The sequence below is a fragment of the Gossypium hirsutum genome, chromosome A12 (genome assembly GCF_007990345.1).
Source record: "Gossypium hirsutum isolate 1008001.06 chromosome A12, Gossypium_hirsutum_v2.1, whole genome shotgun sequence".
In the NCBI taxonomy this organism is placed as follows: Eukaryota; Viridiplantae; Streptophyta; class Magnoliopsida; order Malvales; family Malvaceae; genus Gossypium; species Gossypium hirsutum.
In genome coordinates this window covers 84,553,758-84,614,705 of record NC_053435.1, presented here as the reverse complement: position 1 = coordinate 84,614,705, position 60,948 = coordinate 84,553,758, and the positions used below count along the sequence as shown (strand labels likewise).

The 60,948-nt window shown below is 33.5% G+C and overlaps 5 protein-coding genes and 1 non-coding gene across 7 annotated transcripts; 2 read left to right on the top strand and 4 right to left on the bottom strand.

Moving 5' to 3' along the window:
- Positions 1-5,253: 5,253 nt before the first annotated feature.
- On the bottom strand, positions 5,254-9,835 carry LOC121210926 (receptor-like serine/threonine-protein kinase ALE2). Its single transcript, XM_041082914.1, has 9 exons — positions 9,529-9,835; positions 9,349-9,417; positions 8,307-8,741; positions 7,733-8,104; positions 7,373-7,591; positions 6,609-6,980; positions 6,252-6,495; positions 6,027-6,174; positions 5,254-5,941 (listed from the first exon to the last, which is right to left on the bottom strand). Exons 2-9 carry the CDS (start codon positions 9,377-9,379, stop codon positions 5,564-5,566), a joined length of 2,199 nt encoding a protein of 732 aa, XP_040938848.1. The 5' UTR covers positions 9,380-9,417; positions 9,529-9,835; the 3' UTR covers positions 5,254-5,563.
- Positions 9,836-13,508: 3,673 nt separating this feature from the next.
- LOC121212010 (small nucleolar RNA R71) lies at positions 13,509-13,616 on the top strand. The gene has a single exon (XR_005907222.1). It is a non-coding gene; the product is annotated as a small nucleolar RNA R71 (small nucleolar RNA).
- Positions 13,617-30,501: 16,885 nt separating this feature from the next.
- LOC121210925 (uncharacterized) lies at positions 30,502-32,890 on the bottom strand. 2 transcript variants are annotated; one of them, XM_041082912.1, is made up of 8 exons: positions 32,518-32,890; positions 32,364-32,431; positions 32,231-32,297; positions 32,019-32,146; positions 31,845-31,915; positions 31,692-31,735; positions 31,506-31,574; positions 30,502-30,802 (listed from the first exon to the last, which is right to left on the bottom strand). In XM_041082912.1, exons 1-8 carry the CDS (start codon positions 32,782-32,784, stop codon positions 30,515-30,517), a joined length of 1,002 nt encoding a protein of 333 aa, XP_040938846.1. In that variant the 5' UTR covers positions 32,785-32,890; the 3' UTR covers positions 30,502-30,514. The 2 variants fall into 2 exon arrangements, with proteins under 2 accessions (XP_040938846.1, XP_040938847.1); XM_041082913.1 differs by lacking the exon at positions 31,692-31,735 and having other exon boundaries at positions 32,518-32,880.
- Positions 32,891-34,162: 1,272 nt separating this feature from the next.
- LOC107946005 (pentatricopeptide repeat-containing protein At2g31400, chloroplastic) lies at positions 34,163-37,804 on the top strand. Its single transcript, XM_016880190.2, has 4 exons — positions 34,163-36,385; positions 36,872-37,088; positions 37,233-37,417; positions 37,488-37,804. Exons 1-4 carry the CDS (start codon positions 34,449-34,451, stop codon positions 37,750-37,752), a joined length of 2,604 nt encoding a protein of 867 aa, XP_016735679.2. The 5' UTR covers positions 34,163-34,448; the 3' UTR covers positions 37,753-37,804.
- Positions 37,805-41,066: 3,262 nt separating this feature from the next.
- Positions 41,067-42,967, bottom strand: LOC121211423 (basic proline-rich protein-like). The gene is given in 3 exon segments (XM_041084187.1): positions 41,067-41,300; positions 41,303-42,747; positions 42,949-42,967. Coding segments are annotated over 3 exon segments (1,698 nt in total).
- Positions 42,968-43,695: 728 nt separating this feature from the next.
- On the bottom strand, positions 43,696-47,318 carry LOC121210923 (probable pectinesterase 29). The gene is made up of 5 exons (XM_041082911.1): positions 46,932-47,318; positions 46,682-46,841; positions 45,490-45,711; positions 45,160-45,410; positions 43,696-43,920 (listed from the first exon to the last, which is right to left on the bottom strand). The coding sequence occupies exons 1-5, from the start codon at positions 47,162-47,164 to the stop codon at positions 43,710-43,712; spliced, it is 1,077 nt and encodes a 358-aa protein (XP_040938845.1). The 5' UTR covers positions 47,165-47,318; the 3' UTR covers positions 43,696-43,709.
- Between the last annotated feature and the right edge of the window lie 13,630 nt (positions 47,319-60,948).

Here is a 60,948-nt window from a genome sequence, read left to right as displayed (position 1 = left end):
CATCTTCTAATTCGATTTCTAAAATTTATGGTGATTTTTCAAAGTTAGTCTACTGCTGCTGTCCAAACTTGTTTTAGTGCAAGCTGTTTGTTACGATTTTTCCCCTAAACTTTTAATAATTAACAATTTCGTCCCTACTCAATTAGCCTCTCAATTGAGCTGATTTTTCTCAACTAACACTTTATTATATCACTTTAAACTACTTTACAACCATTGGAAATCATACTTTTAGCACTAGACTTTAATTCCAAACATTTTCACAATTAGGTCCTCAAATCAATTTCCATCAATTTTACTTGATAAAATTATCATATATCAAAACTAAAGTTTCAATTCTATGTTTATTCATCATGTGCTTCCAGCACTCATCCATAAAAACTTTAAAAGTATCCATGAAATAAAAAACTAATGAAATAGTAAGTTGGACCCAATTGTAAAAGTTCAAAAACATAGAAATTTCAAGGAAAAAGCAAGAATTAAACTTACATGATGCTAGAGTATGAAAACTAGTTTGAACCCTCTTCCATGGCTATTTTTCAGCTGATGAAAATGAAGAGAATTGAAGAGAAATCTAGATATTCCCATTTGGTCCCATTTTTATTTAGTTAATTTTGAAAATTTTCCAATTTTGCCCTTAATTCACCCATTTCCTGATTTTTCTCAGCTATTGCCGCCCAAAATATCTCCTATGGGCTTATTTGCACTTTAGGTCCTTCCTCATTTAACAATTGAGCTATTTAATCCTTTTAGCAACTTTTACACCTTTTTCAATTTAGTCTGTTTTATTTAATTAACCACCCAAACGTTAAAATTTTCTAGCGAAATTTTAATACTACCTTATTGATACTCCGTAAATATTTATAAAAATATTTACGGCTTGATTTATGAAATAGAGATCTCGATACCTGTTTTCCTCAATTTCTTGACTTAATAAATCTTTATAAAACACAAATTACTAATTTAAAAATCTCTCAAAATCACATTTGGCTCATAATTATTAAATAAATAAATTTACGAGCTTATTTGTCGAATTTAGTGGTCTCAAAACACTATTCTCGACATCATTGAAAGTCGGCTATTACAACGTGTGTGTTGGTCGTGTGACCCAAGTCAGAGAGTTACACGGGGTTGGACATGGACTAGGACACAGCCATGTACTTCCATTTCGAATGTCCACACGGCCTATGACATAGGCGTGTCTAGTGGCCATATGAGACACGCGGCCTGACCACACGAGCGTGTGTCCCTTATTTTGAGGAAAATATCTTAAGTTTCGTAAAATTTTCATAAGTTATCAGTTTAGTCCTGAACCACCCCCAAAGCATGTTTAGGGCCTCGTAGGCTCATTTTAAGGACAAATTGATTGGGATTGAATGATGAATGGTTGAATTTAGAAAATGTATGCTAAATGAATGTTTAATTGTATTATAAGTCTGGTAATGCTCCGTATCCCTATTTCGGCGTTGAATACGGGTGAGGGGTGTTACATGAATGAAGTTTAAAAATTAAATTCCATATAAACATGTGATAATGTGGTATTGATTAATCCAAACTAGCCCCTGTTTTCTTATAGACTTTAAAAATGTCATCTGATTCTGATCGTGATGAAACTAATGAGGTTAACGGTAATATTCTGACTACTGATTATGGTGCAAGTCATAGTATACCGATTCAACAAATGTTTGAAAACGAGGTAAAAAATATGTTCTTTGGTTTAATGGGACAATGGTTCTATGAGTTTATGATAAACAATCCAATGGCTCAGCAACCTTCACCCCCTACTGTACCCTCTGTTACATTTTTTGTGATAACTCCACCCTCTCCGAAAGTTGAAATAAGTCGACAGGTCCCAATTGACAAAGTTAGAAAATATGGTACTAAGGAACTTCAGGGTAAAATTAAAGATGATCCGACTAAAGCTGAATATTGGTTGAAAAATATTCAACGGGTTTTTGATGAAATGGTCTGTTCTTCTGATGATTACCTCAGATGTGTTATATCACTGTTGAAAGATGAAGCTTACAGCTGGTGGTCAATGTTAATAGCAGTAGTATCAAGAGATAACATTGACTGGGAATTTTTCAAAACAAAATTTAAGAAGAAGTATGTTAGGAAAATATACTTGGACTGGAAAAAGAAAGAATTCTTAGAATTAAAGCAGGGAAACAAATCAAAAGTAGAATATGAGAGAGAATTTGTGCATCTTATTAAGTATGCTCTAGAAATTGTGCCAAATGAGGAGGAAATGTGTATCCGTTTTGAAGACGGGTTAAATAATGAAATCAAGGTGATGATTGGCAGGATGGAGATATGACAGTTTGTAGTTCTATCTGATAGGACACAGAAGATGGAGGAAATCTATAACCACAAGAGGTAGAGAAAGAAGAAGGCTCGAGAATTCAATAAAAGAAACTTTCCTAGGTCATTTTCTATACCACCATCGAAGAAAGCAAAAGAAGATGATAACTGTATCACTGCATCATCTAGGTTTTCTAGTAGAAGTAAACCGAGACAACATGATTCCAAGTTCCAGGATAAACCTACTAACAATATGGCCAGTGCCTGTAATGCTCCGAGATCGGTGTGTGAACACTGGGGAACCACATACTAGTGAGTGTAGGGCCAAAATGGGTGCATGTTTTAGATGTGGATCAACTGATCATTTTGTACGCAATTGTTCGAAAATGGTTGGAGAGAATGATGATCGGAGTGAGAAACCCGTGTCTATACCGCAAAAGAGCAAATGTCCTGGTCAGAGTAGTAATATGGGTGTGAACCGCGGTGGTACTAAAGATACAACTACCAAATCTAAAGTCAGAGCACCTGCACAAACTTATGCTATCGAGCCAGAGAGGAGGTTGTCGCGCCTTATGCCGTTACTTGTATATTCTATCACTTTGATGTTACTGTATATGCATTGATTGACCCTAGGTCGACTCATTCGTATATTTGCATTGCATTGGCAACCTGTTGAATCAATTGTGTTTGATGTTCAAGTTACAAATCCATTGGGTCAAAGTGTAATCGTTAATTTAATATGTCGTAAGTGTCCATTGAGAGTTCAGGGCTGTGAGTTTCCTGCTGATTTGATGTTATTACCCTTTCATGAATTTGATATAATTCTGGGAATGGACTAGTTATCGCTACATGATGCTATGGTAAACTATAGATAGAAACAGATTGATTTGAATTGTCGGACAGGTGAATTGATTACAGTTGAGTCTGATAGATTAAATAGTGTTACTAGATTTGTTTTAGCTATTTCTGAATAGAAAATGATTCGTAAGGGTTGTGAGATATTTCTGACTTATATACTGAATACTCGGGATTTTGGGTCGAAGCTGAATAAGGTCATTGTTGTTAATTAATTTACAGATGTATTTCCTGAAGAGTTACCAGGATTGCCACCAGAACATGAAGTTGAATTTGTCATCGATCTGATGCTTGGAACTGCACCGATATCCATTCCACCCTATAGGATGGCATTGAATGAATTGAAGAAACTTAAAGCACAATTGCAAGAATTGTTGACAGAGGTTTTATCCGACCGAGTGTATCTTCTTGAGGTGCACCAATGTTGTTTGTGAAAAAGAAAAACGGTTCGTTGAGTTTATGCATCAATTATAGATAGCTGAATAAGGTGACAATAAAGAATAAATATCCTTTGCCTCATATTAATGAGTTATTTAATCAGTTGAAAGATGCAACCGTATTTTCTAAGATAGATCTCAAGTCAGGATATTACTAGATGTGAGTAAAAGGCTGTGATGTGCCAAAGACTACTTTCCAAACCTGATACGGTCATTATGAATTTTTGGTGATGTCTTTCAAATTAACTAATGTTCCTACTATTTTCAGGGATCTAATGAACTGGGTTGAGAATTGGGTTGAGAAAATTATTTAATTGAGAAATTAATTTAGTTAATTTAATTTTTTAAATAAAAATATTTATTTTGAAAAATAGAAAGCAAATATTGGGTTGGATTAAATTATAAAGTGTTGGGTCAAAAGTCTTGAAAGCACTTAGACCTGGTACATGAGAGACCCAAAGCCCCTCGTAATGGATGAGAGAGACAACACCACTAGTATTGTTAATCTAGGGTGTGCCACCCACCCTTATAAATAGATGACATCGGTTTATCTAAAATATACACTTCTTGAATATAGAGTTATCATTATTAATGTAATTAATAAATATTTTTATTAAACCAATTTATTCGAAAAATATAATTATACAAATTGAATATACTACATTTAGGGAATTAGATCCAACACGTTCAACTTAGGAGGGAAACTATTACTATACCTCTCCCTAACTTGTATACGTGATAGCGAGACAGATGGTGTTGACCTTCCCTTTGACTTCACCTGAAAGAACACTTTGCTTGACCAGCCGCCCAAACTAAAGGACTATCAATCTTCTGTACTCACAATCACCCACTTGATAGGCCCTCCTAACAAGCCCTTCCACCTTTCTTAGATGGAACAGGCACCCGCTTTTTAGGTGTGGACACTCCTCAAGTGTGGACACACCCTCAAGGCAATAAAGACCCACTTGGCCATAACAACCTTATACTAACTGAAGACATAACAGAATGAGCCTCATAAGGCACGTCCTTCACGTATTGCATGATGGCAACTTCCTTAATAACAATTTGCCACATCACACTAGAGGACAAGAGAACCTCTCTTATAAATACCCTCCTAATGATGAAGAAAACATTGACTCTTCAACTCGTAAAGTACTCTAGCCAATTACCATCTCTCTCAGCAATCAGACTGTCATCTTATTCTTTTTCAACTCTCCACATCTTTAAGTGAACTAGCCTCACCACGACTTAATCCTCCCTACCCTCCTTTTTGTAGTATCAACATTGTGATGCTAGAATAACAACTATTATTAGAGATAACTATGTAATACAATTTTTTATTTTATAAAAATCAATCCTCTTTTGTAAAACTATCCTTTACCATATAATTTCTAATTGATAACCCACTCTTTTTTTACCTTTCATTATTTTTTAAAATATAAAATTTATATATAAAATAATTCTCAAACACTTTAATTATTTGTATTGGGTTTCACCACCTAATATCCTTCCATTTAAGAATTTAAAGTGAAGGTTGTAAGTAGTTTAAAAAGTATATAAAAAATACAAATACAACATAAATTTTAAAATCATTATGTAATTAAAAAAGTTTAACATAAACCCTTGAAAACAAAAGAAAATGATAATGGAATGAAAGAGAAAATAAAATGAAAAAAGTTTAACATAAAACCTTGAATGCAAATCCAATAGAAAAAAGCTACAATGTGCATATGTACAAAATTTCATCCACCACTGCATTGGGGGGGAATTTAACAGTGGTACAACAATTGGGACACCAAGAAGCACCCATTCCCCTTCTATCCACCAAATTACAGAATCTACAACACTTCCTAAAGGTTCTTTTTCGAAATACCATCGTTTCCTACAGAGAAAAATTCTCACTGTGGTATCGAGTTTTCACAAGCTTCCGAGCGAAGGCCGCTGCTGTTCCACTTTTTCTTCATTCAAAGTGTTCATCGTCCTTCATGAAGATCTTCAGAGGGAACTGCAGTCCTTGAGATATTGTCATTGTCGAAAACGCTTAGGCCAGAGAAAGGACCAGAAGAGAACATTGATGATGTCTCGTCTGACTCAAAAGTAGTAGAAGACTGCCTCTGGTTGGGCCGATTGTTTGAATTGGTTAACATGGAATCTTGATATTCCGTAACACGCTGCACCATTTTTAAAGACTGTACTACTTCACCCATTGTGGGCCTTTGGCTCGCTTCCGGAGCAACACAAGCAGCTGCAATTGTGCAAACTCGTACGAAATCTTCCTTCGGGTATTTCCCTCCAAGCCTTGGATCGGCAAGCTCCTCCAACCGATCCTTGTCTCTCAGGATTGGCCTTGCCTGAAAGCAGAACAGCCAACTTGTAATTAATATACGAATAGTCTCAGCATATTCCCAAATGCTTTAATCCAGGAAAATTACTTACCCAAGTGACAAGGTTCTCCTGTCCTGATGGTTGTGACATATCTACAGGCGTCCTTCCAGTGAGTAACTCGAGCAGTACAACTCCATAGCTGTAAACATCACTTTTTACCAGTAGATGTCCAGTCATAGCATACTCAGGAGCTACGTACCTATAAATCAATCGCATTTTACCTCAGTGTTAATTGAAACAAGAGAGCAAGATACAAGAGTGGTGTACGGAACTAACCCAAATGTGCCCATTACACGAGTGGACAGGTAATTTGTTCTGCCTTCAGGTGCTTGTTTCGCAAGGCCAAAATCAGCAACTTTAGCATGAAAGTTGTTCTCAAGTAATATGTTGGATGCTTTGAAATCTCTGTGGATGACACACGGCTGGGAGTCCTCATGCAGGTATGCTAGTCCTCTTGCAGCATCAAGGGCAATCTTCATTCTGGTGTCCCAGTCCAGTGGACAATTTACTCCCAAGGGGCCTGAGGCAAAACAGGATCAAAGTCAGTGCCACGTATTAAAAGCAAATCCAGATAAAAGGATAAACATCATCGAATGAGCTACCAATTGGTTAAAATTTAGAGAGCCAAATTACCATGGAGCCATGCTTCTAAGCTTCCATTTGGAACAAGCTCATAACAAAGCAGGTTTTGTGAAGCATCGCGACTGCTATAGTAACCTACAAGCTTCACAAGATTACGATGATGCAACCTGCTAAGCATCTCAACTTCAACTAAAAACTCTTTATCTCCTTGAGGCCCTCCACTGGTAAGCCTTTTAATAGCTACAGCTGTACCATCACTTAAAACACCCTTGAAAACTCTGCCAAATCCACCCTCCCCTAGTATGCTCGCAGGTGCAAAGTTGTTTGTTGCTTCTTTAAGTTCTTCATACTGTAAAAACCTTGTACTGCTTGGGTGGGGAAGAGACCCTGCTTGTGCAACCACATCGGCAGTCCTTGGCTTTACTGAAAGAGAACGAAAAAAATCCTGAGCACTCATATAACATTTCTACTCTGCAAAACTAGATTATAATCATAATGCAAAATCAATCTGTATTCCTGTTTATAAGGTTTAACTAAAAGTGCAAAATCACACAACTTAAGCTTTAGTATTTTTTTGGTTCTGCTTATATTTAGGTTTCTGAATCTTTTTTTGCCTAAACAGTGAGATTCAGTTACACAATTTCTTTTCAGTCATCCTACAAGAGGAAGATAGAGGAAAACAAGTTCTCTTTTCCACAAGTCATACACAACATAACTGATCATGTGATCAATTGCCAGTTCTAGAAAATTTTGTCAAAATGATCAAAATATTAAACCTCAGAGGCAGCCAAAAAATGTCATTGCGCTTAACATACCAGGTTCTGTAGGAGATGCTTTAGGCTTAGCCTTTCCCTCACGGAATGTACATGAACAAATTATGAGCACAGCTACTATAGCAAAAACCAGAATGCCAGCAGATATACCAAAGACAAGAATCAAATCCGAATGCTTCCCCTTGTTTGAAGGGCTTGCTGATGTAGCATTGGAGGATTTATGTGCCGGTGCAGCTACTGGTTCAGGAACTACGACAGGTGCTGTAAACAAGATGCTGAGTTTTGTCAGGAAAAATAAAAGAATATAACATACCATAGCCTAAAAAACTACTTCCAAATCAATAAAAACAAAGCTTTTCAAAGTCACTAGACAAGGGCAGAATTTTGGTCATCATAATTTACCTGGGGAAGGTGCTGGAGCTTCAAACCATGTAAAATTAAGGACCTCGAAACCTCCAACTATATTTGGGTCAAACCGAACCCTATGCATCACAAGTGAAGAGTTTATTTTAGATGCATCAAGAGCAGAGAAACTGATCCCTGTGTGTGGAGTAATATCCATGGAGATATTTAATCTAGATAAACTGAGCGAATAAAAATTGATAATCTCAATTTGAGTAGGCAGCAAATGAAGCTGAGAAGATAATTCGGTTAGAAAAGCACGCCAATTCGGGTTTTGTGAGACATTTAAAAGGAGAAGGTCGAGCTTTATGGGATACACACAATGGCAACCATGACTCCCTCGTTTCAAAATTGAATTTTGTTTGCAACAATCTGGCAAATTGAGAAAATACACATATAAGCATCTCATCATACACAGTATAAATATGAGTTAGCAAATTAACAAGTTCTTTCTTTATCATTAACATCTGCATAGAAGTAGCATAAAAAGAAGTTGACTTATGATATGTAATGAAAACATAATGAAGAAAATAGAATATAGTTTATTAAAAGAAAGTTTTTGAAAATATCTTACCGGACACTTCAGGAGATAATGGTGGTTGAGCCAAACCAGAAGGTATTTCCCCAGGACTGATCTGTGTAGGGGCAATATTTGGCAAGTTTGCACCAGGAGGCATCGAGGCGCTCTTCATTGATGGTTTCGACAAGTGTGGGCTGGTAGGAGGGTGATGGACTGTTATAAGTGGACCATAAAGAGGACGTTGGGCTGGTGCTATAAGTGTTGGTGCACCATGAGGTGAAAAATGTCTTCGGTGTGATCTATGGATCAATGGCAGATTGGAAGGTAAAGGAAGACCAGAAACAGCTGGCGCACCCTCACGAGCTCTAGTGGGAGATTGTGCTGGTGCTTGGAGCAGATTATTGGAAAAATCAGCACTGGCAACTGAAATTGCACAACTCACAACAACTACAGCTTTCACAAAAAACGAACAGATATTTCCCAATGCTCCTGTTAAGTTATATTTAGAATAAAACTCAATCACTTAAACAACCAAATATATAACAATGATAAAATATTTCTCAATATCCAGAACGCATAACAAATAACAAATTGTGAACTGCAAACATGGATACACTGAAATGATTTCTTTCATAAGCCTATGCAGCTAATATCTACTGATAGTCAACCTGGTTCTTTCTCTAAGGCTCTTATAAGGTTCTGATTTTCTCCATATTTACCCACAAGACAGTGATAGTTATAGCATAGAAACAAATAGTAAGCAATTTACAGTCTCTTATCAATTTCAGGGTTTTCTTTTTCCAGAAAAAAATAAAAAAGATGGAAATAAAAAGTAAGAACTTACAAAAATTATATTTCAAGCTAAACCTAAATAAGTGCTTTATATGAGTCAATGAAACCTTTCCTTTTATATCTCTGGTTCCAAATTGTGCAATAAAACGTAAAAAGAAAAACGAAATTCATATCTGAACCAAGCTTCATACAAATCTTTAGCTAACTAAGTCCTCAATATTTTTTAACCAAAAATCAAATTTGGAAATCAAGAATAGCTCAAATTTCTACACAGTAACAGAAAAGATAAAAGCAATTAAATTACCACTGGGATTCGAAAGAACAAAACTCGACATCACCGATGCCGTTGATTGAAACCGAAGAAAACTCAGATCTGGAGAGAGATTTCAAATAAACCAACGGCGAGATCAAAAGTTTTCAAGTGAGCATAAAAAAAAACGAATACAACGAGTAACAAACTTATTTGAGAATTGCAACAGCTCACTGAGTAGTAGACGGTGGAGATAATAACATCACAAGAATCAAAACACGTACGCAATGACTCGGACTCGTAATTGCCATTACTGAGTTACCGAGTCCAAGAACTTCAACTCAAGAAAAAAATCAACCTTCAAAACGCCAAAAAAAAATTGAAACAGAGAAGAAAAGAAGTTGATTGTTTTATTGTTTGTGGAACTGAAAAAAAAAAACGGTTGGCTTTAGCTTTGTTTCTCTCAGTTATCAGTAGCTGAAAGAGTTTTTTTTTTTATAAAAATAATATTTTGCCCATTCTTTTTTGTGTTTTTTTTGTCCACCAATTCTTTTATTACTTTTTATTCTTTTTATTTTGTTGCTCTTTTTTTCGATGTCTGTAATCTAAATCTATAGTGACTTTTATTTTTAAGGCTTAACGTTCGCGTTAACGATAAAAGAGACATAACGGTTAAAAAAAAAGAAAAGAACACGTCACCACGTCAAATGATCTTCTATTTTGTAGGTAAAGGGCGTTGAATTCAAGTTGGTAGGAAGATTTTTATTTATTTATTTATTTTCGTGTCTGTTTAATTTTGGAATTTTTTATTTATGATTTCATTATTTTTGAGTTTAAGTATAATTTTATTATAATTAATTTTAAATTGAATCATTTAATAGAAATTTATATGATAAATTTTTTCGTATCAAGAACGTCAAGATTATTTGTGTCACGGGATTAAAATTTTAATTTTGTAAATGAAGGAATTCAAATAGAACAAAAAATTCACAAAAAAATAATATCACATAGAGTTTTATTTATAGTTGCGCTCTCCAGATATAACGGTACAGATTAAGATTGAGATTAATGTCTATTTACAAAATGAAAGTCTTAAAAGAGATTTAAACTCTACGCATTCTTATTTTAATAAAAATACAAGTTATTAGAGTGTTAATATTTTAACTAAGATCTAAATAGGTAACTTTAAATTTCTTTCAAGTAATTGGTCAATCCTGTCGAGTTGAATGAGCCCAAATAAACATAAAAAATTTAAAATATGCACATCAATTATAGGTTCCTTAGCGCGGCCTGTAACACTTGCAGATCAATTTTATCGAGGTCGATGGATATATCTTTTAATAAATAGAATTGAAAAATAAATATTAAGCTTTTATATGCTAACGTGCATAAAAACAGTCAAAATCCCAACCGTTGGATTGATGCTGATAGTTGCTCTTGCCGTTCATTGTCATGTTGTAGTAATCAAATGAAAACGTAAGAATGAGACATGAGCAACAGAGGAATCAGAACCATATGCCTTTTTACGTTTTGGCTTATTTATTAGAACAGAAAAGAAAATCCAAATATGCATGTTAAGATATTAAGGTCAAAGCAAAAGAGATTAAGGTTTTCATAAACTTAAAAAATTAAAGCCAAATAAGGGGGAGAAATAAAGAAAATACAAATTAAAAAGAAAAAAAAAACAGTTAAGGACAAAGAAATGAATCCAAAACAAAATCTCAAACCATTTTCAGTCAGTGAACATGAAATGGACGTGAGAAGATATGAGTAAGTAAAATTCGATAAAATATTCAAATTTTATATTAAATAGTTCGAGTTAATCGAGTTATTCGGATCAACTCGAATAAAAAATTAAAAATTTTAATTTAACTAGAATATAAATTACATAATTTGAGTTATCCGTAAAACCGAATAAGAAAATGTAAAACTACACCGTTTTAATAAATATTTATTTTTTTTAAAGTTAAAAGTCAAAATAATTAAGTTAAAAGGTAAAATTATGCTATTTTGATAAATATTTACCCTTCAGCTTACTTTCCTTCTCAAATCCCCCCACTTTCTCTTTTTCCTTTACTCAAAATTAACCTAAAAGCTTTGATTTTTAACTTTGATTCCTTTCTCCACACAATATTGGGTATAAATAATAGGATTCGTTAACTCGATTCGAAATTCTTTAACTCGATTTGATTCAATTCAAAAAAAATTTCAAATTGAGTTCGATTGCTAAAATAGGATTCGTCAACTCGACAAACTCAAATTTTTTTACTAGATTCGATTCGACTCGAATGAATTCTCACCCCGCATGACTTGTTTTTACAATAATTTTTTTTTATGTATATAGGCCAAAGTCAAAACTATTGATAAAGGGGCCGACATATATATATGTTTAAAGTAAGCCTGAGCATATCTTAAAGTATTTTTAAATTTGAGATAATTTTAATTATTAATTTTTTAAAATAAATTAAATTAAATACTCAATTTGTATTATATATTATAATTATTTAACTTTATTTTTTACTAAATTAATATTTAATTACCATTTACTTATATATTGTAATTACTAAGCCTTATTTTTACCAAATTATCGTATTAGTTTATCAAATTCAACTAAAAATGTTACTAAATTTATCATTAAAAAATTATAAAGTCTATAAAAAATCCAATTTAAAAAACTTTGAAGGGCCAAACAAAAATTTATCCTTTTTTTAAACACTAATTATAATATTAAAATAAAAAATTTAAAACTTCAAGTAACTTTTAAGAAAATTTTAAAATTTTTAAGAGGTCAAGGCCACGTCAATTCCTAAATTATATCACCATCAACGGTAAAAGATGTAGGCATAGTTTGGGGGAAAAACTAAAATTTTCAGTTCTAAAAAAAGTACTTTTGGGTTAACTTTTGGCTTGGGAGAAACACTTTTCTCTCTCAAAAAAACAACTTATTTAGGAATATTTTTGTCCCAAAAATGCTTCCTAGAAGCAATATTAAACACACCGGTGGGTAGACAAAAACCTCAATACCCTTAGGGAAAATTTTCTTTTAAACTCTAAAATGTTCCACAAAGAGAATAAAGAAAAGAGTGTGGAATAGACATTGTAAAGGTATTATACTATAACGTTGAGTACATTTTGATTATTATTATACAGAATAAAAATATTTATTGTTAAAAAATTAAGTAAAATGATTGTTTTTTATAACATTTGAAAAAAAAACTATGCAATTTTTTGGCATCTGCAAAAGAGTTTTAACAAAATGTAAGTTAATATGCAATTTGTTTAAAAGCTCAAGAAATTTATCATATTATTCTTTTATGCGGTCTTACTTAAATGCTGCCAGATATGGAATTCATAGTTTGTATTCTCTAACCACAGGCTTATGCTCTTTCTTGCTTTCCTTAACCTTATCGTTTTTCTCAACAGCTTTTATATTTAGCTTCTTTTCAAGCTCGACAGACCTTTCCATGCTTCGAACAGTGATTGCGTGGACTTACTCCTTTGAGTTAGTTTCAGTGTTACTAGGTAAGCTATCTTGTTGTCTTTTCGAAACTAGTTTAGCAAACTGTCCAATTTGATTTTCAAGCCCTTGAATCAATGCTTACTGATTTTTCAAAGTTGTCTCAGTGTTTTGAAATCGAGTTTCGGACACCAAAATAAATTTAGCTAACATCTCCTTAAGGTTCAGTTTCTTTTTTTACTGATAAGGTTGCTGAAAACCTGGAGGGGTTTGTGACTTTTAATTACCTAGACCACCCCAAGAGAAATTTGGATGGCTCTTCCATCCTAGATTATAGTTATTGCTATAGGAGTTATTTTGATGTCTAGAATTGTTACCTATAAAGTTGACTTGCTCATGCTCCATTTTAGAACCGAAGGGTAAACATTCTGAATTAATTATCCCCACTCCAGTTGCATCACGTTGCATTATCAGATTCATCATGTTATTGCAACTCAAACCATCAGTCTTCTTACTCAGTGTTTCCAACTGACTTGCCAAAATAACAATTGTATCTAAATTAAAAACATCAACTGCTTTAATCGATTTTGTTTTCATGACTTGCTACTGATAGTTATTCAGTGTCATCTCTTCAATAAACTCTTGAGCTGCCTCAAGTGTTTTATTATTCAATGTTCTGCCAGTTGCTACAGTAATTAGTTGCCTAGTCGAGGGATTCAAACCGTTGTAAAAGGTTTGAACTTGTAACCACAAAAGTAACCCATGATGAGGACACCTTCTCAGAAGATCCTTAAATCTCTCTCATGTATCATATAATGTCTCCAAATCAATTTGAGAAAGAAGAAGATATGTCATTCCTCAACTTAGTTGTTTTAGCTGATGGGAAGTACTTCAACAGAAACTTCAGTCATCTAATCCCAAGTCGTGATAGAACCTCGTGGAAATTCAACCATTGTTTTGCTTTGCTCCTCAAAGAAAATGGGAATAACTGTAAGCTTATGACATCATCAGTAACACTATTGACCTTGAAAGTGTCGCAAATCATTAGAAAGTTAGCCAAATGAAAATTTGGATCTTCATCTTGTAACCCATCAAACTGGTCATTTTGTTGTACCATCTGAATTGTGTTTAGCTTCAGCTCAAAATTGTTTACAGCAATAGTCGATCTGACGATACTCGATTCAACCCTAATCATAGTAAGTTTAGCATAATCAAACATAGTATGAGGAGTAAGAGGTGCAGGAGGTTGCTGATTATTTTGATTATCATCCATCTGTACAGTAATATCCTTTCTCTTGATCATCTATTACAATCTATTGACCTTGCTTTGCTTCTCTAACCTCTCTACGATTTCTGCGAGTAGTCTTTTCAATCTCACTATAAAAAAATTAACAGTTCCAAAGGGTTTTCTCTAGTCATAATCCAAATGAACTTGTCAGAATCAAACAAACAAAAAATTAGAATGTAAAAATTAAATTAAAAACAAAAATATTAAAATAAAAATAAAAAATGGCTAAATTAATAAAAAAATTCCTAATATTTTAATCCTCGACAACGGCGCCAAAAACTTAATATCTATGAAACCAACTAAAAGTTCGACTAAGGCAAGTGCACCAATCAATTAATAGTATAGTTACGTTGAGCAAAGATATCATTCTCACGAAGACTAAAAGTACTTGTAACAGCTTAATTTTCAGTGGTGTCGGAACAGTGATTCGAGATCACTAAATCCGACAAATGAGTAGGAAATATTATTAATTTAGTGAGTATAAGTTAAATGTGAAGTTAGGAAAAATTTTGAAATAGTGAATAGTGTACTAAAAATAAATACTAAAATAATTAGAATCGAAAGCGAGGTATTGAGACCTCGGGAATTTTAAATCGAGCCATAAATATTTTTATAAATATTTATGGAGTGTTAATAAGTTATTATTAAATTTTCTTCAAGAAATTTTAAAGTTCTGATAGTTAATTGAACAAAAAGGACTAAATTGTATCAAATGCAAAATTGTGGGAAATGATTAAATAGCTTAAATCATAAAAGAAAGAGGGTTTAAAAGGAAAATAGACCCAAGGTCTATTTGGGATGGACGGCAAGAGCATGAAATCGGCAAGAAAATAAGGAGAATTAAGGGCAAAATTGGAAAATTGCAAAATTTACTTAATAAAGCTAGGACTAAAGTGGAATTATCTAGATTTCTCTTTATTTTTCTGCATTCTCATCAGAAAAAACGCCATGGAAGAGTTATCTTAAGCTGGTTTTTCATATTTTTACTTAAATTAAGTTCCATTCTTGATTATTTCTTGAAATTTTTGTGTTTTTATGACTTTTACAACTAGGTCCACTTGTTGAATTCATTAGTTTTTGATTCTATGAAAGAAATTGAAAGTTTCTATGAATATGTGCTGGAAGTATATGATGATTTGGCATGGAATTAGAGCTTAAAATTGTTTATATGCTGATTTTTTTAAAAGAATTGGATAGAAAGTGAATGTTTGTGACCTAATTGTAAAAGAGTTTGAAGTTAGAGTTTTATGTGGAAATTATGAATTTAAATAGTTATGAAATAACTTATAATGTCTAGGAAAATTATTAATTTAGAAAATTATCTTAATTGAGGGGTTAATTGAGCAAGGACTGAATTGTATGAATTGTGAAATTTGGGGCAAAATGGAAATCAATATTTTGCACTAAAACTGTTTTGGACAGCAGCAGTAGTCTAACTTTGAAAATTCACCAAAAATTGTAAAAATGGAATTAGAGGATGAATAAAATATGAAATTAAAGCTTATTGAGTCTAGTTTCTTATAGAAGAAATTAGGTAAGCAATGGAATTGTAAATCATGAGATATGATGAATTTTGTGAGACAATGTCAGAATGATTTCGGGTTCTCCTGTTCTAAATTTGTAAAATCATAAAAAATGGATAAAAATAATTATGCGCTTAAATTTATATGTTTGGAATCCTGAATGAGTCTATTTTCAAGAGAAACAAATGGAAACATCATTCGAATCCTGTACGAGGAGATAATTAATTTTTAGTGAAGAAGGAACGGAACTGTCAGACAGCAGAACAGGGGAGAATTCAATGAATAAACTGTATTAATTGGCCCAACCAAAAATTATGAAAATTTTATGGTAAGAAGATATGTGAGTCTAGTTTTAGGGAAAATTATCGGACCTCAATTTGGAGTTCCGTAGCTTCATATATAAATAATTTAGTGACTATGATACAGGTAGATAGCTTGAATATTCACATAAGTAATTAGTGAAAATTATGGATAAGGTTACTCACAAGTGTGTTATTTATACTATGGATGTGTATGGAGAGGAGGAGGAGGAAAAATATACATATATATATGAATGACTCGTGTATAAATTGATCACATGCCTGATTATAATCGATAAGTGTTGAATTAGAAATAATATAATGATTTATTTGGAATATTTATTATGAAATTATGATTATCGTTATAATACAAAAATCGAACTTCTGAATTTATATGGCTAAATTTTAGTGATCATTTGTTAATTTTATAAATTTCATGATGTGTTATTTCATATGTATTGATGATAAAATCGTGAATAATGTAAAAGCATGAAAATTGAATAAATGATCAAATTGAGCATTTCAGTTCAGTGACAATATGAATTGAAGGAAAAGACCATGGTTGGACCATGGCAACAAGTGATAAGTGATAGCTTCGGCTGCACTTATCTGATCAAGGACAAATGAAAGTGATAAGTAATAGCTTCGGCTACACTTATATGATCAATAACAAATAACAAGTGAAAAGTGGTAGCTCCGGCTACCTGATCAATGAAAAATGGTAGCTCTGGCTACCTGATCAGTGAAAAGTTGTAGCTCCGGCTACCTGATCAGTGAAAAGTCGTAGCTTCTACTACCTGATCAGTGAAAAGTGGTAGCTTCTACTACCTAATCAGTGAAAAGTGGTAGCTCCAGCTACCTGATCAGTGAAAAATGGTAGCTCTGGCTACCTGATCAGTGAATAATGGTAGCTCCGACTACAAGTGACAAGTGATTTCCGTATAAGACCATATCTAGGATATGGCATCGGTGTGATATATGCTACTGTATAAGACCATATCTGGGATATGACATCGTGAGATATGTGATTTGTGTAAGACCATAACTGGGCTATGGCATCGATATGTGATATGTGATTACGTGTAAGACCATAGCTGGCTATGGCATCGATATATGAATATGTGTAAGACCATAGCTGGGCTATGGCATCATTATGTGAAGATGTGTAAGCCATAGTTGAACTATGGCATCGAGAAAACAAAGTACTCAATTCCGTAAGATGTTCACTAATTTGAAGAAGTTTGGTAAGTATTACATAGAATTATGTGATATAAGGAAATACGAGTTGATGAGACATGAGTATAAAACTTGGTTGATGAATGAGTTCATTTGTGATTATATATTTCTACGCATTGAGTGTATTATCCGTATGAATTGGTATTCCAAATGAGTTAATGAGAAAACTTCTAGTATGAAATAATCTGAGTTCGAAATGAAATATCATGAAAATGTACTTGAAATACATTGGTATGTCTTGTATATGCTATTTGAATTCATAAATGTGGAAAGTAAATGTATATGGAAATATGAGAATAGAATTTATTGATGAATACATACATCCAAATTTATATGATAGATTTTAGTGAATATTGAAATTGGGCTCAATAAGTGATTTGGCAATTTAAATCGTGATTGGTAGGAAGAGTTAATGAATTGCATATTTATGAACTGTTACACGTATTTGTCTGAAATACGAGGAAGTGATGGTAATTGATACATGGAAATATGAAACTATGATATATATATAAAAACATGGAATATGTTTGATAAATGTGTTCATTCATAATTATGGAATTATGTACCTCATGTGTGCTATTTGCATAAAAATGATATTTCAAATACTTTGGTGAATAAAGCTTAAATATGAAATAGTATGAAATCGAAACAAATTGTTATGAAAATGTATTTAAATTATCTGTAAGTGTTTCGTGCTTCTCGATAATGCCTTGTACTCTATTCCAGCGACAGATACGGGTAGGGGGTGTTACAGTACTAGTAATTATCGTCTTTCTATTATTTAACTGATAAATTTGAGTGATTGATTAAAACTAAAATTAACTAAACTAATTAACTAGGAACACGACAAAGAAAAAATCAGGAAAATAATCGAGTAAGCAACCAAGAAGCGAAACAATATCCAGGGAAGAATTCACCTAGACTTCATCTGTCACTATCAATTTAAATTAGCGATTTCTTCACTTAGGATCTTGATCCATAGAAATCTCTAAATTATGCTACTATCTCTCTTTAAGAATAAGAGCAACTGACTTTAGGTTGATTAATTGAAATTTCTTTCTAATTAAAATCCTTATTATCTCATTAACTCGATCTATAGATTCCCCTATTAGATTTGACTCTAGTCCAGTAGATTTATGTCTTCCTATTTTTAGGATTGCATGCAACTCTACTCAATTACGCTAGATCTACTCTTAAATAGAGTTTGTTCCTCATCTGATTTAAACACATCAAACATGGATCAATAGTCTAGAAATATCAAACCAAGAATTAAACACACATAATTGAGAACAATATCTTAGTCTTTATTCTGTAAAATAGAAATCAAATGACATAATTCATCATAGGGTTCATCTCCCTAGGTATTTAAAAAATTAGTTCATGCTTGCAAATAAAAACATGCAAAACATAATATAACCACAAGAAACAAAGAAATTCATGATAACTCCAAAGAAACCAAATGAGAATCTTCAATCTTGATGGAAATCTGCTTCAGAATCGGCTTCAAAGGTGTTTTGCGAGTTGTTTCCTTGAGTATTTTGTGACAGCTCTTTCCTATCTTCTTATTTTTTTTTCATATATAGGTCTCAGAATACCCAAAAAAACCCTAAAAGTCGTATTTTTTCGTTGCTCAGAGTGTAATTCACGAAATCGACACAACCTGCCATATGACCATGTGGCAGCCAGTGTAGCTCACACGGCCGTCTGGAATGGTCCAACCCTTGTGGCTCTTGTAACTTCATCCAATTTTCATATTTTCGCTCATTTTACTCCCAAATACTCTCCTAAGTATAGAAATATGGTTTTAAAAGATTATGAGTATAAAATTCACCATTAACATCGAATAATCACCCAAAAACACATTAAGAATGAGGCTAAAAACATGTCACTTTTAGCACGTTTCATCCATCTTATAAAAATATCAGTTTTATATTTTAGTTGTTACAAAAATAATAATTAATTTTACTCATTTTAACATATAAAGAAACCTTTTTAACTTATTTTATATGCAAAATTTAAAATACTCTTCTTATACATTACTTTAATCAATTTCATGAAATGTCGCAGCTTAAATTCATATACTAATAATCCTATCTTATCATTAGATTATAGAAATAAAATAAAAATCCAATCCTATGACACTACTATTTTAAAAAAAATAAAATCTAAGATCTTTGGGTAAAGAAATAATCAATAAAAAAAATATTATTAAATTATATTATAATAAATATTATTAATTCCATCGACTTCAAATGGTAACCTATATGATTAAGGGATAAACGTCACCATGTTTTTGAAAGGGGAGAGCCGTTGGGTATTTAATTGTCTTCACCAATATGTCGATTTAGATTAAAATATTTTTAAATAAGTTGAAATAATAAAATAAAACTTATCAATTTAATTAACTCAAAATCTTTTTACCATGGAATACTTCACCTGTATGATAGACCAAACATGCAGTAATTTCACCTTTTGAGCTTGTCATTTTCTTGCCGTCCAAAACACATCTATATATAAAAATAAATAAGGTATTGTATTTTTAACATCACTAAATTATTTATAAATTTGTCATTTTATTTTAAAAAGTTATAGAAATAGTTATTGAACTATTCGAAAATTTTTATTTAAGTCATTCGGCTGTTAAATTCGATATTGTATGGCTTTCTCAATTCGAACCGCCTATACAAATCAGAAACTCTTCTTTCCCTTCTCTTCTACAGTTTAATTTTTTTATGAAACAACTTTGAACTTCATGAACTTGCGAACTAAAAGCCAAATATTTTTCTTCTTTGATCTCCGATACTGATCGTCAGATTGACTTGAATATAAGTTATGTTCTTCTACTTATCGATGTGTATCAATCCACTGCACCGATTGTCGACTTATCAATTGGACCTTGACAATTTAATGACTTCAATAATAATAAAAAATTCAAACAGTTTAGTGATAATTTTGTAACTTTTTGAAGTTGTATGACTAAAAGGTAAATTTACTAATAGTTTAGCGACCTTGAGTTTAGTTTATCCAAATAAATATTAAGTAAAAAGAATACATTTCATAACGATCTGCTAATTTAATTAAAAACTTTGTATATCTCAGTTGCTTGCATTAATATAATAATGGATAAAAATGGCATATTTTAAGGGGAAACCATCCAAGAAATAAGTACCGATGCTGCTGTTGTTGAACAAAGCTGTTAAACAAAGAAACCAAAAATGGCTGCCTTGTATTTATTATTATTATTATTATTATTATTATTATTATTATATATGTGTCATAATTATATTTTGGTCCACAAAAATAATGTTGTTTGTGAGCATGGATTTTATTTTCTTTTACTGTTATATATCATTTAATCATATATTATTATCACCTAACTTTCCTAACAGTGGGACGTTTATACCTAACACTACTCGATTATCATCTCTGTACTATTTTTCTGTAGTTTATACGTTTTCTCTTAGCAGCCATGCATGGCCCATGGGAAAAGATTATATGTAACCTTTTCTCCATAAATCAAGCAATGGTTTACGAGCTGTAAAGGGATTTTTTTTGGTTATAATCAATGAGGTTTTAAGTTTAAGCTATGGAGTTGCAAATGATGTTGGGGAGATATATGTTGGGGAGATATATGGAGATAGAGAGAGACTATAGAGATTTATGGAATATTATCAAGTGTTCTTGTCCTTTGGTTGTCTCTCGAGGGCCTTCCGGTTCATAAGATTAGAGTTTTTGGTTGAAATTTTGTAATTATAAAATCAAAATTATAAGTGTTTTGTAAGCAATGGATTCAGATATCCGAATGTGCACCTGTTATTCGAAAAATCAATGCGGATTCAGGTAATAGATACTTAGGGTATCTATCTACATTCAGGTCAAATCCATAATAAACAGTAATTTTGAAGTTCAAATCAAATTATTATTCGAATATACAATACCCAAATTCATAAAAAAGAAGAAGATAAAAACAAATATTTATAGATCTCAAAATTTGCAATCCAAATCGTCATACATAATTTTGTCTCTAGTTTCTATCAAGAGCTTTAGTAAATTCACATAGAGAGAATGTCTTGGAGTATTTGAGCTGGCAGAATCATACGCAAACTCTTTTTGCTAAAACTCGATTATCACTCTATAAACTAACCAAAACTATCGATAATAATGAAAGATTGCTCGAAAGTAATACCAAACATATCCATGTATCCATAAGTAGAGAGGAAGCACATCAAACAATAAGAAATCACAACAGAAAAATGGGGTGATTATATAAAGGGGTTTGCAAGAGAGAGATGGGGGTGAAAGAACGTTAACCGCTCCACAAGGGATCCTTGTGCTTGGTTTGGTGGGTTAACTTTTTTACATTTTTGCAACTTTTTTTGCATGTGCTTATGTTCTTGAATCATATGAGAGATTGAGTAGTTACGTTCCCTATTCGCAAAATATGCCTTCTATCACGCTACCATTTGACTCCTATTTTGCTCTACACACTTTACAATTATATAAGTATTAATTTTTAATTGCCTAACTCAATTGATGTAAAACTAAATTTTGAAATAATTATTAAACATCATTTATACTATTATTTAAACTTCTAATTGAATTAGTGTTACGAGTCAATCCGGCACCAACTTGATTACAGAATTAATTATAAAAATATCTTCTCGTATTTAAAAAAGATTATCTTATTTGAGGATACTTTAATCTTTTAATTTGAGAAAAAAAATTGCTTATGATGGGATTTGAATCCACACCTATGCATAAAACCTTAAATTTAGCACTCAATCAAAGTTTTATTTTGAATTGTTTATATATTTTATTTTTATTATGCACACTTTATTACTTCAATCAATTGTATATCTATATTATTATTTAAATGATGTCACGAATTAACTCAACATCAACTTAGGATTGATGACAACACCATATTAAATAATTGCATTCATTTATTTTTCTTAATTTAATGCATTCATATGTTTAAATTTCGTTTTTTTATCTACTTTTTATTTTAATATTGTACATATTTCATGTGTTATTATTACTTAGTTTTAAACCATATATTTCATTCTTTATTATATGTTATTTTGAAACATAAATATGTATTGTAAATACGTGGTTTCCAAATGCATACACGTGTGATAGAGTTTCTAATGCTAATAAATATCATATTAATTGATTATTGTGTTAAGCGGCTAAGTCTTAGCTCAATTAGTATCAACATTGTTATCAGTGTATGAGGGTGGGTTTGAGCTAGCGCACTAAAAGACATTTATCTTCCTATTTAAATATTAAGGAAATGCTATGAGTAGTTGTAGGCATTTGTATAACAATAAATAAATATGATGTTAGGATGAGAGTTTCATTATTTGAAAAAAAAAAAAGAACTCACTTTACCCATTGGCTTTAAATAAAGGTGGGAACAACTTTCTTTTATCAAGTCTTTAGTGAGAATGAGTGGCGTAGTCATAGACAAAGAAAGGAAAAAGTGTGAGGGCAAATAGCTTTGTTTTAGCTTGATAAATTTTAATCAACTCTTCTATCTAGAGGTTTTGAAGTGATTTTTTGGGTACTGGTTAGTAGATTTGAAGATTTTGGTTGTAAATGATGAAATTTTCCATTTAAGTATTGTAGCTTTGAAACTTTAATTTCAAAGTCACTCTTGCTTTGATGATATTCTTAGCTTTTCTCTTTAGTTAAGATTAATTGTTGAAACTTTGTTGAAGTTATATGCTTTTGTTGTGGTTTTGTATTGTCTTGTAGCAAGACTTTTTGAGTATGGTGGAGGTTTTTAATGGACTTTTAAATCCCATTGTAATAGCATATTTTTCAGTGGTGTCAGAGATTGTGGTTTTAGAATCTTATTTTTGATAGGTAAGCCCGTAAATATTAAATATATTATTTAATATTTACGATATTAATATAAAGTTTAATTAAAGTTTGGTCTATTAATTTTGGTGAATTGTTAGTTTATTAATGTATAAGGATTAAATTGTAAAAAGTGGTAAAAATTAATCACTGTTAAAGGACTAATTAAGCAATTAGACAATTTTTTAGTGGTAGTTAGTGGAAGATGATGTATAGTTCCAATCAATTAAGTTTAGTATTAAGTTAATTAATCAAGTTTTATTAATTTTAACCTAAGTAAAAATTAAACGAAAAATAGAGTCAAGTGTGTTCATCTTCCTCCCAAAACTGATTCAAAGAAGACTAAATAGGGTTGCCATCTTCTAAGCTTAGTTGCTTTAATTTCTAAGGTAATTCAAGTCAATTTCTTATAATTTTTATGTTTTTGTCCAAGAGCTTGATTTAGCTAACTCGTGCACCAATTTGTGAAACTGTTACAGTTTTTAAAAGTTTTCATTGATGATTTATTGAAGTTCTTGATGTTAAATAGTTAGATTTTAAACTTAGAAGTGAAAAATGACAAATTTGTAAAGTGAAAGTTGCTAGTTTTGAACATAGTAATTAAACTATAAATATTTCAAAATTGGTATGAAACTTCTATAACTATTAATAATATAGGGCTGTAGAAGGATATAATTGAGATCGATTTCGAAATCAAAACTCAAAATTGAAATTATAGCAATTTCGGTTTTAAGAACTAAATTGAATAAAATGTGAAACTTTAGAGAATATTCAAAAAATAAAATTGAACTATCGTATGCATAAAATAGTATGTTATAAAGTATTTAAAAATGATAAATTGAAATAAATTATCATATAGATCGGGTGGCCCGGCCCATGAATAGGTTTACTCTAAAAGAATCAGAACTCTATCAATTTCAAAATTTAGCAACTAAGTACAATTAATCGCAAGTTAATATTTTTCATCAATTTTACAATTGATAGAAACATTAATGTGATTAATATGAATTAAATTATTCTGATTTTTCTGAGTGGGACTAATTTGCTCAATATCAAAATTTTTGAGGACCATAGAGGTCTTTTTACCTATTAATTATTATATGCAGATAATGGAGTAGAATATGAAATTTTCCGACGGTGACCATGCTCTACGTTTAGATCTTATAGCAAAAACCAAAGAAATAGTTGTCGCGAAGGATTACTTAATGACCCTTTCACCCATGGCCAAGAATGAATTTACCTACTGTTCTCTTTTGAATGCCTGAATCTTATGAAAGACGAAGCATTAGCTCTCTTTAAGCTAATGGATGAATTGAAGCTCATCCACAGTGATTTGCCTTTGAACGATCTCATGCAGTTGTACTTGAAATTGGGACAACCCGAGAAGGTTCCTGAACTCATCGACGAATTGAAGCAGCGAAACATTCCGTGGAGTAGCTACACTTACGGATTCTTGTTGTGGAGCTACGCGGAGTTGTTGAAGCTGATCTCCATGCAGCTGGTATAAAGCAAGTGCAGCTGGAAGCTGGCCATGTAGGCTCGTGACAAGCATGCAGCAACCTTGGTTTTGTGTTGCTGTTAGATTTAAACTAATATTTTGTTCATTTTGAAGTCTAGTTTGCTATAAGCTTTTTGATTGATGTAATTTGATGTTGATGGAGCTGTTAACCAGCTTTGTGTTAATGTACAAGTTAAGTTTTTATTATTTGGAAAGCTTAGTGGAAGTAGGTGTATGTTTAGGTAGAAATTTGACTTGTAAGTTTTTTTATTTATTTTTGATATATGTAATGGCAATCTGCCTATGATGTATGTATGAAAAAATACAATTCATTTTGCATCAATACTCTCAACTATTCTTCATGCTCCTTCTTTCTTTGTTTTAGTTCTGTTCTTGTTTTCCTTCCAATTTCTGCTCTTAAAGCCTGAACTTTAAGCATTTTTTCCTTCATTCTTTACCCGGGTATATTACGTTGTTGTTGGTGCTTTGTTTGCAACTCTTACTTTACCCGGTTAAAGTACACTCAAACTCCAACAATTCGTATCAAGAGCTTTCATCTTAGAGGACCTGTTAAATGGCTTCATCAGGCTTTTCTCCTGCTGCACCACCAGTCTTTAATGGTGAAGGGTTCCACATATGGCAGGTTAAGATGAGGACTTACCTGCAGGCCTTTGATCTGTGGGAAGTTGTTAACACAGACATCGAGCCATCTCCACTGAGAGCCAACCCAACAGTGGCTCAAATTAGACAACATGCAGATGAGAGGACCAAAAGGCACAAGGCCATGTCCTGTATTCAGAACTGTGTTTCTGATGTGATCTTCACCAGGATCATGACCTGTGAGACCCCGAAGCAGGCTTGGGACAAGCTTAAGGAGGAGTTCCAGGGAACTGAGAGGACCAGGCAGCAGCAGCTTCTAAATCTGAGAAGGGATTTCGAGAATCTGAAAATGAAAGAAGAGGAAACTGTCAAACAATATTCTGACAGGATAATGGCTGTTGTAAACAGTATAAGGCTCCTTGGTGAGCAGTTTGATGAAGTAAGGATAGTTGAGAAGGTTCTCTCTACTTTACCAGAGAGATATGAGGCAAAGATATCCTCCTTAGAGGACTCGAGAGACTTGACAAGGATCTCCCTGACTGAGCTTATCAATGCTCTTTATGCTCAGGAGCAGAGAAGAGCCAGCAGGTTCGATGAGCACCAGGAGGGTGCATTTCAGGCCAAGAGCAAGCCTAGCTCGAGTAATGCTGCCTACAAAGGCAAGAAAAACTGGAGGGATAAATCCAAAGCTGATGCTTCAAAAAAAATGAGATAGACCATGCAGACACTGCAAAAGGCCTGGTCATCCAGAGGCCAGATGCTGGTTCAGACCAGATGCCATATGTCAACATTGCAAGAAGAAGGGCCATGTTGAAAGAGTCTGCAAAGAAAAAGGCAGGCCTGGCCAAAACCAACCTCAACACAAGAATGAAAAGGCTCGAGTAGCTGAACAAGGCAGTGACAGTGAAGAACAAGTGTTTGCAGTCTCATGTTTAGCTGCAAAATGCAAGGTTAAAAAGGGATGGCTCCTTGACAGTGGCTGCACCAACCACATGTCACCAGATGCAACTATCTTCAAAACTCTAGATAGAAGCTGTAAGACTAGAGTAAAAATTGGAGATGGACACTGTATTCAGGCAGAAGGCATAGGTGATGTGATAATATGCACTCCATCAGGTAACAAACTCATCCCAAATGTACTGTTTGTACCTGAAATTGATAGAAATTTGTTGAGCATAGCTTAGTTGCTGGAAAAAAGATATACTGTGGTCTTTAAAGGAAAGGAGTGCCAAATCAGTGACCAAAAAGGGTCCATACTCATGACAGTGGCCATGTCCGACAAGAGTTTTGTTGTGGACTGGAATAAGGACCTTGATAGTGCCTATGCTGCTTTCATAGAAGAATCCAAGCTTTGGCACCAAAGGCTTGGGCATGCCAACTTTAAGTCTATGGCTCGGATGGTCAGTAAGGAAATGGTTGAAAACTTCACCAAGACAGTTCAGAATGAAGATGTTTGTGAAGTCTGTCAGATGGGAAAGCAAGCTAGGCTTCCATTTCCTGCAAACACCACCTAGAGAGCATCAAGCAAGCTGGAACTAGTGCACACTGATGTTTGTGGCCCCATGAGAACTGAGTCACTTAGTGGCAACAGGTACTTTATTCTCTTCATTGATGATTTTACCAGATATTGCTGGGTTTATTTTTTGAAGCATAAGTCTGAGGTTGCTCAAGTGTTTATGAAGTTCAAAGCTGCAGTAGAAACAGAAGTAGGCTGCAAGATAAAGACCATTAGGTCAGATAATGGAACTGAATACACTTCAGCTCAGTTCCAAGCTTTGTGCAAAGACGCTGGCATCAAACACCAGCTAACCAATGTCAACACACCCCAACAAAATGGGGTTAGTGAAAGGAAAAACAGGAGCTTGATGGATATGGCCAGATGTTTATTGTTTGAGAAGAATTTGCCCAAGACCATGTGGGCTGAAGCTGTCAACACTGCTGTCTACATTCAGAATAGGCTTCCAACCAAAGCACTTGCTCACAAGACACCTTTTGAAGCCTGGTTCGGGTTCAAGCCATCATTGGCTCATATGAAAGTCTTTGGTTGCCTATGTTACAGCCAAGTACCAGCTGTTAAGAGGGACAAGTTGTCAAAAAGGGCTGTTCCTGGTATTTTAACCGGGTATAGTATGGTAAAAAAAGGTTATAGGATCCTGGATCCTTTAACCAACAAAATCCAAGTGAGCAGAGATGTAGTGTTTGATGAGAAGGCTTGTTGGAATTAGGACAAGAATGAACCTGAAGCTGTCTCTGAAGAACTTGTGGTTGATCAAACAGAGTCAGAAGAAAAAAGTCCTGATATGGACTTTGATGATGTGCCAATCAGAGGTACCAGATCCTTGGTTGAAATTTATGAGAGGGCACATATAGCCTTAGTAGAGCCAACCTGTTTTGAACAGGCTGTGAAGCATGAAGGCTGGAAACAGGCAATGGCAGATGAAATTGCCATGATCGAGAAGAACCAGACTTGGAAGTTGGTTGAGAAGCCTGCTAACAGGAAGATTATTGGAGTAAAATGGGTCTACAAGGCCAAGCAGAATGCTGATGGAAGTCTGAATAAACTGAAGGCTAGACTTGTGGTAAAAGAATTCAGTCAAAAATATGACTGGATTACTTTGAAACATATGCTCCTATTGCCAGATTGGATACGATTAGGCTGATTGTTGGATTGGCTGCTCATATACAGTGGAATGTCTATCAACTAGATGTGAAATCGGCCTTTCTAAATGGAATCCTTAAAGAGGAAATTTATGTCGAGCAACCAGAGGGATTTGAAGTTCCTGGCAAGGAAGACTTGGTTTACAAACTAAGAAAGGCCTTATATGGCCTAAAACAAGCACCCAGAGCATGGTATGCTAGAATTGACTCTTATCTGCTTAGTTTGAAGTTTGAGAGAAGTGCTAGTGAGCCAACGTTGTATGTCAAGAAGAATAAAACTGAAACTCAGCTTGTGGTGTCATTGTATGTTGATGACCTATTGGTGACAGGAGGAGATGAAGTTGATTTGGCAGAATTTAAGACAAAGATGATGCAAATGTTTGAAATGACTGACTTGGGGCTGATGACATACTTCCTAGGAATGGAAGTAAGCCAGACACAAGAAGGCATCTTCTTGAAACAGGAATCATTTGCCTTAAAGGTGTTGACAAAGTTTTCAATGCTGAACTGCAAGCCAACTCCTACACCTGTTGTAACTGGGTTGAAACTATCAAGCCATGAGGGTCATGAAGAAGTCTGTGAAACTACCTACAGAAGTTTAATTGGTTGTCTTCTATACTTGACTACAACGAGACCAGACATCATGTTTGCTGTAAGTCTACTTTCTAGATTCATGCACTGCTGCAATGTACAACATTTTCAAGCTGCAAAACGAGTACTAAGATACATTAAAGGTACTCTAAATCATGGTCTCTTGTTTAGCAAGGCTGCAGAACTTAGATTGAAAGGCTACACAGATAGTGACTGGGTTGGTTCTAAAGACGATATGAAGAGCACATCAGGGTATGCTTTCACATTGGGGTTAGGAATGGTATGCTGGAGTTCCAAAAAATAGTCTCTGGTGGCTCAATCGACTGCTGAGGCCGAATATGTAGCTGCTGCTAGTGCAGTAAACCAAGCTATTTGGCTGAGGAAAATCTTAACTGATTTGAACTTATCTTAAGTAGAAGCAACATAGATACTTTGTGACAACAAATCTGCTGTTGCAATTGCAAAGAACCCTGTCTTCCATGGTAGAACTAAGCACTTTGACATAAAGCTGCATGTAATAAGGGAGACGGAGCAAGCTTGTGAAATAAAGCTGGTTCATTGCAATTCGGAGGATCAAATTGCTGATATCTTGACCAAGGGTCTTGGTGTGTCGAGATTTAACAAGTTAAGAAAGCTCATGGGAGTTTGCAGCATGAAGCTCAAGGAGGAGTGTTGAAGCTGATCTCCATGCAGCTGGTATGAAGCAAGTGCAGCTGGAAGCTGGCCATGCAGGCTCGTGACAAGCATGCAGCAACCTTGGTTTTGTGTTGCTGTTATATTTGAACTAATATTTTGTTCATTTTGAAGTCTAGTTTGCTATAAGCTTTTTGATTGATGTAATTTGATGTTGATGGAGCTGTTAACCAGCTTTGTGTTAATGTACAAGTTAAGTTTTTGTTATTTGGAAAGCTTAGTGGAAGTAGGTGTATGTTTAGGTAGAAATTTGACTTGTAAGTTTTTTTTTTTTGATATATGTAATGGCAATCTGCCTATAATGTATGTATGAAAAAATACAATTCATTTTCCATCAATACTCTCAACTATTCTTCATGCTCCTTCTTTCTTTGCTTTAGTTCTGTTCTTGTTTTCCTTCCAATTTCTGCTCTTAAAGCCTGAACTTCAAGCATTTTTTCCTTCATTCTTTACCCGGGTATATTACGTTGTTGTTGGTGCTCTGTTTGCAACTCTTACTTTACCCGGTTAAAGTACACTCAAACTCCAACAGGAGTTAAACGACATGGAAGGTGTAGAGAGAGTTTGAAACTGTACTTGGATAGAATTTAGTACTCTTGCTGCAATTTATGTCCAGGCTAACCAGTTTGAAAAAGCTGAGGCTTTTCTTAGGAAGTTAGAGAGTGATAAGATGCCTCGTAAAACACGAGGCTTACCATTCTCTGATTAGCTTGTATGCTGGTACTTCGAATCGAGCCGAGGCTTATCGAGTTTGTGAAGCTATGAAACGAGCTTTTTTCATTGTTCCCAACTTGAGCTACCTTGTTATGGTTTAGTCACTCATTAGGCTTAAGGATTTTAAGGGGTTGAAGAAATGCTTTAAGGTTTGGGAGTATAGTCGCTCCGTATATGATATGAGGTTGGCCGATAACGTGATCCATGGTTATCTATCAGGGGACCTGCTTGAGGAAGCTGAACTTGTGTTTGATAAGGCTATGAAGAGATGTAAAGGTCCTTTTGCTATATCTTGGGAACGCTTCATGGTTTACTACTTAAAGAAACTCCGCATTGACTTGGCTCTTAAACATATGGAAGCTGCAGTTTCTGAGAACTGGAGTCCTTACCCTGAAACTATAGCTGCAGTATTCGATTATTTCGTGTTGGTACTGCCCAGCAATTCTGAAGGATTCTAAAGAATAACAACCCTCTCGATTCTAATGCTTACCGGACATTGCTAAAAGCTTACATAATTTCCGGTAAAGTAGCGCCTAACATGTGGCAAAGGTTGGCAAAAGATGGTATTGAACTAAGCCAAGAGCTTCAGGATTTGCTAGTGAATGTTTGCCCAGAGTAATGTTGTAATCCGAAGTTGTTCCATGTTCCAATCTACAAATTTGGATCATTTGGATTGGTTGTTTCTTAATTCTCACAGTATTTGTTTTACTGCTAGACATCACAAAAAGTTAACAAAGTGGGAATTGTTCGAAATACTCTAGCAGACATTTTTATTACTATGGCAGACCTTTTTATTACTATCTAAAGATTTTCTACTGGTGCAAATTTGACAGTGTTGGGTCTAGAAACGTGATATGAAACAAATATGGCTATACAAAGAGCTGCTACTGAGAACAAAAGGGCGAAGGCACTGGCCATGTCCCAGCCACTTCTTGATGCATCGGTTAGGATAGAACCAAATGCAATATCCAATGACGCCCAATCGCAATTGATGGTATAATGTCCAGACCCGACCCATTGTTTCCCATCGACTGGATACCAGAATGCAACAGACATCTTGCTCGACCAATCAATTGTGAACTGAACATCCTGCAATCCAAACAATTAAGTTACTTTCTGTCATGTTATTGCAAGGTAAAAAATCTAACACATTCCACTGAATGATATTCTTGCAGAAGGTATATATGTTTGTTTGCTTTACTAGTCAAAACTAACTAGAAGCAAATACACTAAAAGCTCAAAGCTAGAAGAAGATCATATAACTTGTTGTAAACGATCCATGGTCCTCAAAGGCCTAGCGAATTCGAAATAATATGTTCCCTTCTCACCTCCTTTGGAATAAGGACTGTCTTCCTCCACAAAACCTATTAAAAGTGTACGAGTTTAAGGTCGAAAATTTGAAAGATGAGGTATTGACTCCACTGTCTTAAGACGCTAGAAAACAAAAAACCTATAGACCAACAGACAATGATGTTGACAAAACCAAAGGACTTGTGTTAAGATCTTCAGTTGACTTCAGTTTCGGGTTCAATCCCTGGACAACCCCCTAAAAAAAGTTATTTTTGACATTAAGGAAAGCTCATTTGTTATATTGTTGCAAATTTGATGCACTGGAGATTGCTTGTCTAAGCTCCAAAAACATGCCTCAGTGATCAGTACTCAACAGGTTTGATTCTTTGAAGACATTGAAACATGCATATAGAGCCTATATAGATCATTCCTTTCGTACCGAATACACTAATTTTCTAAGATCTTCAACTCCATTATAATATAATCCTAATAGTTTAGTTGCCTGAATTATCTGCAAAGCTACTGTGCCACCATGCTCCTTTCCAGTTATTCTGTCCACTAGAATGATTTCCTAACAGTGAAGAATGATGATTTAATGCCATAAACATATTAAGGATAATACCCAAAGCATAGTCAATCAAATAAAAACATATTTGCTGATGTGTCATCTTTGATGATTTAATGCCACCTTGATGATCCCTGTAGTCACTTTTTCTTTAGTGCCTAATCCCACTTTGTTTTGACATGTTCAAAGGAAGCCCCCCTCATTCTTATCACAAAAAAAGAAAAAAGAAAAAAAAAGAGCAAATATCACTAAGATAAGAGGGTCTTATTAATTTACCAGAAGGACCCATTCCATTAAGGTATCTACAGTGTGGGTTCCAAGCATATGCATCAACCAAAGGACCAAAGCTGTGTCAACGAATAAAAAAAAGTATATTAACGTACATCATTGACTTTTGTGATGGCTAAAAAAGATAAATTTGTACTACAAATTTATGTTGTACTACATTACCTACTATCACCTCCACCGTAAAGCCTTCCCGGTATAGCGTTTCCGATAACGAAATGCATAAGGTCGACTTCATGGCCTTTGCAAGTCTTGTTGGTACAAGACCCCTTTTGTTCTTTACAACCGCCCATCTTACGATAGAACAAGAGAAAGCTAAACAAATAGTATTTAAAGTAAGATTAAACATAGAACATGAGTTTGATGGAATAACTTACATTATGATAGGTAGCATTGTCGCCGATTTGGAGCATGAGAGCCACCGATGGGCTTTTTTTGATGTCCCTGCATTGAAATGTAAACACTCAGTTCATCACAAAATGTTCAAACAAGGCCAAAAAAGAAGCATACCCTTTGGAGTAGACATAGTTCCCATCAACTTGGAGCAAGAAGAAGACACTGTTTCCATCATGTAAAGCCTAAGACAATCCCACGAAAACACACAAATTAAGATATCTTTCATATCCGTTTTACGAGATTCATGATTTGTTGATAGAGCAGTTACCTTCACTGTCATTTTCCCATCTTTGTACTCATGGTTCTCATCTGGATCAAGGGCCGGGCGGAGGGAGAATTCGGACCCATCAATGTCTTCCCAATCATCGGCGCAGCCGTCGAGGGTGATGATTCCGGGTTTGAAATCCGCCTGGATGTGCATCTCCTTCGAGTTTGACACACAACTCCATTCTCCCGATTCCTCGTGCGAGTTGACCCGTCTAGTTAAACCGAACCCAAAGACCAAGAATGCTAGTAGGAGGAACCGAACCACCATTGTCGAGGTAGAAATGTCGTTATAGAAGCAGGTGTTTCCGTTTTTATTGTTTTGTTTATAGTAACCTTTTTTTTTGGGATTACATTCGTTAGCTGACCAATGAAACAAAGTCGCACTTAACAACAGGAAGTTCGTTGCTAATATTCGCTCAATTGCCATGTTTTTCTAAATGTTTAATTATTAATGTCATCCCTCTAATTTTATACAAATTATGAAATTTGTCCCTTTACTTGAATTTATCATAATTTAGTCAACGTAATTTGTGAAATTGAAAGGCTAGTATAATTTAGTAACATTAAAAAACCTTACAGTTGAATTATTGATATGGAAATTAGTAGTTCAGCTATTTATATACAAAAAATAAGTAAAATAAAAGGATTAATCTTTCATTAAAATACAAGGATCAAAATATGATAAATAGATCAAATTAAAATAAATAAAAATATATAATTAGATTTTTTTTAAATAACGGTACAACTTTCAAGTGTTTTGTAAAACTCTTATTATAAAAATTATCTTTATCAAACTTAAAACTAAGAAATTGCAAAATTGATAAAAATATGTATTTTTATTTAAAGTATAAAAATATATATGAAAAAGTACTTATTGATAATATACCCTTGTCTAATAACAATTCATTAGAATTTTTGAATTTAAAATTGGTATATTCTATCTTTACTCCCTATACTCTTAAAACTTTTGAAAATTAATTTCTTTGCTTTTAATTTCAAGAGTCTACTTATTTAATTTAAAACTAAATTCCAATTGATAACACTGCTAACTGAAATCCTTTAAATTTGAACATATGCAATAAATTAAAATTAAGTGGTATAAGTATGATGGAGGCTCTTGTTTTAGGAATTAAATTGTATTTTGCTCCCTTTACTAAAAAAATGGTAAATTAGACATTGTACGTTAGATCAAAATTAAGAGTAAATTAGTCATTTCTGTTAAAAATTTAATTCATTTATATTGTTAAAAAATGGTGTGATTGACGGAATCATTAGACAGTTACACACGGCATGCCACGTGCACCTTATTCTGACATACAAAGACCTGTTTTTAGCACTAGAAATGAATGAAATTTTTAACAAAAAAACCAGTTTGCACTTTTATCTAACATATAAAGACTAATTTGCCTATTTTTTTAGTCAAGGGGGCAATATGCAATCTGAATTCTTGTACAAGGGCCTCCATGGCACTTTTACCAATTTTAGTTTTTAAATCAAGCTTTAGTACAGGGACTAAATTTCAAAAGTTAGAAGAGTTCAGGATCTGGGCAGAATTAAACCTTGAAAACTTCATGTATCAAATTATAAATTTACCAGGAGGTGTATTCTTACACTTGCCACGTGTGTGGAAAGCATTGAGTGCGGTTGACACGAGTGGGTCGTACATATCAATGTCTGAACAAAGTAACTCAGCTCAATTTCTCTCTGTCTTATCCCTTCAGATTTTAGAGAGAGAAAAAACACAGCCCGAACCTTTCTTTTCTTCATTTCACCGTCGTCTCTTCACTAATGGCATCTCAGTTTCAATCCACTGTTACCCATCTTTACAAACCCTACAAAACCCCTATTTAGCATCACTTTGAGGATCCCTATATAGTGTTTGCTGCCGCCGCCGCCATCATCCTCTGTTTTTTTAGGGTGGAGTTGTTGAAAATGGCGTCAACGCCGCCGCATTGTTCGATCACAGCTACAACAAAGCCTTATCAGAACCATCAGTACCCACAAAACCACTTCAAAAGCCACCGTAATCACCACCATAACAACAACCGTAACCAACCTCACCCCCAAAAATTCTCCCTTTCCAAACCCCCTCCTTCGTATTCCAATGCTACGAAACACACCACCGCCGCCGCTTCTGCCGCTTCTGCCTCCTCCGCCCGTGCTCCAATCTCCCAGACTCCTGCTCCTTTCCCTTCACTCGCCCCTGACTTCTCCGGCCGCCGATCGACTAGGTTCGTCTCGAAAATGCACTTGGGCCGGCCTAAAACTACCGTCAACACACGCCATACTTCTGTAGCTGAAGAAGTCCTTCAACTCGCCTTGCTTAATGGCCAAACCAGCCTCGAAAACGTCCTCGTCTCGTTCGAATCTAAGCTCTGTGGCTCCGATGACTACACTTTCTTGCTTCGAGAGCTTGGGAACAGAGGTGAGCATGAAAAGGCCATTAAATGTTTTCAATTCGCTGTTAGAAGAGAAAGAAGAAAAAATGAACAAGGCAAATTAGCTAGTGCCATGATCAGTATACTTGGTAGATTGGGTAAAGTTGAACTGGCCATGGGTATTTTCGAGACTGCATTAAGGGAAGGTTATGGAAACACTGTTTATGCTTTCTCAGCTTTAATTAGTGCTTATGGGAGAAGTGGGTATTATGATGAAGCCATAAAGGTTTTCGATTCCATGAAAAACTATGGGTTGAAGCCGAATTCTGTTACTTATAATGCTGTGATTGATGCTTGTGGGAAAGGAGGTGTAGAGTTTAAACGGGTTGTGGAGATTTTCGATGAGATGTTAAGTGGTGGAGTGCAGCCGGATCGGATAACGTTTAATTCTTTGCTTGCGGTATGTAGTAGAGGCGGTTTATGGGAAGCTGCAATGAATTTGTTCAGTGAGATGGTTAATAGAGGGATTGATCGAGATATTTTCACTTATAATACACTTTTGGATGCTGTTTGCAAAGGTGGACAAATGGATTTAGCTTTTGATATTATGGCGGAAATGCCTGCGAACGTTTTGCCTAATGTTGTTACTTATAGTACTATGATTGATGGGTACGCAAAGGCCAGTAGATTCAATGATGCACTCAATTTGTTTAATGAAATGAAGTTTTTGGGTATTGGTTTGGATAGAGTTTCGTATAATACGCTGCTTTCAATTTATGCAAAGCTTGGTAGGTTTGAGGAAGCTTTAGATATTTGCCGGGAGATGGAGGGTTCGGGGATTAGGAAGGATGTTGTAACATACAATGCGCTTTTGGGTGGATATGGGAAACAAGGGAAGTATGATGAAGTTAGAAGACTGTTTGATGAGATGAAAGCACAAAGGGTATCACCTAATTTATTGACTTACTCGACCGTAATCGATGTTTATTCAAAGGGTGGTTTATATGAGGAGGCGATGGATGTGTTTAGAGAGTTTAAGCGAGCGGGATTGAAGGCTGATGTTGTGCTATATAGTGCATTAATTGATGCTTTGTGCAAGAATGGGTTGGTGGAATCTGCTGTATCATTGCTCGATGAGATGACAAAGGAAGGGATTAGGCCTAATGTTGTTACGTACAATTCTATAATTGATGCTTTTGGTCGGTCTACAACTTCAGAAGGCTTATCTGATACTGGTCAGATCAGTGAGTTGCAAACCAAAACTTCTTCGTTGGTCATTGAACGTGGGATTGAAGCTGATTTAACAGACGGGGAGGATAACCGGATCATAAAAATATTCGGGCAGCTGGCTGCTGAGAAAGGAGATCAAGCAAAGAAAGGTTGTGGAGTCAAGCAGGAAATCTTATGCATCTTGGAAGTTTTTCAAAAGATGCACGAGTTGGAAATTAAACCGAATGTCGTCACCTTTTCAGCTATCTTAAATGCTTGCAGGTATAGTTATTACCTTTCCTCCTAGTTAGTTGCTTTCTGTATCCTGTTTGGTGGAAAATGTGGATTTTGGTGTAGTGGTAGCGAAGTCTTGTTTCTTTTCAGCTTCACTGAGTTTGAGAACTTATGCATAGGTTCTTTTTCTTTATGCCGTACTTGCATTTTAATGTTCCTTAGCTATGTACAAGCAACCATCTTTGCCTGTATTAGTGCATGAGTGGTACATATACTCTACGATAACTGAAAGTGTTCTAGCTTTTCAAGAAAATGACACTGTCTGCACATTAGCTCACTCGTTATCCACTTGCAGTTGAACAAATCAAGTGCACGGCACATCAGGCCCTGAAATTTACTTCTTGTGGCAAGATTTATCTGATTTGCAAATAGTGCGACTTTATTCATCAAGCTTTCTCTTTCTTGTTCTACGTATTAAACAATCTTTGTCTGAAAAACGCGGATGATCAGTTCTATGTATTGCTCTGTATGCAGCCGCTGTGATTCATTCGAGGATGCTTCAATGTTGTTGGAAGAGCTCCGGTTGTTTGATAATCAGGTGTACGGTGTTGCCCATGGGCTTCTTATGGGTTATAGGGAGAATGTTTGGATCCAGGCTCAATCCCTGTTCGATGAAGTAAAGTCAATGGACTCGTCAACTGCTTCTGCCTTTTATAATGCCCTGACTGACATGCTGTGGCACTTTGGTCAGGTTAGCTCTCGAGATTCCATTGCTTTACTTTTTTGATGTACGTCTCTGTCATGTTCCGCTTTAGTGTCTATTGCTTCCTATCTTTATAAGTTTAGGAACTTGCATGGTTTAAAAGCTTGACCTTGTTAAAATGTTACCTTATAGAAACGGCGAGCCCAACTGGTTGTTCTCGAAGGGAAACGCCGGCAAGTATGGGAGAATGTATGGTCTAATTCTTGCCTAGATTTGCATCTTATGTCATCTGGTGCTGCTCGAGCAATGGTGCATGCATGGTTGCTAAACATACGTTCTGTTGTTTTCGAAGGTCACGAATTGCCGAAACTGTTAAGGTAACAAATCGGTTTAACATGTTCCTTGTACAATCATGTTCCGAAAATAAATTTCCATTTCTTTGTCCAGCATTTTGACAGGTTGGGGCAAACATAGCAAGGTAATTGGTGATGGTGCACTAAAGCGGGCCGTTGAAGCTCTCCTGACTGGCATGGGTGCACCCTTTCAGCTTGCTAAGTGTAACTTAGGTAGATTCATATCTAATGGTCCAGTTGTCGCCGCGTGGTTAAGAGAATCGGGCACCCTAAAGTTACTTGTTCTTCACGATGATAGAACCCATCTCGAAAACACTAGGTTTCAAGAAATCTCAAATTTACAGACAATCCCATTGTAGCAGTGTGTATAAAGAAAGAACCATTCAAGTCGTACATACCATGATTGGCATACATTTATCTCTTTTTCTCATGCTTTTGAACTGCAGCTCTGCATTTAGTACTTACGCTTAGTACTTGAAAAAGGTGTAAAGAATGGCTAAAGCTAAACTGCAACAAACTGGAGATAACATACAATCAAAACCTAGCAGAAAATATGGAGCTGGTGTTGATGCTCGGTTTTGCTAACGAGTATGTGAGGCCGTTAATTTCACGAAGAACACGTACAAAATCCATATCCTCGATTTAGCCGACCAGTCGAATGAAGGCCAATCGTCTTTGTTTCAAGGGTAGGTCATGCAGGGTGCAGGTATTCATATTTAGCCCCCTCTTTAAGAGTCTTTGAAACAAGGCAAGCACAAACAAAAACTTACAGCCACTCCTATAATATTACTTTGAGTTAGTGAGAAAAACAAATGTATATTTAAGGGTCGGGTTATTCACCCACCCAAGTCAAAAGGTGCTAAAATATGATGGATTTAGATAAAAGTAAAAGGTTTGAAAATAGAGTTTTCCAAAAAAAAAAAAAAAGCCCAAATATGAGTTAGGTATGGATGTCTGTGAATACACCTAAAATAGATTTGAATTTATCATTTAAAAATATTAAGAATTTAAATGAAAATTTAAGTTCTTGACCTAAATTTAAATAAATATAATAATATTATATTTAGACGTATCCCAAACCCAATCCCAAATATTAACACCCCCATTCATTAACAATGGCTTGCAATAGTGGAAATTTGAAGCTGACACCAACATTTCTCTCATTAAACCCTTTTCGCTAAAAAGTTTACTCAAAAGGGAAACAATAGTAAATTACATTCAGGTCACTAAATTATTATTAAATTTACATTTTAGTCATTCAATTTTAAAAAGTTATAAAATGATCATTGAACTATTCAAAAGTTTTCATTTAAGTTATTGAACTATTATAAAATTTTTATTTAAGTCACTGAGTTGTTAACTTTTTTTTATTTATTTAAAGTTTAGCTAGTGAACTCTAGGCGACGATTCGACGATCAATAGAGTGGATCAGTACCCATTGATGAGTAGAAGAACATATCTTAGATCCAAGCCGATTTGACAAGTCAATGTCGAGGACAGAAGAAAGTTGTTTGTATTTTGATTCGTAAATTCGTAACATTCAAAGTTGTTTCATGAAAAAAACTAAACTGGAGAAGAGAAGGGAAAGAAGAGCTTTCCATTGGTGCAGATGGTGCGAATGGAGAAGGACATACAACAACAATTTTAACATTCTATTGATTTAAATAAAAATTTTTAAATAGTTTAGTGACCATTTTGTAACTTTTTGAAGTTGAATGACTAAAATATAAACTTACTATTAGTTTAGTGACCTTGGGTGTAGTTTACTCATAATATAAATAGGGTTATTAGATATTAGAGGTGTTTGTTGGTTGGGATAGGTTGAGTTTGGCTGGGCCTATGTACGATATCTATAAACTTTATATTTGCCCAAGCTCAGTTCAACTCAAAATATTAGCCTAAAATTTTATTCAAACCTACCTATAGTTGTAATGACTAACACAAGCCCGTCTTAAGCTCACCTATATATATTTTTTTAAAAATCTAAAGTGTTTTTGTTTAATATTTTAAATGAATTTTCTTTTATTAAAATCTTAAATTCAGACAACTTATCATAAAATTTACTCGGTGTAATTTTTGTTTGTTTTACAAATAGTCTTAAAAAATTGTCATGTGCCTCTTCTTTCAAATATTTATTTTTTTAAATATTTCACTATACCCCTATATACACTTGCCAACCCCCTAACCTTACTAGTGGAGTTTTTGAGACTCCATTAGTAGTGTACCAAATATTTTCCCCTGTATTATTATATATTTAAAGTTATATGATATAAATTGCATTATATTTGAAAATAAAATAAAAATATATTACAACAATATAAAATGAGTTGAGCTTCGATCTTGAAAGTTGAAGACCAATCTCAGTCCATATCTTGAATGGACCTAATTTTTTTTGCCTAAGTCCATGTTTTAGTTTTCATATTTTGAACAAGCCTCTAGATTTGAATGAATAACCTAACACACGAATAGATTTCTTAAAAACTTTGTACTTATCAAAATTCAAATTTATAAAAAGAATATGCAAAGTAATTATTGATTAAATAATTTAAATGATGGTCCGGCTATTTTTTCTTAAAATATTATTTTTAATATACGAACCTAAATTTAATTTTTTAAAATATAATATACCTTATCACTATACTTAATACTTTGATAAATTAAAGTATCATTTTAAAGTTTTTTTTTGTTATTAAATTTACGTCTATTATTAGTGGTATTAATGATTAAACCTTAGAGAATTTCTTTTTACAATTTATAAAAAGTAATCTTTCGAAATTATGACTACACCTCCCAATAACAAGACGATTTCAAGTTTCAACCTGCCTTTCGAAACCATATTTCGCCATCTTAGCCCCTTCATCATAAGTTGAAGAAACCGAAATAAACTTCAAACCAAGAACTTGCCTGCAACCTGTAAACCTCTTTCCATTCACTGACAAATGTGTGATCAATAAATATTTGGCGCCTATACATACACTAGATTGTTCTACGTTCTTACCAACTCAAAGAAGGCAAATGCAAAGTGGGGTTTGATGTTACAATCGCTTAATAGTTAATACGCGTTGAGTTTATCTACTGATTCCTCAAAAAAAAAAAAAACCCTACTTTCACTACCGTTTATGGGATACACTTTGGCAGGTCTGAAGTACAATTAGCAATGGCACGTATTTCCCACTTATTTTTCTCCTTTCACTGTTTAAGTTGATATACCCATAGGAGCCTTAATTCCCTTCAAACATTTTTTCTACTAAAATATTGGACTCCTTACCATGGTTAACTGCCACGTTATGAGTGGCGGCAGTGGAGGGCAATGAAGTCAACAATTAAGACATTTGATATGGGAATAGTGTTTAGCTTTCAAGTTTTCAACTTTTATCGTTTTCATGTTTGTAGCTTTCATTACGATATCAATGATCGTTAAAGCTTAAAGTTCCACTATCCCTTTGCTATAAATAGGGGATTCTATGTTACCATTGAACTACAAGAATCGTTACTTGTAATTCGTGAGTGTTCTTTCCTTTTTTTGGTGGTGATTTTTGTTGAGTGTTCTTTCGGAAGAAAATATGGGGAAGATTTTAGGAAATGTTGAAACGGTTGTTGTGATGATATTTTTGGGGGCTATATTAGTAGTAGGTGATGGGCGACGATTAGAGAGTGTATATTGTAAAAATAGTCAAAAGAGTGGTCGCCATGTTGATTGTTTTGGGATGGGTGGGGGTTGGGGTGGTGCACATGGTGGTGGTGGTTGGGGAGGAGGTGGTAGTGGTGGTGCAAGTTCTGGTGTTGGGAATGAAATTGGAGGTGGTAGAGGTGGTGGAGGTGGAGGTGGAGGGGTTAGGGGTGGTGGAAGAGTAGGAGTAGGAGCAGGTGGGGGTGGGGGTGGAGGTGGAGGTGCAAGTGGTGGTGCTAGGGTGGTGGAGGAGGTGTTGGTGGTGGTGTAGGAGGAGGTGCTGGAGTGGGTGTAGGTGGTGGTGGTGGTGTCGGGGTTGGTGGAGGAGTAGGAGCTGGTGGAGGTGCTGGAGGTGCTGGAGGAGTAGGAGTTGGTGGTGGTGGTGGCGGTGGTGGAGGTGCTAGGGGTGGTGGAGGTGGTGGAGGTGGTGTTGGCGGAGGTGCAGGAGGAGGTGCTGGAGTGGGTGCTGGTATTGGTGGTGGTGTTGGGGCTGGTGGAGGAGTAGGAGCTGGTGGTGGTGGAGGTGGAGGTGCTAGGGGTGGTGGAAGTGGTGGAGGTGGTGTTGGCGGAGGTGCAGGAGGAGGTGCAGGTATTGGTGGTGGTGTTGGGGCTGGTGGAGGAGTAGGAGTTGGTGGTGCTGGAGGTGGAGGTGCTAGGGGTGGTGGAGGTGGTGTTGGCGGAGGTGCAGGAGGAGGTGCTGGAGTGGGTGCAGGTATTGGTGGTGGTGTTGGGGCTGGTGGAGGAGTAGGAGCTAGTGGAGGTGGAGGTGGAGGTGCAGGTGCTAGGGGTGGTGGAGGTGGTGTTGGCGGAGGTGTAGGAGGAGGAGCTGGAGTGGGTGCAGGTATTGGTGGTGGTGGTGGCGGAGGTGCTGGAGGTGGTGTTGGTGGAGGTGCTGGAGTAGGTGCAAGTGGTGGTGGTGGTGGTGGGGTTGGTGGAGGAGTAGGAGCTGGTGGTGGTGGTGGTGGAGGTGCTAGGGGTGGTGTTGGTGGAGGTACTGGAGGGGGTACAGGTGTTGGTGGTGGTGGTGGGGTTGGTGGAGGAGTAGGAGCTGGTGGTGGTGGTGGTGGAGGTGCTAGGGGTGGTGGAGGTAGTGTTGGTGGAGGTGTTGGAGCGGGTGCTGGTGTTGGTGGTGGTGTTGGGGCTGGTGGAGGAGTAGGAGGTGGTGTTGGTGGTGGTGCTGGGGTTGGGGCTGGGGCTAGGGCTGGTGGAGGAGTTGGAGGTGGTGGTGGTGGAAGTGTAGGAGGTGGTGTTGGTGGAGGTACTGGTGGAGGAGTAGGAGTTAGTGGAGGTGGAGGTGCTGAAGGTGGTGTTGGCGGAGGTGTAGGAGGAGGTATTGGAGCGGGTGCAGGTGTTGGTGGTGGTATTGGGGCTGGTGGAGGGGTAGGAGGTGGTGGAGGTGCTGGAGGTGGTGTTGGTGGAGGTGTTGGAGCAGGTGCAGGAGGAAGTGCTGCAGCAGGTGCAGGTGTTGGGGCTAGTGGAGGAATAGGAGCTGGTGGTGGTGTTGGTGGAGGTGCTAGAACGAGTGCAGGTGCTGATGCGGGAGGAGGTGTTGGAGCAGGTGCCGGAGGTGGTGCCAGTGTTAGTGCTGGTGTAGATGTTGGAGGAGGTGATAGTGTAGGAGGAAATTCTAGAAAAGGTGCAAGAGTTAATATAAAAGGTGGAACAATCGAGGATGTAAGGAGGACTGATCAAAATAAATCTTAATTCAAGAACTCGAAAGTTTTGAAAATCTTTATTGGGGTTAAAATTAATCATGCACGTGTAGTTATGCATGGTTATGTCACTTTGTAAGCTCGTTAATTACTGTTGTTACATTAATATATAATAATGGAATAAAGGATTTAGAAATTTTATGCTTTGCATTAGATGGTTTGATATTTTTTACCATATAACTTTTTAAACATTGGGTTAATAATTGAGTAAGATTTCAATTTAACTTTTTAAATAGTTGGACCATAAAATGTGAAAATATTTTTATTTTTATAATACTATTTCACAATATCATCTGTTGTTGTTAAAGTGAATACATGATTTTTTTTAATAAAAAAATAACTTTAAACACTTAATTATTTTTTGGTCGTTTCTAATAATCTTAATTGACGGAATGAAAATAAGGTTAAAGTATGGTATAAGTTCCTATGTTTTTGGTACATTCAAAATTTAATCTCTCTACTTTTATTTAAAAGAATTTAGTCCCTTCACTTTTTAGATTTAAAAATGCAAGTCCACTTGTAAATAACACCATTAAAATTCCAAATGTACGAAAAATATATTAACTTGAAACATATTTTAACCTAAAAATAAATAAAAAAAATTCATATAATTATTTAAAAGAGACTTTCTCTATGTACGAGAATGAGAGCATTTATTTTAGTGTATAACTATTGTAAACAAAATGTTCTAATTATTTAGCTTGTGACTAAGCTTTCAATTGAGTTGAACTTAAATAACATCTTATATTACTACAGATTGATAATGAATTACTCACTTGATAAGACTACATAAATAATGTAAATTTTCGAATTGTATAACTTTTATATTCATTTCATATTTTTAATCTCTTTTAACTAATAAAACCATTTGCAACTAAATTTGCAATTGGAAGGTAAAATCATCTAAAAAATGTGCAAAATATTTGTAGATATGTTAAGCCATGAACTTGAGTTTGGAATTTTTCTTATGCCTTAAATTTAGAACATGTTTTGGCAGTTTATCAATCCATCCTTCTTTGTCAATATATGATATATTCACAAATTGACTGAGTTGAGAAGCACTGAGTTTCCTCAGCCATGGCACTCGCTTTGAAGGGTTGGCCCCAGCTCCCCCGCAACTATTCTCTGCATACATCAAATTTCCTCTGCAAACATACCCGTGGTTTCAATCTTTAGAACCAATTAATAATAACTTAAAAAGCTTGAGAAAATAAGTTTAACTATGAATTTCATCTTTCTACTTTACAAAAATTGAGAAGTAGTCTTTAAATTTGATCCTCATATATCCCAAAAACTAGGGAATTAGTTCAATTGGATAAGAATATTAAACCTTACCATTCATAAAATAAGACGACTAGATTTTGACAAATCGTAGAATAGACTTCTTCAGGGGCAGGTTATTTACCCAAGCTTTAAGATCAATTCAAAATTTTGGAGTATTTGAACAAAAATATTAGGCTCAAAAAATTAGCTAGGATAAAAAATCCAGACACATTTAAAATAGGGGTTGAGCTCGAACTTCAACATTCAAATCTGAGCCCAACACATTTTCAAGTTTATATGATATGTTTGTCAAGTATACTATACTATAATGTAAATATAAAAAAAATGTTTAAGTTGGGTATGTTTAAGATATATATATACATATTTACAAAGGCAGTAAAAGATATATATATAATTACTATATATTAAATAAAAAATTAATTTTAAAAAATAAAAAAAGATAATATGAGTGGGCCTAAATGGGCTTAGTTTAGCCACTTCCAAACATGGACAAGCTTGTAAAAAATTTAAAGCCCATATTTTAGGCCTAGTAGGGCTTGGGAATGATATCAATACTATGCATAGACCCAATTTGACCCTAGCTGAACTTAGCCCATGAACACCTGTAAAAGGATTAATTTCTCAATTTTCGTAAAGTTAAGGGATGAAAATTGTTGAGAGGGGCTAACTCTTTCGGAAGAAGTCTTCAAAATGTTGTCCATCAGATAATCGGTCGAACCCCTAACAATATCAAGGTATTGTCCTTATAGTAGGGTTTTGTATCCCTCCTTCATTGGGAACTGTATACGGTTCATGAAGAAGGAAAACCTTATTTGGTGGAGATATAGAGATACCACTTGTAAGAACTCATGAGAGAAATGTCAATATAGGGCATAATAGTAATTATGTAAATAACCTAGCTTGCACAAGGAGGAGGGAGATAAAAAAAACCCGCCACATAAATAATACCTTAACATTGTTGGGGTTCAACCGATTACCCGACAAATAATATTTCAAATATTTCTCCCAAAAGAGTTGGTCCTCTCAACAAAAATCGTGATTGATCCCCAATATATATATACACGTATATATGTATGAAGTGAGATAATTTAATGGCATACTCATGATGAACATAGGTCCAAGCATCCCAACCAGAAGCAACAATAATATCCGTCATCACCGACTTATATATGATCACTCTAGAATAAGCTCCATAAGCTCTTCCAAGATAAGTTTTACCAGTCCCTGTAAAAACACAAGATTTAAAAACAAAACCACTCGGATCATCCGATGAATTCCTTCCCTGTGCTGTTATATAACCATTGGGATATTGGGGTGCATATTTGCCTATTGTAAGATTTATTTCACAGCTCTGCCAATTACACAAACAACATGTTACAATAACAGAAAAACCCAATTGAAATTTACAAAATATTTACACACAGAGATACCTCATAGATAGATTGACCACTCCCAAATATAAAGTCAATAGCACCTTCGATATAGCAATTTTTGAAGTAATGGCGACCTTGTACGTCCCACAATGTATCTTGTAACCCAAAGAAAGCACAGTTGTAGAAAGCCGATTTGTCACCGTAGATGCTAGCTGCTAGGGCTGGCTTTACCGTGTTCTTTATGTTGGGTATTGTTGCTAGAGGTATGTTGTAAAAGTTCTGTTCATAATGAAGAAAAATTTCAATTAGTGTACTCTTTTTTGTTTATGTGTGATTAGGAATATGAACAATTTGGTAAAATTTGATTTTTTTTTTCACTCTATTGTATTCAAATTTGGGATTTAATCCCTGGGTAACTTGGTCTTATTTTTAAAGTGTCATTAGTTCGAATAGTTAAGATAGCACTAAATGTAACACTTCATATCTGGTCCGATCGCCAGATCAGAACTACGAGATGCTACAAATAATAGTGGAACAATCACATGCAATTTAAAACATTGAATGATCATATTTACGCACACATTAATTATTACAAATGAAAACATGACTAAATCAAGCTTAAAATATAATGGATTAGATTCGGGCATGAAAAAAGACCAAATTGTAAATTTTTCAAAGCAATATTACTCTTTAACTTGACAATTTTTTTATTTGGTTCCTAGAGGTCTTTTTAGTCTACATTAGTTACGGAACTTGAAAAAAATTTCAAATTTGATCTTTGAACTTGGATTCCTTTAAGGTGTGATGATGTAATAATTTCAAATTGTGTTACATCATTACTTGATTTTTTTTAATTATATAAAATATAAAAGTATATTAAAAAAATTTAAAATCGTAAAGAAATTATAAAAATTTAGATGATGATATGGAACAATCTTAGAGTGTCTCGTCATCATATCTTTAGAGAATCCAAGTTCAATGACCAAATTAAGAAAAACAGTCAAGTTTCGAGACTAGTGCGGACCAAAAAAATTTCAAAAACTTAAGTCAAAAAGTTTTCAAATTCAAAGACTAAATTTATTTTATCCCTATAGTTAATGGTGTTTTACTTTTAAACTAACAAATGATATTATAAAAACAAAAAACCAAATTATATCAAATTAAAGTATAGGTACACTAAACCTCAAATGAACAAACCCGAACATAATAGAAGGACCAAGACCACAATTTGACCAAAACAGTATTATACCTTGAAAGTAATGCCTTTTGCAACAATGCTATCAGGAAATGAAGTCAAAGTAGCACTGTCACAGGTTCTCATATGACTATTCCATTCAATCCTGGTTAACAGTCTCCCAGCTCCTTCGAGGAAAATGCATGGTTTATCACAAGGAATTGTAACTTTCTCCCTGCACCAAACCAGCAACACAAAAGTAAAATCACTTTTTATAAATGAATAGATTTGCTTTTTGTGACATTAAATCAAACATATGGAGGACCTGAAAACTCCAGGGGAAATAAGGATACGTATCCACTTCTTGTTATTAGAAGGGATTGAATCAATAGCTTTTTGGACAGTTTTGAAATCTCCTTTGCCAGATTGATCCACCCTGATTGTATCTGCCACCTTAAATTGATGATTTTCAGCATCGAATTCACATTCAAAAGCTTCACAGATACTGAAACAAAGCAATAATAATACAATCAACATGAACACAAGGAGGCACTGCATTTTCAATGAATAACACCAAGTTTTTTTTTTTTTAATATCCTCAAAAACAGATTTTTTTTCCCTCTAATTCTCACTAGATTATTAAAATATATAGTATTTATTTATATGAAAAAATATACAGAATGCACGAAAGTTCCCAACAATAAAGAGTCAAATTTTCCAGGTAACTGACATTGGTGCTACTTAAATATGTTGCCATATATAAACATGCGGAGGATTCTAGTCTAATGAACTTCAGATTTTTTTTATTAGTTAAACTATCAAAATAATTACTTTTATTTGCCTCGGGTTAAATTTTAGTCATTTATATTTAAAATGTTAAGTTTTAGTTACATTATTTTGTTATAACATTTTAGTCATTGAGCCGTTAATTTTTGTCAACAGTGTAACGGTAAGCTGATGTGGCACATTAAATCATCATTTCGAACAAAAATTTTAGGTTAAATTCTACAATTGGTCCCTATATTTTTTCATTTTGACCAATTTAATTTTTTCCTTTTATATTTTTTAACTTTCCTTTTTCTTATTTCTCATTTTCTTGTGCTTCTCCCTCTATTTTCCTCCCTTCTTCATTTCTTTTAACATAGTTTTTCTATGTTTTTCATTTGTTAAAATTAGTCTACAAGCTCACCTCACTTAAAAAATTAAATTGTTCAAAAAAATAAAAATATAGGGACTAGTTTTAACAAATGGAAAACATAGAAAAACCGTGTTAAAAGAAATGGAGAATGGAGGAAAACAAAGAGAGAAGCAAAAGAGAATGAAAAATAAAGAAAAAAGGAAAGTTAAAAGAACATAAAAGAAAAAAATTAAATTGCTCAAAATGAAAAAAATATAGGGACCGAATGTATAAATTAATCTAAAATTTTTGTCTGAAATGATGATTTAACGTACCACATCAGTTTACTGTTACACCATTAACAGCAATTAATGGCTCAATGACTAAAACGTTACAACGCGATAATGTAAGTGACTAAAACATAACATTTCAAGTATAAGCGACTAAAATGTAACCTGAGATAAAGAAAATGAACTATTTTAATAGTTTACCTTTTTTTATTATGTTTTCCTTTTTAAAATCTAAAATTTAAAAATGGATTAACCCTTAATTAGAATATAGCTAGATTTTTTACCTTTTTTTAGCCATGTGTATTTATTAAAATATATTTAATTTATCTATTTTTAAAAAAAAATTGACACATTTAAGAAATAATATTAGTAGAAAATTAAAAAAACACAATAATATAAAAGGTTTGTTTTAGAATATTGATGTTTTGTATTATGATCAACATAAAATAAACCAAAAAAATTAGATAAAAATAAAATTGAATAAGTCATTTAAATTGTTATGTATAACAATTTTTTTTAAATTGTATGGTCTGATATAACTTTTGGAATTTTACTTGATATAAAATTTATATATATTAAAAATTTTAATAGATAAAATAAACTTTTTAACTAATAAGTAATATTAATCAAACTAATGAAATAAAGTTAAAAATATAAAAATAACACTAAATGGAGTTAAATTTTAAATAAATCATATAGAAGGATTTAAATGTTTAGACATAAATAAATGCCTAACGTAAAATGAAATTACTTGAATAAAATAAAGACTTAAAAATAATTGTGGAAAAGTTGATTAAGTCTTAGCCCGATTGGCATCAACATTGTTGCCAGTGCAGGAGGACGTGGGTTTGAGTGCACTGAAGCGCATTATCCTCCTATTTAAGGGTTGGGGAGGGGCTATGGGTAGTTCTAGGTATTGTATCAAAAATATATATATATGGAAAAAGTAAAATAAACTAAACTGTACAATTAACCTGGATCGAAGACTTAATAATTATTATAACTCAGTGAAAAATCAATTAAGCCAACAACAAAGTTAACTAGCCTAAAGGTCATCTACAAGCCCCTTTCCAAGATAGCCATCCGAACAAGCACATATTATCTACCGTCCGGGTCCCTAAGCTTCATCGAGAACATGAAGTTATTCGTCACCAAATACTACGTAAATTCAACTGCTCTATACTATCAAGTCAGAATAAATGATAGGATTTGTCCCATCATAGACATTCTTGTCCCATCGAAGACATTCACCCCACGCATTCTGTAATGATGGCTTAATGGTAAGTCCAACACGTTAACAATTGGTGCGGTGAGCATGGAAAACATAACCTTACAATATCAAAATGGCACCCCCGCTGACCAAACTAATTAGACCGACGATCTAGCCAACTAAGTCAAATCATCCACCCCATTCATCACTCTCATTTCACTTGCCTCAAGATCTCCCACTGGCTTGAGCTCTGTCCAGACTCCTCTTGCTACTATTGTAAAAACCACTCTTCGATATGTGAGTGCCCTCTTCCCTACCTTAGAGCAGCTAGTGAAGAATCTTAGGGATTCTCTAACCACCAACCCTATAACGACCTGGTTTCTAGTGGTGTCAGAAAATGCGATTTCAACATCTTATTTTTGTAAATCAAGTTTGTAAATATGAAATACGAATATTTAATGAGTTTTTATAAAAATATCTTGAAATCCAGTTAAATAATTTAGCCAAAAATATGGTTAATTAAGGCTTAGGGACTAAAATATAAAAGTTTAACCGCTATAGATTTTTAATTAGGAAAAGGCTTGGGGACCTAGATGGTAATTATTTAGAGGACTAAAATAGTAAATAAACCAATTTGCAATGTGATAGAGTGAATTTTGATGATGATTCCTATTAAAGATTAAATTATTATTAAATTAAGCTTAATTAAAAGTAAAACATGTTTAACTTAATTAATCAAGGTTAATTAGTAATTATCTATACTATAAATATCAAGTAAGTGGAGAAAAGATGCAAACTCATCATCTTCTCACCGTCACTTGAAGAAACAAAGAAAGAAAATACCATTGTTGAAGCTTGAGCATTCGGCCACCTATTCAAGTAAGTCCCTAAGCCATTTTTATTTGATTTTTATGGAAATTGAATAATAGGTGGACAACCCATTTTTCAATGGTGTCGTAAACAGTGGTTTCAGGACCAGAATTCTGACAAGTGAATCCGTAAATATTATTATTTGATATTTATGATTCAAATATAGTGTTATATTTAATTTTGATATGATAAATTCGCTAATTGAATAGTTAGTTAAAATACAAGTGGTTTGACCCTAAAGTCAGTGGTTTTGAAAAATAAGGTATCGGGACCTTGTTTCCACAAAATGAGGCCGTAAATATTTTTATTGAATATTTATAGAGTTTTTATATAAGTGAATTGGATTTTGGTTCAGAAATTTTAGTGATTGGATGCTTAATTAGGGTATAAGGACTAAATCATAAAAACCGTAAAAGTTAATCACTATAGATTTTTATTAGCTAAAAGGCGTAATTGGTAAATGAAAAAGGATTTTTATGGCAATTACACCTTGGTGGAGTAACATGGATGGTTAATGCATGTGATTTAAAGAGAAACATGTTAATTTGTAATAAAAATTGATGTAATAATATGATTAATTAAAAGAAACATAAGGCGAAAAGAAAAAGAATGGCCTTTATTCTCATCTTCTCGGCCATTTTCTCCATTTAAGAAAAGAATGAAAGATTCTCAAACTTTCCAGGGTTCGGCCATTAGCATGGTAAGGGTTTTGAAACCCTATTTTCGTAATTTTATGTTTTTAAAATCGTTGTAGCTTAATCTAGTTAGTCTGGCTATTAAATTGTAAAATTGTTAAAGTTTTAAAATGTTACTATTGATTATTTTTAAGGTTTTTGATGTTAAATGGCTTGGTTATAAGCTTAGAAATCATTAAGGACTAATTTGTAATGTGAATTTAGTTAGTTGAGTTTAGGGACTAAAATGAAAATAGTTTGGATTTGACATGAAATTTTTGTAATTACTATTTTCTATAGGTTTAAATAAAGATTAAAATGAAAATGGATTGAAAAACAGAGCTTCAATATGAAAGATATAATAGTTTTGGTTTTATGGGCTGAATTGAATAAAACGTGAACTTCAGGAAAATTGTGAAAAATGAATTAAGTTTATATATAAATTGAATAAGATTTTTTAAGGTTATTGGCACTAAATTTGAGAATAAATTACTATATATATCAAGATTGAAACCAATCAGTAGATAATAATAAAAGTTATAGATTAGTCCCTAACACCTCTTCTATTGTTGTTTGTAACTGGTAAGTTCATATGGTATAGTTATGTTCATTTATGTAATTTTTATGTTTGAATTGTGTATTTTATAATGTTTGAATGTATTTTAAAATGTTTGCAAATTGGTATGGAAGACAAGAAAAAGGATTGAATTGTAAAAAGTTATTGTATTGATCCTAGATTGAACATATGATATGATACCATTTCTCGAGCTTGGATAGTTCATAAAATAGCTCGAATGGAAGGACCGTCTTGAATAGGTTCAAATGGGTAGAAACCTTGACCCGAAGCACTTAACTATTTTAAAGAACTGTAGGTATATTAAAACTACGACCCACTTAAACTTGACAAAATACTCGAACCTTGGTAAGTGAAGTCGCCACACTCCGTGATGGAAAATGAAGTGATAAGACAATTGGGTGGCCACCACAAACTCATAAAATTTTGATAAGTTCAGTTTAGTTCAATGAAGAACCAAGAGTGAATAATTCTTACAAATCAGGTTTATATTCAAAATGGTCTAACCTTAAAATTTCCCTTTTACAAGTTATATATAGGCATTATTATGACAATTCAAATTCGACATTCACACCAGTTATTAACAGAACATTAAGATTCGATTATAACACTTGATGGGTAGCCAAAGGGTCATGTCTTTTCACTTGATTCAGGCATAGCTGAAAAGTCATGCATCTTCACTTGATGAAAGCTTAATGGTCCTTTAAATGTGCTATTTGATGTCCCTTCATTTTCCCTTTAACTGAATGCCTTAATGCATTGTGTATTCCTCTCTTTTATTGGCACCATGATTGAGCTTTAAGTGCACCAAAACCTATCAGAAATTGAAAAGCCATTCTTGGTCCATTTGAACAGCCACCATAATGAGCTTTAAGTGCTTGAAACCGAATAGACTTGAAGAGTCATTCTTGATCTATATGAACAGCCACCTACAAGATAAATAATTAGATATTAAACATTGACAACTTTTCATATTCTTATTTAACTGAAACAATTAACTAAAGACACACATATTTAAAATAGAAATCAACATACATGTAACTCCAAGCATTTATTTATGAACATGTAACTCCAACCTATGTTTAAACATAATTAACTTATAAGATGCATAAATGCATGGCTTAATTAAAAGGCAAACTTATTTAACATATGAGTTTCATAATGCATGACATAATTAAAACACAAACTTAATTAATATATGAGATGCTTTTATGCATGACTTAATTAAATGCAACACACATAATGCAAGACATAATTAAAAATGCAAATTTATTAAGCTGAAATAAAGTCCTTTAAATTGTCCCATCCAACTCTTGGTTTAGCTTTTGAATTGGTCTTAGCCCAATCAGATCACGATTAATTTGGACTTGTTCCCAATGTCCACACATAGGCTCTTTAAATTCCTCTTTAACCCACTTGGTTTGGCCCCCCATAGTTGACCTATTTAGTAAACACAAAGGACCAATCTTTGTTTCAGTCATCTCAAGAAGATGTGGTTCATGGAAATTCAGCCCAACATCAACTTGTTTCTTATTGATAAGAATTGATTCAGCCTTGGGGCATGGAATCACATCAGGATGGGATATTGGCATGCTAATAGTGTTTTTCGTGCGCTGTACGATTTTTATATGAGATGTGATATTGGCATACGGGATATTCACTGATTGTACTGGAATTTAGGATTTTTTGCAGATTACTGAGTTTATCTCTACGAAAATTCAGGTGTGTTTTTAGAGGGATGTGTAGCCTATAGGCTTGACACTCAGTGCCCTGGTGCGTTTTGGATGGTATGGCTCGTTCGAGACATTAGGCGTGTTTTGGATAATATAGCTTGTTCAAGCCATCAAGTGTGTTTTGGATAGTATATAGCTTGTTTGAGTGTTCAGATATGTTTTGAGTGGTTACCCACGTATCCATATCTATTTACTATAGTTCATCGTGCTAAACGTTATTGTAAATGGGATGTTGATTGAATGGTAAATGAGATAATGAGATGAAGCATAGATGTATTATGTAAAAGTTGCTTGTGTTCAATGGTTTTGATGATATAAACATTGATTTGGATTGAATTGTATAAAATGGAATGTTATATAACTTGAATGTGATGAACTCATCTGTTGATAAGAATTATGGTAACAAGGAAAATTGCTCAGTTAATTATTTTGTTATGTAATTATGGGATTAAGGTAAGTTACATTGTTTTGAACCTATGAACTTATTAAGCATACATAATGCTAACTCTGTTTCATTTTTATAGTAATTAACATCTAAAGTCTAAACTATCATGTCAACAAATGGTAAAAGTATGTTGGTTACCTTGAATCGCCAATTAGCTCATGTAAGTTAGATGAGTAAGTAAAAATAGTTTTTCTGTTAAAATTTTGAGTATATATAAGTTATAATAACAAATTTATTTTTTAAACTTTACAAATTTATTTAATTTGATCCCTATTTTTTATTGAAAATAAAATAGAACTTTTTAAAATAAATAAGGCTAAGGGTCAATAGTAACAAAATTAAAAAAAATCAATTAAGCCCTTTTAAATTTTAAAATTTATATAAAAAATTATAATTCTTTTATTAAAAATAACAATATCAAGCCAATAAAAGAAAAGGGGTCAATTTTTTTTAATATCTTATAATCATTAGATTTTAATGGGTCGCTATTGTTTTTTTTTTTTAAATTAATTTTAAAAAATTAATTTTTTATAAATTTTTCTTATAATTTTTTTATAATTTTTTTAAATTTTAAAAGAGTTTAATTGATTTTAATTGATTTTAATTTGTTACTAATGCCTTTTTGACCCTTTAGCCTTATCAGTTTCAAAATTTTCTAATTTATTTCCAAAAAAAGAGTAGGGGTAAAATTGTTTAACACCCCAAACTCAACCTAGAAGTCATGACTGAATATTGAGGAATAACGTTAACTTGTTTAAAAGCCTTTGCTTCAATCAAACTAAAAACGTGTTTCGGAAATATAAAATTTGGCAAAAACTTTCACAAACATCTAGAAAAACTTAATTTCAAAAACACTTATCTTAATCTCAAAATTTGAGTTCAAAATGTTTGAAAATAAATATTTTGACAAATCATTTCTAGTTTTAAGGAAAATACTCGTTGAAGTCATTTGTTTATTCATAGAAAAACTCTTTATGGTTACTTAATTTGCAACGGAAAACTTTCAGAGTTTTAATTTTGAAAACCGAACTTTAAATTTAATTTGTGAGGTTTTGCAGTATCACGTTTGCAAATATCAATATCAACGAATTAAACGGAAACCAAAACAAAGCCCAAAAACAAATTACAATTCCCAAAAGACTAAAATAAATAATTATGAAAATCACCATTTCTTTAATTTAACTGAATAAACCATCTAAGCTCCCGCACGTCATTCGATACTAATTTACCGATTACCTGAAACATCAGAAATAAAATAAAGGGGATGAGCTATAAATCTCAGTGTATAACTAAACTCAAACAGAGATCACACATAACACAATATACAAATCAGAGTTTCACAGAGAATTTCATGACGCATAAGCAAACATAACTGAGAATGCATGATTATGCTAAAGCAGAAGTTTCAGAAAACTTCCTACCCAACTTCGCTACACACCAAAATAGAGTTCCCTAGAACTCGTCCAACCAAATCACACCAACAGATAATTGTGGACATTGCCACCAGAGTTGCAGTTAAAACTGCCAGATCAGAATATATGTGGTCGAGCCACTATATTGCAGCCAAGCTGCTAGAACAAAAATGTGGATAAACCACCAGATGAGGTAGATCATTAAACTATCAAAACTTCCTCCTTATAATATCATCCCAACCCCATGCATGTGATATGACACACAAAATAGAATCAGAATAATGGCATGCTTAACATACAATCAAATATGGCGATTTCAAAATTTTATCTCGTATTAAGATATCAAATTAACAGAAACAGAATCATGTCATAATATCACAAAACATGAGTGCTAGAATATAACATATTCCATTATCACACAACTGATCAAACAATCATGTCAGAGCACTTACCTTAGTTTCAGACTTGGTAAGCATATTAATACGTTTCAATCGTCATTTAATCACGATTCAAAACATATATTAATCATAATTGACTAACGTTTAAACATAAATAATTAATGCACAGTTCTTACTTGTTAAAAACCCACATTACTTACAGTATCATACTTAAAATATATCTTATTAACATGCGTACATAATTTATATTTTATGCTAACAGAATATAAAAAATGGTGATTTAATTCGTATATCTTATACGACCCTACAGGAAACCTATATTCGACTTATACATCAAATACGGCTCTAGGGAAAAATTTCAGTTTTTGGGCCCATGTCTTGAAAACGGTCGTGTGGCGCCGACGTCCCAATTTGGCTTTCGCTGTTCACTGTTTTCTTGAGTTTTCATTACACACTTGGTCGTTTTTTGATGCTGATTTAACAAAATCAATTCTAGCACCCACGCTAGCAGCAGCATTTCCTAAAGCCCACTATAACACCCCTAACCCGTATCCGTCGTCAAAATAAGGTTACAAAGCATTACCATCAAACCGTAACATAAGAACATACATTTCCAAACATTAATATAATCATAGCATAAATCATTCATTCACATGCTAATCGTCCCTTAATCAAGCCCTCAAGGCCCTAAAAACACTTTAGAAACAATTCAGAACTAAATCGAAAACATTTGAAGCATTAAGGAAAAATTTAGAAAATTTTAAACTACAAGGGTCACACGGACATGTGGCCAGGCTGTGTGACTCACATGGCTGAGACACACACCTGTTTTTCAGGCTGTGTAATAGTCGAATTAGGGACACACGGCCATGTCCCAGCTCGTGTCTGTGCCCGTATAACTCTCTAACTTGGGTCACACGGTCAAGCCACACGCCAGTGTGTCAGGCCGTGTAACACTCGAAATGCAACCCTTAAAACCCACAGGGGACACATGGTCGTGTTTGAGGCCATGTGGACAAGAAAGTGACCAAAATCAAACCATTTATTTCACTCATTCAAGCATGAACCTACCAACAACTTGCACATTTAACCAAGAATTTAAAACATACCCAAATCATGCATAATAATACCAATTCAATAGGCTATTTAACCATTCAACCAATATGCCATATAAGCACCTCAAACACAAACAAGCAAATATACCTAACCATAAACATAATTAACCATATTCATACCAATACACGTAACTCATAACCATCTTAAAGCATAACCTTATACTATGGCCATAAAATTTACCATTTGGACCATCACTCACACGCACTATAATCATATAAGTAACACAAACTAACCATTTTCATATGGTACCAAGCAACCAACTTATACATATACATACCAAATTCAACATTTAGCACTCAAGTTAAACTTTAAACATAAGTTCCCTATACATGTCATTATTTCCATGACCAAGACATCAAAATCTACCGATATAAATCATTGGATAGAGTAATAGGCCTTTGGCAATCTTCCAAATCAATCGAGCTTCTGATAATCTATAAAGTAAAAGAAAATAACTACGTAAGAAATGAATGCTTAGAAAGCTCGTATGAATATTAGACATAACATTTCATCATAAATATAAACTTTATATGACAAATGTAAAGCTTTACCTGTAATGACCCAAAATTCACAGGCATCGGAAAAGTGCAATATCAGGCCTCCGTCTTAGTAAATCGAGTTCAAAAATAATTATTAGAAATATTAATGAGCCTAGTGATGTGTTTAATTAGGTTTAAATTAGGTGAATTTAGCTTAATTTAGAGTAATTAGTGAAAATGACTAAATTGAATAAGGTGTAAAGTTTAATTATAAAGTAAAAGAAAAAAAGAGAGACTAAATAGGTAAATAAGCCAATGGCTTAAGATGAGGAGGCAATACATGGAAAAATCTTAGATTTTTTTATTTATATTATAAAAATATTATTTAATTAAAACATTATAAATTATATTAATTAAAGTTAAGATATTATATTATAGGAAATAAATAAGATAAAAACAATTGTATGATAAATAAATTAAAAAATTACCAAATGGATGGTGATGATATTATACAAATGTACAAAAATGTATTTGTACAATTGTAGTATTTATACTTGTTATTAAATAGATATTTATTATAGTGTATTATTCTTATTCTTATTCTTATTCTTATTCTTATTATTAATTTATTAAATATAATTTATATTAATTATATTATGAGAATTTTATATGATAAATAAAGTAAAACATGACAAATGTAGGGTGATGATGAAATATTATATGATGAAATAAAATGAAGACAAGTGGATGGAGATGATTTATTACAAGTGTATAAATAAAATATATATATTTGTAATATTTATATTTAAATTGGAAAATATATATTTATTAATTATTATTATTAAGTTAAAGATATTTATTAATTAAATAATTAAATGATAAAATTTTTGTTTGATAAACAAATTAAATAATGACAATTGTAATAAAATTATTAGTACAAATGTAAAATAAATATATAATTACTTATAATTTAAGCTAAAAGATATTTGTTATTAAATAATTATTATATATTATATTATTATAACATAAAGTAAATAAACTAAAAAGAAATAAAAGCAAAAGCAAAACAAAGAAGAAAGAAACAGAGGCATTCGAAACAGAGCAGGAAAAAGAAAGAAAGAAAAGAAAAAGGAAAAACTAAGAGTTTAAGGTTTAAAGCTTTGATTTGTAAGTCAATTAAGCCATTTTTATTTAATTTTGATGATTCAGAAGCTTTAAAACAAAGATTTGTTGAAAATAAGTTGAGGTTTTGGAAGTTTATAGGTTTTTAAGCATGGTTCATGTTGGACAAATTGTTGAATTAGGGATTTAATTGAATGAATTTCAAGTTAAAATTGATAAAGGGATTAAATTGTAAAAGAAACTATAAGTTTTGTGTTGTAGGGACTAAGTTGAGAAAATTTTCAAATTAGGGATTTATACTAAAAATTTAATAGTTAAATTTGAGTTTGGTCAAAATTTGAATAGAAATAAAGTATAAATTGAGTTAGGAAAGTAAGTGAACTTAGTTAGGATCAAATTGTGAATAAGGAAGAAATTGAATAGAAATTCAATTATTACTGTAAAATTAGTGTTGTAATTAATAGCATAATTATTTAATTTTCATAGCTAATAAAGAGTTCGAGGTATCGGTACAAAAAAGGACAGAAAGGTCGTCGAGGAGTAACTGCGAAATTCAGGTTTGTATTTCTATAATTCAAACTACTATTTATTAAATGTTATATTTAAATTTATATGTATGGTAAGTAAAATTATAAGGTAAGTATCAATATTGAATTGAATGAAATTGAGATGAAGTATGATTATGTATGAATATTTGATAGTATATTGTTGGAAAGTGAAAATTTGTATCGAATTGAATTGTACATTGAAAGTGAAATTGAAATTGAGAAATGATTTGAATACCCTATTAACTAGTCGGGCTGAGACAGATATAATTGACATGCCATAGGATTTGGAAGAGTACAGGATTTATCGGCTTTGCCGATCAGGCACTTTATGTGTCGTATTTCAAGCACGTCGTGTGTCGTATCAGGCACCTCGTGTGTCATTTCAGGCACTTATGTGCCGTATACTGATCAGGTACTATGTACTGTTTTAGGCACAATGTGTCGTACTGGTGTGTTTGGGTTGGAATCCGTGTATCCGTCAAAGTCAGGGTTTGTAAATAGGGTAAACAACTGAAATAAGAAATTTAAAAATAAATTGATTGATTATATTATTAAAAATATTGAAAGAAATGAGAAAGTTGAATTATGGATTGAAATTGAGTTTGAAAATGAAAGGCATGAACTTAATGTTCATGTAGTGATTGAAATTGTTACATGTGATAAGTGATGGAAATTGAAGAATAGCTAAAAATTGTATTGTTATTGTTAATTAATGAAAGTTAAAGAATGAATTGATATTTGAGAAATTGGATAGTTACATGCTTGGTAATTATAATTCTTTATTGCTATTATAATTATAATTATGGTAATACCACTGAGTAAGGAATAATCAGCGTTCGGTTATTTCCGTGCGCAGGTTGATAGGAGTCCAATATCCCAGTCCAGCATCTGAATGATTCCGACTCCAGCATCAAGATTTTGGTGATGTTTTCTTCCTTTAAGTGAAAGTGGCATGTACATAGGGATTATAATGGTTATTTTGGTATGTTATATAAACTTTGTTGTAAAGAAAGGTATTTGGTGTTTTGATAATTAAATTAGTGAAATGGTAAAAATTGTTTATGGCATTGGTATTGAATTGAAATGGTTTGAATAGTTTTATGAGCTAATTAGAAATGATAATAGGGTTTTCATTAATTAAGTTGTTAAGTCAATATGTCAAGTATGATTTGAGTATATTTGAGTATATAAATGCATTTGTTGAAATACTGGAATTGGTTTGGTTGCAATTTGAAATTTGCAAGGAAGGTTAAATATTTATAAAGGGGTTATATTGAATTTTTTAAGAAAAAATGAATGAAGTCATGATTATATTATAATATATTTGTTATTTATTTAAGAATTATTTGTAAATTGTCTGATATGTTCGTTAATGCCTCGTAACCCTGTTTCGGTGACGGTTTAGGGTTAAGGGGTGTTACATTACCAATGCCACAAGATTTATCAACTATAAAACTATCAACTCACATATACTTTCTATTCATAACAAGATTTATCAACTATAAAACTATCAATCTTTTCTTAAAATGATAAACCATTCCACTTACTTACTTTCCGTTCCACTTACTTAGCATAAGCTTAATTACATTATCAATTCACGAATTAGAGTGATTATTCATGACATAGGTAAATTCACCTTTAGAATTTACATTATCAATTCACGAATTAGAGTGATTATTCATGACATAGGTAAATCCACCTTTAGAATAAGTAAATTTCTCACGTATAGGTAAGTCCTTTAATTCATCAAACCTTTTATCTTATCACATTACATCTCAATTGTGAACTTACCATTTCATTACCTTTTCTCACCCGTTTCATTTGCCTAACATATGACAAAGTATAAACATCAACCATAACCACAAGCTTGATACAAGCCTAATCGTCATCATCAATACACAAGTTAGTACATTTATACACAACTATTTTGGGATCAACTACATGATAAATCATTTCATAAGAAATTACATCTTTTGATTCATACTACCTTTTCATGAACATAAGCATATTTCCATTTAAACACTTACCATTTCAATGTATATCATTAAGATTAAGCATGATATAATCCAATCTTAATATTGGCAAAAGTATAAGCATTATCCACAACACATGTTAGTGCATCAACACGTAAATCACTTGAAATAACATAAAGTAAGTCAGATACATGAGCAACATTGTTTGAAATCATCAATTTCATGAACATAAACGTACTTTCTTGGAACGTTACCTTTTTATTCCTTTTCTTTACTCTTTTCATTTGAATAGTACAAAGTATAAACATAAAAATTAACCATATGTGTTCCTGCCATCCACAATCTCAACCGATCAATTGTAACATTCAACTCAAACTCAAA

Bases quoted from the DNA above. Each gene is read 5' to 3' on its own strand.
- LOC121210926 (XM_041082914.1), bottom strand. From the start codon at position 9,379: ATGTCGAGTTTTGTTCTTTCGAATCCCAGTG. The intron at 6,981-7,372 runs GTATGTTAAGCG...GTTCTCTTTCAG, and splicing joins AGCATCTCCTACAGAACCTG to TAAAGCCAAGGACTGCCGAT. The intron at 5,942-6,026 runs GTAAGTAATTTT...TTCTGCTTTCAG, and splicing joins AGGAGAACCTTGTCACTTGG to GCAAGGCCAATCCTGAGAGA.
- LOC121210925 (XM_041082912.1), bottom strand. From the start codon at position 32,784: ATGGTGGTTCGGTTCCTCCTACTAGCATTCTTGGTCTTTGGGTTCGGT. The intron at 32,432-32,517 runs GTAACTGCTCTA...GGATTGTCTTAG, and splicing joins ATGGGAAAATGACAGTGAAG to GCTTTACATGATGGAAACAG. The intron at 31,575-31,691 runs GTGGCATTAAAT...CTTCACTGTTAG, and splicing joins TGACTACAGGGATCATCAAG to GAAATCATTCTAGTGGACAG.
- LOC107946005 (XM_016880190.2), top strand. From the start codon at position 34,449: ATGGCGTCAACGCCGCCGCATTGTTCGATCACAGCTACAACAAAGCCT. The intron at 36,386-36,871 runs GTATAGTTATTA...CTCTGTATGCAG, and splicing joins GCTATCTTAAATGCTTGCAG to CCGCTGTGATTCATTCGAGG. The intron at 37,418-37,487 runs GTAACAAATCGG...TTCTTTGTCCAG, and splicing joins GAATTGCCGAAACTGTTAAG to CATTTTGACAGGTTGGGGCA.
- LOC121210923 (XM_041082911.1), bottom strand. From the start codon at position 47,164: ATGCAGTGCCTCCTTGTGTTCATGTTGATTGTATTATTATTGCTTTGT. The intron at 45,411-45,489 runs GTATCTCTGTGT...TGTAATTGGCAG, and splicing joins GTGGTCAATCTATCTATGAG to AGCTGTGAAATAAATCTTAC. The intron at 43,921-45,159 runs GTATGCCATTAA...GTATGTTTGCAG, and splicing joins TGGACCTATGTTCATCATGA to AGGAAATTTGATGTATGCAG.